The sequence below is a fragment of the Carettochelys insculpta genome, chromosome 23 (assembly GCF_033958435.1).
Source record: "Carettochelys insculpta isolate YL-2023 chromosome 23, ASM3395843v1, whole genome shotgun sequence".
Taxonomy (NCBI): domain Eukaryota; kingdom Metazoa; phylum Chordata; order Testudines; family Carettochelyidae; genus Carettochelys; species Carettochelys insculpta.
This window is the reverse complement of record NC_134159.1, coordinates 3,749,564-3,819,873: the sequence shown is the minus strand read 5'-3', so window position 1 is coordinate 3,819,873 and position 70,310 is coordinate 3,749,564. Positions and strand designations below refer to the sequence as shown.

General features: G+C 46.3%; 2 protein-coding genes across 2 annotated transcripts; both read left to right on the top strand.

Moving 5' to 3' along the window:
* The first annotated feature begins 17,065 nt into the window (after positions 1-17,065).
* CDA (cytidine deaminase) lies at positions 17,066-36,737 on the top strand. The gene is made up of 5 exons (XM_074975723.1): positions 17,066-17,297; positions 17,889-18,125; positions 26,931-27,042; positions 31,766-31,823; positions 35,933-36,737. The coding sequence occupies exons 2-5, from the start codon at positions 17,930-17,932 to the stop codon at positions 36,044-36,046; spliced, it is 480 nt and encodes a 159-aa protein (XP_074831824.1). The 5' UTR covers positions 17,066-17,297; positions 17,889-17,929; the 3' UTR covers positions 36,047-36,737.
* A 2,558-nt stretch (positions 36,738-39,295) lies between these two features.
* PINK1 (PTEN induced kinase 1) lies at positions 39,296-60,861 on the top strand. The gene is made up of 8 exons (XM_074975806.1): positions 39,296-39,642; positions 45,661-45,975; positions 47,297-47,400; positions 50,882-51,064; positions 51,815-51,978; positions 56,128-56,255; positions 58,166-58,402; positions 58,845-60,861. The coding sequence occupies exons 1-8, from the start codon at positions 39,340-39,342 to the stop codon at positions 59,103-59,105; spliced, it is 1,695 nt and encodes a 564-aa protein (XP_074831907.1). The 5' UTR covers positions 39,296-39,339; the 3' UTR covers positions 59,106-60,861.
* Positions 60,862-70,310: the final 9,449 nt, after the last annotated feature.

Genomic DNA, 70,310 nt, shown 5'->3' with positions numbered 1-70,310 from the left:
AAAGAGCAGCAAACTCAGAGTTGGATTTGCCTTTGCCCTGCAGCTCATGGAGTTGGCATTTACATCAGCAGAGGAGAAAGTGCACCTGGTAATGTTTGACCCACACTTTGCACTGGTGGAGTACAGTGGATTTACTAGGGTCCATGAACCTTTCAGGTAGAACATGGGCCAAGCAAAGAGCAGCCTGTTCCCATTGTTTTGTCAGGTATAATGTAGGGTGTCTCACTATGATTTTGGGACCCTGTTAAATCCTCTAGGTTGTTTTAGGTTTACCTCCACAGGCGAGACAGTTATTTCAGCTAATAGTCCATTAAATCATCATCTGGGAGCAAACTTCTGCCTTCAGTTTCATCCTTGAAATCCCACAAAGGGCTTGCATGGGGCAGAATGCAGCTGACGATGTTATATAAATAAATAAGTAAATCTGAGAGCCATGCAAATACATGTGATTGTATGTGCAAAGATAGGCAGGACAAAGTGACTTGGCCTCAGAAGCAGTGTCTAGGTAAGCAGTCAGCAACCCCTGGCATGGGTGCCAAAAGTGGCACTCAAGCTAATTTCTATTGCACAGCGTGAGGCGGGAGCTCAGCTTCATCCCTGCTCAAAGCCAGGCTTCCTGTGGGTTAACAAAAGACCAGCTAATGCTACCAAACACCACCTAAATGGTAAAACTCTGCATCTTCATTTATTTTTTAATGAAGCTGTTCTAAGTAGGACTATTAGTGACTTGAAAAAGTATCACCGGCACTTGGACTGCACATAGAGGTCAAAAGGTCGTAAGCCAGACAATTTCTATTGATCTCCTTTAGCCTCTCTCCAGTTTACCTACATCATTGGTAAAGTGGGGTGCTGAAATATTGGACACAGAGCTCTAGATCAGGCCCCACCAGTGCTGAGCACAGTGGGATAGCTGTCTCCCATGTCTCATATGACATTCCTGCTGATACATCCCAGAAGGATTTTTATCTCTGTCCCACCTGCATCACATTGTTTATTCCTTCAGTTTTAGATTCACTGTAACCCTAGGCGCTTTTCTGCAGCACTGTCACTTAGCCAGCTATGCCCCATTTTGTAGTGGTGCGTTTGATTTTTTCCTTCCCAAGTGACACATTTTGTACTTCTCTTTGTTGAATGTCATTTTGTCAATTTCCTTCCAATTTTTCAAGGTCATTTTGGATTCTAATCCAGTCCTCCAAAGGGATTGCAACCCCTGTTCCCTCTAATTTTTTCCACCTGGAGGGGGAATAAGTTTTGTTTTGTGCACCAATGCATAGGCAAATGTGTACCACCCTAGAAACAGATGCTGCTGGATGTGGGCTCCTGAATCACTCCTGAGCAGAAACCCAAGCGGTCAGCTTAACGGGAACACTGATTGCAACCCCTTATAGCTTGGTGTCATCTGCAAATTTTATAAGCATCCTCTCTGCTCCATTATCCACACCATTAATAAAAGGATGGAATAACAGACTCAGCCTTTGCAAGTACAGCCACTTAACTTGCAAAAGGGAGTGGGGACAGAACAACGTAGGATAAAATGGAAGGTGAAAATCCACAGGCATTACCGAGAGAGAGGGGCTTCTTATCCCTTTGAAGCAGGGAGAGGGACTCGGAAGCAAGCATGTGAGAAATCATCAGCTTTTTACCTTAGTAGCTCCGCAGCAGTAGGCATCAAAACCAAGAAGCAAAATGATCAGCTTCAAACCTGAGAGCACAAGTGCGTTAGCATTCCCCTCACTGTGAGCTGGAATGAAATGCGAAGAAGTCCTGATAAGCAGCCCCCCAGCCCCACCCCCTCTGTGTGTCTCTGGCTTCAGATTAATTTAGAAAAAGCTTTTTTATGGTTCTATGTTAAAAAAAATCTCTAAACCACTCGATCAATAAATTCTCTCCTCGGCTAAATGAACTTGCGGATATCAGTTAGCAGGAGAACGCTGGGTTATTCTGCGGCTCCTCATTACAGCAGGGGCAATCAATACAAGAGGCAAGTATATTATTCAGACTGGCATTGGCTGGTTAGAAGAAGGACAGACTAATTCCCTAGACAGCATAGCGCCCCTCCTCCCCCGCCCCAGGCTGTGTCCTTAATGCATTGCTGAGGGTAAATTACAGGTCACTCTTCTGCGCCTGACCCAGAAGATGAGTGAATGACAGCTCACCTCGGGAATCTGAAACTTTTAGCTCAAGCTGTGGCAACTTATACTTTTTGATCTGAGGTCCCCAATTTGATTTTTGGTGTGTCGGCCAAGATAGCAGCTGTTGCATCTTCTTGTCAAACATTTCATGTTTCCATTAGGAATGGAAGAAGCTGTTCAAATCAGCTAAGAATTCACCTATGATTTAGACCAAAGTAGCTGATATCTGTCAATGCCAGGAATCTCACCAAAGAGAGACTCTTCTCACCAATTTCCTAGCTTAAGCTGTTGGCCAGAGGGATTAGGGTATGCCCCTTGAAATGTCCTCATGGTAGCATATTCATCAGAACTACCAAACGTAGCTGGAGGTTCATACGTAGCTCATTCCAGGAGGCAGAAGGGAGTGAGTGACCTGAACAGAAATTTGGCTCAAAGCTTCAGTGCAAATTTCAGTTCCTTGCTGGTAAATACAGACCCAACAGAGGCCCCTCTGTGCAAGTTCAGCAAGGACTTGTGTGAAGTGGAGGCTCCCACTTAGCAATCAGGTGATGGAATCTTCACCATGACCTAGTCCTTGGCTGAGAAACATCATGTCCCCTGGAGCCGACTCCATAGACACTCCGTTCTCTTCTTGTACACTGCCAGTCAGGAGGAGGCGGTGTGTTCTGAATGTGCATGACAGCTGCCATCTTTGCAGACACTGGGAGCTCAACTGGGGCATCCGCAGCTAAAAGCACAGGTGAGAGAGCCAGGCTACCTGGTTTAGAGCTGAACAGAATCGGGATCTGATTCAGAGGGGGACAAGTAATACACCGTGGCCAGTGGGTTACATTCTCCCTGGCAGGGAGAGTACTTTCTAGCATGTCACACAACAGTACTTGGTCCCTCTCCCTGCTTCTAAATCATGCAGCACCCAGCTGGCACGCCCTGAATTCCTCCGCGAGCTCCTTGAATGGACAAGCCCACCTCCAAGCAAGGCCCCTGGGCCACTAGCATCCTTTCCTCTGGGTTGGGCACTGTAGTGTATTGACTCCGCTCCCCGCCCTGTTGCAGGTTGTGAGCTGCACCTCCCAGCCGAGACACGGGAGGGAGAAGGGGAGAAAATACGAACCAGCAGCACAACTGGTGCACCAGCAGAAGGGACAGCAGGAGGGGTGTTCATGGCACAGCATGTGCAAAGATACTCAGAGGTGGTAAGTGCTACAGTGACACGGCACATCGTTCCTTCCAGTGCTGGCGGGTGCTCTCGCATCCACCTTTCATCTCAATCCTTACTGCTGGTTGCCCAGGATTTATTTTTTATCAGGAAGGTGCATATCAGCAGGCAACGGTGTTGGACAAGGGTCTGCATCAATCTGGTATATGCGGAACAAATCTACCACTGGCTAAGAGACTCGCCACATATAACTCCGGGCAGTCCTCGAGCAAGACATTTCTCAGGAACGTGGTCTCTGGCGGAGAAGGGAGGCATTGGATAGGAATGCGCTAATTTGGGTTGGTGGCCACAAATGGTGAAGTCTGCCCTGCTGAATCCCCCTGGGAAGGTGGGGTTCAGAATGGAGGGGAATAGGGGTGTGGAGAGGTAGAGTCAGGGTAATGGTATTGGAGAAAATGTGGATACCCAGTGAGGTGAGTGGAGGTGAGTCTCAGGGTCTTCAGAAAAGACTCACCCTCTAAAGATAGAGGGTTAGCTATGTTTGTCTGTAGCTTCACAAATAACAAGCAGTCCTGTAGCATCTTAGGTTACAGCTACACTCCTGCCATAACTTGAACTAACTTATGCAATTTGCACAATGCAAACTGGATGTTATTTCGAGTTAACTTATTTTAAACTCGGTGCTGTCCAAATGGCACCGAAGTTCAAAATAAGCAGCTACTTTGAAGTTTCAGGTAACCCTCTGACAACAAGGGGTAACGGAAATGGAATACTGCACTGGAAATACTGCTATTTCAAGCATGGCGTTTGGCCACGAGGTTGCGGTTTTCGTGTACCAATGTATCCCGAAATAGCAACCACGGTGTTGCCATAGCGTTAGAGATGAACAAATGCATTAGGTCATGACCTTTCATGGGTAAAACCCACTTCCTCAGACTAACAAATGGAGAGGAAAAACAGATTCCAGGGTTTATATGGTTGAGGAGAGGGAAAGGAAACGCAAAAAAGGGTTACCGGTCACTATAAGGACCAGTTCATGAAGTAATTAAGTAGGACACTTCTCATAATTGCAAATATCAAAAGTGGGGAAATTGCCCATGTAATGCATAAGATAATGAAGATCTCTGTTCAGGTCAAGTTTAAACCCGAATTCTGTTTTTTTTCTCTCCATTCTTTCATCTGAAGTGGATTTTACCCGCAAAAGCTCACAACCTAATAAAACGGTTAGTTTCTAAGGTGCCACAGGACTGCTTATTACCTCTAAGGACAGCATTTCTGAGCAGCGTTGGAAACATAGCATGCTGCTGAAATATAAAACAGCCTCCCTGCAGCGTGGTAACAGCTTCATCCTGTGCAGCGACCCGGGCTGCTCAGAGACAACAAGGTGTACTTGGGATTCACAACAGGCCTCCTCCTTCAGCCACGGGAGTGCACCTGGCCTGTCTCATCTTTCAAGGTTTGTGTCAGTGAGGGAAGCTGCCTGTGTCTTGTATGCCCTGCCCAGCCACCCCCCCAGTACACAGGGCCCGTACTGTATTGTGTCCAGGTATCCCTCAGCAGGGCAGGGAGCCTCAGGGCTGTTTGCTGAGTCACCAGGTGTCATGGGGTTGAGTCTCTCTGGCTGGGGACAAAACAATGCTTTGTTAATTGTCTCCTGGGCTGGGAGCCACAGGATCCTTAAAGCCAGCATCCCTGTGACCTGCCCTTTACTATGTGTTCTGTTCAGCTGCCTTGTGCACTCAGGCAGGTAAGGAAACCATGGAGGCCATAAAAGAAACCAGTCTGCAAAAGGATGAGTGAGGTTATATATTTTATAGGGCCCCCTTCTGTTGGTGAGTGAGACAAGACTGACTGAGTATAAGATAGGACCTTACCCACTTGGTCTCTCTAGTATCCTGCAGCTATCAGGGCTATAACCACACAGACAATGGGAATTACTAAGGAAGTTATAGAAACTATTGCCACTTGGCAACCAATTCGTAGCTTGCCACTGTCAGTCTTGGCTGACAGCCATTCTCTGGCGGCCATTTATGATCTGAGTTTGACCTCTCTACCGAGTCTGTACCAGACATGTATCCACAGGATTCTGGCCCCTTGTTAGGAGCTCAGCAGAGAAGACTTCAGCTGAAGGCACCATGCTGAAGATTGTGTGATGGGATGTGGTCACAGAAAACCCCTGGGGGTGTCCCCCGGGGTTCTGCTCATGACACTGACACCCACCTTCTTGCTTTCTGGGGCTCCCTTATAGCCCTGTCTTGCTGAATGAGATCCTCTGATCTCTCCCAGACAAGGTGTTAGCCGATGGCCAAGGATGTTTGGTGAGGTGCCAGCTATGCCCGTTTTATACCATCCGTAACTTTAACCGCTAGGACGCACTGTCCCTTCGTGGCGGGCAGCCCGGGCTAGGCTGACGGATGCCCCAAGGTCCTAAACACCCGTGACTTTAACTGCTAGAGCTCAGAGCCCCTTCGCAGTGGGCAGTCAACACTGACTGACAGGTGCCCCAATGGCAGCACTAAGAGCCTTTCCACACCCGTGACTTTAACTGCTAGAGCTCAGACCCCCTTCGCAGTGGGCAGTCAGGATTGACTGACAGGCGCCCCAAGAGTTTGCCCCGTGGAGGCGGCACAACTCAACACTAGGCTCTTAGTACTCTCACCTAATGGCCAGGCTTTATAGCCAAAACGGCTGAGGTTCTTTAATTGTGTTGGCTGCTTTACAGTAAACCAGAGAAACAAGTCAGGCTTATGCACAAATGGTTACCAAAATTTATTAAACTAGATTCTAATCATGTGGTTACAAAATTGCTAGTGCCTACTTATTTAAATGTATAGATGTTACACACACACACAAGTTACAAAGCTGAAGCCACAATCCCAAAGAAAGAAAACAAAGTATAGAGCTCTATTTCAAAATATGTGTACACTAAAGATAGGAGATCAGGTGTGGGTGCTTCTTACCCTCCTTGCATCTCTCGGTTCCAGCGGTGCCAAGCCAGGATCGGTCACTCAATTCCGCGGAAAGACGAATAAGGGACAAGGCTTAGGGACCCTTTTAGCTGCAGAAGCCTTGGGAGGCTGTCACTTATCTGACCAGCAGATAGATAGTGAAAAGCACTCAAAAATCATGGTGCTGTAGGTCCCATACTTATACCTCTGTACTCCTTTATTCTCTTTCTCCTTTCTTATGCCAAATTGGGGCTGGTCTGTCTGGGTGACGCCAGCTCTCGCAAGAGTAGTTTACACTTGCAAGGGAGAGAAACAATAAGTTTCGACTACTGGACATTCCTTTTATTAGGGTAAATATTTTCCCACCTAGGATGTTGGTGTGTGTGCATCACGTTATTTAGTAGGGGCTAAGAGCCATGTCTGTCACAGCTTCTCTGTCTGCTGTGAGCCTAATCGTTGTATATGTTCCCAGAGGCACATTGTAGCAGCACACCTGTGCTTTCTCACAGCTTCAAAGGCTGTGCTGGAATTTATGTTAAGTGCCCTGTTGTTTTGGCTCCCTTGTGTTCCCAGCAATGCTGGTCTGAGAGGGGGGCTGGCTGTCTGGCTACACAAGATACAAAGTTGGGGTTACCACTCCCTTGCAGAGCAATGCAGACACTGATTAACCACAGCTTTGTGAGGGTGCAATTCTAGGGCAGAGCACTCAAGAAATCAACCCTGCAAAGGGGTCAAAACCCCATGTAAATTCTTGCCTCTGTGTGCGAAAGATTTGCCTGGAGATGGCTCATCAGTTAACCCCCTTTATCAATGAAAGGGAGATGTGCAGAGTGGAAGCCCTGTCCTGTAACAACTATTTACACTGGGTTTGATTATAAACAAAATAATTGTTATTAAGCAAAACTGTAGGATTTAACTGGTTAGAAATAAAACAGGCAGATCAAAGTGACTTACCCCATTAAAATAAAAGAAAGTGCATAGCTATTTCTATTCTATTAAAAATCTAACTACAAGTGAGTTCTTACCCTAGACAGCTGTTCTTACATCAGGTGAAAGCTTCAGGCCAGAAGACATCTTATCCTGACCTAGGTCTCCAGTTCACTGTAAAGCTCTGTCTCCCTCTAGGGTGTGTCAGGCAATTTCCAAAGCAGCTGAAGACCAGGATGGAGGAGCTCTCATGGATTTCTTTATACCCTTCTCCAGGGAGGGAATTCCATTTTTAGGCAATCAGTCATTGCCTATTTACTGGTCTGAATGTATACAACAAAATTCTTCAGTTGTGGATTGGTACCCATTAAGACCTTTTGTCAGTCAAGTATAGCTCTTCCCCGACAAGCTATCCTCTCACTATAAGGTAGCCACACGTCCTGCTGCAGTCTTCACAGAAACAAACATTTGGAACACAAATATGGATTGCAGATAATACTCATAACTTTAAATACAAAAAATGATGCATGCACAAAAATAGGATTTACAGATCCAGCAGATTATGCCATTGAAAACGATGGGTTCCAAGAGGCATTTTGTCCAAAACATCTCTGAGTTATTCATTCATCCCCATTTTCCTTAGAGCATTGGGAGAGGTGGGTTCATCATAGACTGGTCTACTCTCCAGTATGGAGGGTGTCAGTTTCATCTGTTCCCTCATCACCTTCCATTGCCCACATGTCTTTCTGTGTTGAAAAGAAAAATGGACTTTAATGCCACTGTACCTGACCCAAAGCCTTCTGATACCAAATGGGACCCATGAGCAGCACCCGGGTGTCCTAGGATGGATCCTGCTTTTGGTGTCTCTTTCAAGGCTGCCCCCTACATAGCAGGCTGGAGGTACGAGAGAGGTGCATTGTAGAAATAGCTGGTACTGCCACTGGGCATGCCAGTAATTGTTCCATGGAAAGCATTTCAGACTGAAGGGTTATCAAGCCAACCCTTCCTGAGTGCTTGAAAAAAAAGAGGGTCAAGAAGCCATGCCCCTTTTTGTCACTTTCACTCAATGCCCTTTTTATCACCTTCGTTCCAAAGAGTTTATAAAGCAGCTGTCACAGGACACGGCTGCCAGTGTGTACAATTACACCCTGAAAAGGGAAAGGAAGACAAGCCCATTATTCTCATATGGATCCAGAGACTGGTATCTACTGCTCCAAACTCTGGGAATGCTCCGCTTAGGCCTGAGGTTTTCATGCAGCTGGTTAGGACAACTCTGGCGCCACATGCAAATTCTGAATGATCTGGAAAGCGACACCTAAGAATGAAGGGATGGCAGGATTTTGGTCAAGCCCAGACCAGGCTAGTGAGCCTCTTGCAGGCAATTCCATAGGAATCTCCTCCTCCCAGGCAATAAAGCAGCAATACAGAAGGAAAGCAAGCCGGACTGTTGTTGTCTCAGCTGTCAAGTACATCAAGGATGTGGGAGGGTCTCCAGCAGCTGGAAAACACAGTCTCTTAATTAACAGTTAATTAAGCTCCTGCAGTAAGATAAAGGGAAGACAATGCATCTTAATTAAAGAGCAGTCAAAGGAAATTGTTTCCTATACACCTGGGCACTCCTCCTCTGCATAGTCCTGGTGTAAATCAGAATCGTTGGCTTCTACCACCACTTGGATATCATCATTTATCCTGGTCTGCCTGTCATGCACAAGGCCTCTCTGGTGTCTGCTTCAGCCTGTACTGGGTCAGTCCTGAGCATGCTGCTCCATCTCCCACTCCGATCACGGCTACCTGGGCAAGGGTGACTGCACGGCTTGGGAAGGCAAAAACTCCCAGACCCCACCCCTTCCACCGCAGGCCCTGCTCCCAGTGTGGCCACTGCCCAGCCCCACCCACAGATAATGGGGCCACTGGATCCCAGTCCAAGATTGAGTGGCCCACAAACTCTGGGAAAGAGGGTGGACAGTGTGACTGCAGCCTGTCCCAGCCCAGGAGCTCCAGTGGTCCTCCTTCCCCAGCCAAGCCATCAGTCCCAGTGCTGGGAAGATTGGTGTCGCAGCACTGCGATACTCACTGCCCACGCTCGGCCGTCTGAGTTTAGTCACCACATACAACGTTTGCTTGTAAGATTAAGGAAACACTTCATTAAGCCAAACAGCTCTGCCCCAAAGCAGCTTCCCTCAACTACAATTTCAGTGTCCTGTCCTTGGGAGGCTTCTGTAGCATTTCAACAAACAGATGTCCATCATTTGGACCTCAGCATGGGCAATGGGTATCATACGCTTTGTTTCTACTGCTGGTGCATTCACACATGCTTCGGCGCATATATAATAAATTATTCTGCATGCAGATAGGAAGTATTAGCGGGCACATTGCACTAGGGTGGCTCATGCTGTTCACCCTCCTGCCCAGGACTCCAGGCCTGGAGGCCTCTGGCTGCTCTGGGCCTGGAGGTGCCAGCCTGGGGCAGAGGCTGGTGGCTGTGGTGTGGTGTGAAAGGGGCAGAACGTCAACTGGAAGGCGCGGTGTTGGAGGGCTAGCCTCCCCTAGCTGGAGGTCCACATGTTGCCCATGGACCTCAGATAGTTCATAAGGAATCTAGATGTGGCTTAGCCCCAGGCCACGTACTAGATTTAAATTCCTTCGCATTGCTTTCATCTAGAAATCAAAAATCATTGGAATCCAAAACCAAGCCCCTTAAAAGTTACTTGAGTGCACCATCTAGTGGTTCAGTGGGTCTCCCACAGAGCCATCCCTCATGTATTCATTTCAATCATAGAATCATAGAGCTGGCAGGGACCTCAGGAGGTCATCTAGTCCAGCCCTCTGCTTCAAGCAGGATCAACTCCAACTAAGTCATCCCAGCCAGGACCTTGTCAAGCTGGGACTTAAAACCTCTAGGGATGGAGATTCCATCACCTGTCTCAGTAACAACTATCAGAGAGGTAGCTGTGTTAGTCTGTATCTTCAAAAACAACAAGAAGTCTTTATAAGTGGCACCTTATAGACTAACAGTTGTTTTGGAGCATAGGCTTTAGTGGGCAGAGACCCGCTTCGTCAGATGCATGAGCGAGCATCTCTCTTGGTAACACGTTCCAGTGCTTCACCACACTCCTGGTGAAGTAGTCCTTCTAGATATCCAACCTACTCCTCCAGACCAGAACTTCTTAAACTACGTTGTGTGGAACACTGGTGTCCCATGAACAACTTGCAGGTGTGCCGCAAGTGGTCGACACTTTTTCAATACCGTACACCTATGGTCTATATTTTCTGTTATTAAAACCAATACAATGTTACTTCTTCATTGCTATGCTACCTGATTAAATTTCTTCATTTTGTTCTTCAGCATATGTTGCTCTTGTTTGGTGTTCTGTGGTCTCAAAAAGTTTAAGAAACTTAACTTAAAGATCAAATTTAAGTTCCAGATCAGTGGTTTGCAACCTTTTTGATTCAAGAGTCTGGTCTGCTGCCTTCCTGTGCTGATCCATGGGCTGGCTGTTGAGGATCACTGTGCAGTACAGCCTAAGAGCACAGTGAACTTTCCAAGCCTCACAACACACCTGTGAAATAGGGAAGTTGTTACTATTTGTGTATTTGCTATATTAGGCTCCACTCTAGGAGCACCTCACTCCTGAATCAGGATACACCTAGTGCAAAGGCACTGGGAAAGCACAGAACACAAGACAAACCCTGCCCCAGGGAGTTTACAATTTTTAACCTTCAAACAATTTTGTCTTATTAACTTAATTTTCACAGATGGATGAGGGGCAAGGTTGAGAGACTTTCCCAGGATATCTCTGGCTGTGGCCACACTAGCCCGTCCTTTTGGAGGGGCTACGCTAATGTGCCACTTCGGGAGATGATAATGAGGTGCTGCCATGAATATGCAGCACCTCATTAGCATAATGGCAGCCACGTGTACTTCAAAACTGCAGGTTTTGAAATGCACGCCGCCTGCATAGCTGGGGGGACTTTCGAAATGGACCCTTGATTTCGAAAGCCCCTTATTCCGAAAACCAGATGGGAAGAAGGGGCTTTCGACATCAGGGGATCGTTTCGAAAGGCCCCTGGCTACACGAGGCGGCATGCGTTTCGAAACCGGCAGTTTCAAAGCGCGTGCGCGTGGCCACTGTTATGCTAATGAGGCACTGCATATTCATGGAAGCACCTCATTAGCATGTTCTGAAGTGCCACATTACTGTAGCCCCTCTGAAAAGACGGGCTAGTGCGGCCACAGCCTCTGAGAATCACAGGAAGAGCAAGGAATAGAATGCAGAAGTCTTGTCTCCCACTGCTGTGTCTTGGCCAGCAGACAACACTGCTAGCCATCTGCGTTAACTGGAATTAATGCACTCAGCTATCGGTAATAACTGGAAATCTTTGGGTATGGTGACATTCTAGTTGTTAGTATCATGTGATCAGTAGATTTGTACATGAAAAATTACAAGAAAGCAGATACATACGTTTCCTAGCACAGATGACTTAAAATGAAAATGAAAATATAATTACCAAGCCCTGTTGTTACATGAAATCTGTGTGCATTTTAAATTGCTGATGACAGACACTCAGCTCAAAACAGTTTCCAGACAGAGAGGGACTTGCTGTTATTCTGCATGGTATTAGACAGCTACAGGTTGAACTTCTCTAATCCAACACTCTCTGTCTGGCAACATTCATGATCTGGTTACTATTTTAGTTAGCCAGATTTCCACTTAGCATGGATGTGGCAAAGATTCATGTGGTCCCATAAAGTTTGTTTATAGCCACCAGTCCTGGCTCTCAGTGTTCAGTGCTGTTATGTAGTTCTAATTTACCCCTAAGTGGCTGTGTCTACACGTGCCCCAAACTTCGAAATGGCCATGGAAATGGCCAATTTGAAGTTTACCAATGAAGCTCTGAAATGCATATTCAGCGCTTCATTAGCATGCGGGAGGCAGCGGCGCTTCGAAATTGATGCGCCTTGCTGCCACGCGGCGCGTCCAGACGGGGCTCCTTTTTGAAAGGGCCCCGCCTACTTTGAAGTCCCCTTATTCCCATGAGCTCACGGGAATAAGGGGACTTCGAAGTAGGTGGCGTCCTTTCGAAAAGGAGCCCTGTCTGGACGCGCTGCGCGGTGGCAAGGCGCGTCAATTTCGAAGCGCCGCTGCTGCCCGCATGCTAATGAAGCACTGAATATGCATTTCAGCGCTTCATTAGTAAACTTCGAAATGGCCATTTGAATGGCCATTTCGAAGTTTGGGGCACGTGTAGACGTAGCGAGTGTCTCCTACGAGCCCAGTGAGCAGTGGAAGTGTTGGTAATGCTGCTAGACAACATTGACCTCCTGTGGTTCAGCTAATTCTCTGGTTCAGCACAAGTTGGGTCTTGAGGGTGCTGCACTAGAGGGGTTCAACCTGTACACTCACTATGTTCTACTTGTGCAAGCTCTCCAGGAGGATATTACCCTAACAGAATTTGTGAGTTCTTACAGGTGCTAAGGACCAGGCGCTCAGCTGCTGTAAATCTGCATAGCCAATTGAGTTACATCTCTGAGGATTTAGTTCTCTAGTTTAGAATTACCCGCAGATGTTGATTGTAATAAATAATACATTCCATCTATTTCATGATTTCCAGGCTGGGCAGAATTCTGTGATCCTCGATTTTGAGTCTTGGTGTGTGAATTCCAGACAGGACCTAGTTCTTCCCCGTGAACTGCTTCACAGTTTAGTTCTTCCCTGTTTAAATTGGAGCAGGACCTGGATTATTGCACAGAACTGAGCCAGATTAAAAACTGGTGGGTGCAACATTGAGGTTAGGTGGCTCTAAGCTCCAGTATTGTAGACCACCTTTAAAATTTGCCCCTTTTTCTCTTTTTCTTTCTCTTTTTAAGCTGGCTCTGCAAGAACCTGGAGAGAACCCTTCCTCGGCGTTTAGAATCTGCTGTGGGGATGTGCAGTGGCAGCTGGAAGACACCCGGGCCTGGAACAGAAAGCAAGTCTATTATGAAGGTCGGGGTCATAATGTTTTCCTGTAATCTCTCTTGACATGAGTGAAATGGGGGAGAGAAGGTTTTAACAGTTCTCTTCTTGGGCTCATTCCAGCCCTTGTAGGCTAAGGAAGTTAGTGATAAAACGTGACTGGAATTTCAGCCGTAAATCAGCTTTCTGTTTTCAAACGGGACTCGATCCTGGAAGTGCTGAGCAGCCTCTGCTTCCATGCAGAGCGATGCTCAGACCGTCCCAGGACATGCTCTGCACTTTGCAGTACGAGGCCGTATGAGCAACATGTGGCTGTATCCCTGACAAGAGATCTGACAGTGCCCCTTGGTGACCCTAAGCACAGAGTCCTGTTTTTTTTCTGTCATGATTCTCCTTCCCTCTTTCACACACATGCCCGCAGGAGCCAGTGTACAGGGTAGAGCATGACCTGGGGGTGATGGGAAGTGGAACATTTCCGTGAGCAAAGGCACTGCAGCGTCCCGGCACGAGACACAATGCAGCTACCTGACATGTAGCTGCAGCCCTGCTGCCCAGCATGAGGAAGGACGAAAGGATCCATTCCAGCCTGAGCAAAAGCTTCTTGACACACGTTTTCCTCAGAACGTGCTTTGGGTCCCTCTTTGGACAGTCTCAGAGGGGCAGCCGTGTTTGTCGGTAACTTCGAAAACAACAAGCAGTCCCGTGGTACCACAGAGACTAAGGAATTTATTTGGTCGTGCGTGTTCATGGGTTTTACCTGAGCCTGCAACAGAGGTTTTTCATGGCGAAGGACTGTGTTGTCACACGTGGGGTTGTACTGCTGCAGAAGAGCGTGTGACAAGAGAATAAAGCCTTGCACGAGCGTGTGTGAAAGAATGCCTCTCAGGTGAGAGTGAGCGTCCGTCAGGATCCAGTCCTGCACGATCTGATTCAAGCTGACTGCAGGACTGAGCTCCTCGCGAGACAAGGTGGGTGAGGTAATGCCTTCCATGGGACCAACTTCCGCTGGCAAGAGACAAGGCTTTGAGCTTCCAGTGGGAAAATACATTTGCAAACGGCCTTGTATACAAAGGCTGGTGTTCAGCTAAGTTCCTTTTCCTGCCCTCCCCAGTGATGGCTCCAAGGCTAGGCCTCCAGGGAAACAGAAAGTGCCCTCCTGCCATCTTTCACACCCTGGCAGCACCTCTGTGCCTGCTTGTCTATTTCTATGTGCTCTCCATGTACCCTGATCCCCTCCCCCCCCAACTGTGGGCTTCCCTAATAGCTTTTAAAACCAAAAGTGAAACTTTAATTACAAAGCAATGCACCCATTAGGCTGTAACCAAGATAAGAGACTTCCTGTGATAGGTGCTGCAGGAATACACAGCCAAGGATTAGAGCTGCTTGGGAAAAAATTGGCAGAGAATTTCAAGCGAAAAAAAAGAGTTCATCAAAGCTTTCAATGGAAAATTTTGGCTTTTAATAAAAAAGAAACACAAAGTGTTTGGGTTTCGGCCAGGAAATTTTCAATTTTCTCATGAAAAATAGGAATAAGCATCTAAGAGAACAGATACTTTCAGTGACCATTTCTTTTCATTCATGATTCTGTCTCCAAAGAGGCACCATTGTCCACTGGGTATGCTGCTTCTGCTTTACTGCATGACCTTGAGTAAGTCATGTCTACTCTCTGTTCTGTGGCTTTCCCCTCTCACTCCGTCTTTTCTCTCTCTTGCCTGTTTAAACATTGCATTTCGAAGGACAGAGAGAGTCTCTTACAGGGCTTGTTGAAAATTTTCCATGTAGCCTTCGTCCATGGAAAATTGGCTTGGGTGTTTCTGTAGCGTCCAGCACAAGAGGGCTCTGATCACAGCTGGTGCTGACAGGCAGCACTGCCAGGAGGGATAATAAAAAGAGCAATAACTAGTTAAAGCAGCATTGGGATGGCAGCTTGCCTAACCAGGACAAAATGCAATTGTTAGAAGTAACCATCCCATTACATGGAAAACAGGAACAGAATGTCTGCTTTGTACACAACCTTTCAGAGGAAAGGAGCAGTGACAGATTAACATAAGGACAAAAGTTGCCCCAGGGCCCCAAGACTCCATAACTCCACGTTGTTTAAACAATTTGCTTTAATAGAACAAAAGAAATGCATCGTCATTCTTATTTGAACATAAATTCCAGCGCAGTTTTATTATGTATCATGAGTAATAATAAGCATTAACAGATTTTAATATATTGGGGGCCCCCTGGTGACTGTGTTGTCCCAGGGCCCCACCTGTTCTCAGTCTGTCCCTGGAAATGAGTACCTTTGTAATCGTGAATCAGAAATTTCCATAGCTTTAATGGAGAGAAGGGAAGTGATTTTAATTGAATAATCAGCAGCTGGAAGAGCATGTTCAGTACACTAGCCCCTGCAGTAGTTATTTAGATAGGCAACTTTACCCATAAATCACCAGCCTGGCTTAGCAGAGAAAGAGTCTGATGAAAGAGCATTTCTCGGCATGCACTGGCAGAATGATTCAGCAGGAAAACAGCGGCATCTGCAAGGTGTCTTCCTCCAGGGTTACTTATAACCTCAAAGTAAACAAAATTCCCAAGCCCAAGGTTCAGCCCAGTCCAATAACCTGCCTTTCCCTCTCTGCCTCCCCAACATCCAAGTAACTGTCTTGCTCCTGCCTCCCTGTGCACCTGGTTGAGCACTTCCGTCTGAGGAGACTGCACAAGGGGATGGCAAATGCTACCGGGGATGGTCACAGGGCAGTGCTCTTGCCCCCAGGGGCAGTTGGTGCCTGTGGTGGAGAGGGTTGCAGGGAGTGCATGTGGGGCACCGTGGGGCAGAGCCCCCTCCGAGTGCTCCCACAAGTCACCTCTGCTTGCCTGCAGACACTCAGTGAATTGCCAGAGTTTCTCAGTGGAGGAGGAAGAGCTCGAGGTCAGGTTTGTTGCAAAACCTGGTTTACGGAAAGGAGTCATTTAGGGTGACAGAAGTATTTAACCCATAGTGGCTTGCAGGTCGTGCCTGGCTGCGCACTGCACTCAAACCGTAGGGCATAGCTTTTTGGGAAAAACAGCGGCTTTCATTGGCTGGAGCTCCACTAAATTCCAACTGGCTCTGTGCCCCCAAAACCTTCTCTCCTAAGGACTTGTTCCTTTGGGGGATAAATTCCTAGCTGTGGGTGCTCAGCATGTCTGGTCATTCCTAGGAGCTAATTTTGAAGCATATTTATTTTTTTCTCAATTTAAATTTTCGTAGTTGTGGGAAATTATCGGGGGGGGGGCAAGTTGCAGATACAGCGGGTGCGGGGTGGGAATCAGGCAGGTATTTAACGGCAGAAGACACTGAGATTCAGAAATTGAAGCCTTATAACTATTAGACACAATCTGACAACTTCACATGTCCAAATATATAGAGCGAATAACCTGAAAGCAAACCCTGATGAGTTCTCAAGCAGCATTTTTCTTATGTTGCCTATCTCGGCATTTTAGATGATTATTGGTGGAAATAGTGTTTCATTGGTTGTGTGTTTACAGTGAAACAGATGTTTGCTGACATTTACTGAGAAAAAAAGTCGAATCCTTCCGAGCTTGCCTAGGTGCTGGAGCGAGGGGTGCAGCTGCACCCCTATCTTGAAGCAGTTTTCATCATACACATATTTCACAGTTTGGATCAATGACTCTCCACACCCCGCACTATAAAAATTGTTCCAGCATCCCTAGCCTGATTATTTCTTACCATCAAATTGGGTTTGTCACTAGTGTCTCACCCCCAAGTCAAGATTTTCCTCTGCCCAGCCTGAACTTCCTCCCAATGCAAAATTCACCTCCTGGCAAAGTGCCTCTGCCTGGCACGGTGAAAGGCCGGGGAGGGCTGTTGTGCTGGGCAGAGGGCGGGTGGTGCTTGCTGACAGCTCTCCAGCAGTTCCACTAGCAGAGAGACATGCTGAGGATCAGCAGGGACAGAGCAGCGCTCAGACTGCAGAGGGTGGAAGCTGCTTTTGCTGATGCAGAGCCAATCAGAGCCCAGCGGCCCAGGCACTGCTGGCTTTAGCCAATCGTGTGGAAAGCCCGTCGGTGAGGATGAATGCAGAGCTCTCCAAGCTGGGGACTGTTGCTTCTTTGTTGCAGCACTGTTATGGGACGGCTCCTGCCCTGAAAGCTCCTTCCCAAAGCGGTTAACGAGAGAGTGCTACCGAAGGTACACGCTTGTCCTCAGGCCCCTCTTGCTGCCACAGAAGTAGAGCCGGGAGACAGACAGTGCGGGGCGAAGGGCAGCTCCGCTGTGGGGAGAGGGGAGGCAGACGGAGGGAGAGATCAGGTGCACTGAACTGCCCTGCGCACCTCTCAGGGAGATTGTGCGCACACAGGTGCAGGGCTCCTGGTGAGAACTCCAGCGCACGCCTCACAGGCCACCCACGAGGCCGCTCTGGCCTCTAGCCTCCGAGAGGGAAAACACAGCTGGGTCTGGCAGCACACCCTGGCACTCAGTGGGAGCTGAGTGGACCGCCGTGGGTATCCCCGCAGTTAAGGAATATGTAACACAGGCAAATCACAGCACCAGTGACAGAGGATGAGAGTAAGAGAACAGAATTGCAGCACTCACCCTCAGGAGGAAGACACATACAGAACCTCCCCTCACTGGCACTCAGAGCCGCGTCTGCCGCACATACAGAAGCATCCACCCGCGAGTCAGTCTGTCACACACACACACACACACACGCTCCCTCCCTCCCTAGGAGCGGGGACTGGCACTTCCTCTTGTTCACTCCTGTTTTTCTCCTGGCTGCAGTTCCAAAGGGGAGAAATCCTGCAGAGACCCCAGGTGTAACCATGGCCCAGGTGCAATACGACTGTTCTGTGACGAATCGCCCAAATGACACCAATTCCTCCGTCTCTTCCGTGGGACCTGAGCAAATTCAACACCTGTTGCACATCTGTAAGGAAGCCAAGAAATCGGCCTACTGTCCATATAGTCACTTCCCGGTGGGAGCAGCCCTGCTGACTTGTGATGGGAAGATCTTCTCCGGTAAGTAAGGACAGTGCTCCCCCATGCCCCAGCTCCTGCAGAGCTGTGCCCTGTGCTCTCCCAGGGACTTAGGGACAGGCAGAGGCATCCTGCATCCACACGGGGGGGGGGGTGTTCCTGAAGAAGCTGGGGTGTTGTAGTCAGGGCTCCTGAAAAAGGTGAAGACAGATAGTTTGTGCCATGTTGAGGAGCAAACTTTGCCCTGTATTCTTCATGCCTTCCCACGATGGGGTGCTGGCCTCCCTGAGCAGTGGTGGAGGAATAGCTCAGTGGCCTGTGCATTGCTTGTTTAGACCCCAGGGTTGTGAGTTCAGCCCTTGAAAGATCCCTTCAAGGGTCTGGGGCAGGTTAGATTAAAAAAAAAAAATCTGTCAGCAATGGTGATAGGTCCTGCTGTGAGGGTAGGGGACTCAACTTGATGACCTCTTGAGGTCCCTTCCAGCTCCATGAAATGTATAGCTCCATGCCTGCATTCAGGCTGCCCTATCCAAACTGGGTCACAAGGTACAGTGCACCTTTGGTTATAGCTTGCATCAGTGGCTCCACTTCCTCCTCCAGCCCTGGATTAGCAAAAGAAACTGAACCAGGAAGCCCCCTGCTCCCATTTGGTTGGTGTCCCCACCTAGTGCCACAGGCAAGGAAAATGATGTCATGTCAGTGTGGCCAGCCCTTGGGATTCTATCACAAGTCTCAGGACATTTCCCACAGCTCCAAGCAACACAAGTGCCTCAGCTGTCATTTGTTAAGAGTAAGTTCCGAGCCCTCCTGGCTGCAGACAAAAGTTTTTGGACAAAGCCTCAAAAGCACAGAAAGCATAAAATAACCCCCACATCTGCCTGCTAGGGTTAGCCTCTCATGATTTGCAAACCAGTCGGGGGTGGCCCCTGACTCATGACTTTTTTCTGTGTGTCCTGGTACTCCCCCACCTGTCTGCATCTCCCTGCTTCATGTTGCAAGTCCGTCTCCACCCTCACTGTCTGTCTCCCAGGCGCACTTCTGTGGAAGAAAGAGGGGTCTGAGCGTGAGCATGTACCTTTGGTACCACTCTCTTGTCAACCTCCTTGGGAAGGAACCTTCTGGAAGGAACCATCTTTTTATCCTGTGCATGTACAACACTTAGCAAGGTGGGGTCCTGGCCCGTAACTAGAGTTCCCAACAGTGACTGTAACACAAATCATAAGAACATAAGAATGGCCATACTGGGTCAGACTAAAGGTCCACCTAGACTGGTTTCCTGTCTTTGGACAGCAGCCAATGCCAGGTCCCCCAGAAGGCATTAACAGAAAAGGTAATCAAGTGATCCATCCCTTGTTACCCATTCCCAGCTTCTGACAAACAGAGGCCAGGGGCACCATCTCTGCCCATCCTGGCTAGCAGCCATTGATGCACCTATCCTCCATGAATTTATCTGGCTCTTTTATACATCTTGTTATAGTCTTGGCTTTCACAACGTCCTCTGGCAAAGAGTTCCACGGGTTGTGTAAAGAAATACTTCCCTTTGTTTTAAACGTGTGGCTTATTAATGTCCCTTGGTGACCGCCAGTGCTTGTGTTATGGGAAAGGGTAAGTAACTCTTCTTTACTCAACAACAAGAAGTCCTGTGGCACCTTATAGTCTAACAGATATAGTCTATAAGGTGCCACAGGACTTCCTGTTGTTCTCGAAGATACAGACTAACATGGCTACCTCTCTGATACTTCTGATGAAGTGGGTCTGTGCTCACGAAAGCTTGTGCTCAAAACTTTTCTGTTAGCCTGTAAGGTGCCACAGGACCCTTTGTTGCCGTTACAGATCCAGACAAACATGGCTACCCCTCCGATACTTGACACCATGCAAGGCACTGCATTTAGCCGTATGGAATGGAAATCTATCAACCTCACAAGGAAGCCTGCACAAACTCAGACAGACATCATTTTTCTCTCCAAATGCAAATGAATGGACATCATACCAAATGGACTAAAGGTGAAAAATCCTTTGCAATCTACATACTGCACAGACTACGGTGAGAGATTATGCCATACACTCTTGAAGAAACCGAGGAACCACCTAATCAGCATCCTGTACAGCAAACAGGAGAACATCAAAAAAGAGCTCTCAAATCTGGAGTCTTTCATAAAAAACCAACCTTCAACACAAACTTCCACACCGCTGAACTTTACTAAAATAAGACAGGAGATTCACATTAGACACTTCACTACTCTACAGAGGAAAAAGGACTGCAAGCTGTCTAAACTCCTGCCTGCCACACAGAGCCACAGCAGTGGTACCACTAACTCAGCCAGCAATATCGTCAATCTGTCCAGCTACACACTCAGCTCAGCAGAAGAGTCTGCTCTTTCTCGGGGATTCTCTTTTTGTCCCACCACCCGCACAAACATAATACAGTTCTGCGGTGATCTGGAAGCCTACTTTCACCGTCTCAGACTCAAAGAATACTTTCAACACAACACTGACCAGCACACTGTTACACACACACCCTCCCAGCAGCACAAGAAGAATAACTCCACGTGGACTCCTCCGGAGGGTAGAAATAACAGTCTGGACCTATATATAGAATGCTTCCACCAATGCACACAGGCAGAAATTGTGGAGAGACAGCATCGTTTGCCTCACAACCTCAGTCGTGCGGAACGCAATGCCATCCACAGCCTCAGAAACAACCCGGACGTTATAATCAAAGAGGCAGATAAAGGAGGAGCTACTGTCATCATGAACAGGTCTGACTACCAGAAGGAGGCTTCCAGACAACTCTCCAATACCAAATTTTACAGGCTACTTTCCTCAGATCCCACCGAGGAATACACTAAGAAACTACACCATATGCTCAGGACACTCCCTACACAAGCACAAGAACAGATTTATACCAACACACCTCTAGAGCCCCGTCCGGGGCTATTCTACCTATTACCCAAGATCCACAAACCTGGAAATCCTGGACGCCCCATCATCTCGGGCATTGGCACTCTCACTGAAGGACTGTCTGGTTATGTGGACTCTCTCCTCAGACCCTATGCTACCAGCACTCCCAGCTATCTCCAAGACGCCACTGACTTCCTGAGAAAACTGCAATACATTGATGACCTACCAGAAAACACTATCCTAGCCACCATGGATGCAGAGGCTCTCTATACCAACATCCCACACAAAGATGGAATAAACGCTGTCTGGAACAGTATCCCTGATGATGCCACAGCACATCTGATGGCTGAGCTCTGTTGCCAGCAGAGATGGCAGTGGGGTAGTTCGTGCCCGGTGCGCAAAGCTAATTCACCACACCGAGAGTAGAAGAAGAATCTTTATTTGGCATGCCAAGTAAGGCACAGGGGGATCTCTCCTCAAAGCCTGCGCGCCCAGTGTCTGGGTGATAGCACATATATACAGCTGTTCAGTGAAAGTCACTCCCCACACAGGTAATACACTCCGCCTTCCCATTATACAATCTCCTCATACTACACAGGCACAGGGGTCTCTGGGGGTCCTCTGGTGGTCGTTTTAGACAGGAGACCCAGGCCCCGAAATTCAAAGGTTATCCTTGGTTACATCTTGTTGTTTCATAGCAATGAAGTGAAGCCGGAGGCCGTTTGTTTCATAGCAATGAAGCGAAGCTGGATGGGGGTTGTACGTTCTGCATTCTTGTTCTACTTGCTTCTCCCTTTTCTCCGGTTACAGCTCTGTAACTTTATCCTCACACACAACTATTTCAGATTTGGCGACGATATATACCTTCAAATCAGCAGCACAGCTATGGGTACCTGCATGGCCCCTCAGTATGCCAATATTTTCATGGCTGACCTGGAACAGCGCTTCCTTAGCTCTCGTCCACTAACACCCCATCTCTACTTACGCTACATTGATGACATCTTCATCATCTGGACCCATGGGAAGGAGACTCTGGAGGAATTCCACTGGGACTTCAACAACTTTCACCCCAACATCAACCTCAGCCTGGAACAGTCCACACAGGAGATCCACTTCCTGGACACCAGGTGCTAATACACGATGGCCACATCAATACCACCCTGTACCGTAAACCCACTGACCGCTATGCCCACCTTCATGCCTCCAGCTTCCATCCCAGACACACCACACGATCCATTGTCTATAGCCAAGTACTAAGATATAACCTCATTTGCTCCAACCCCTCTGACAGAGACAAACACCTACAGGATCTCTACCAAGCATTCTTGAAACTGCAATACCCACCTAAGGAAGTGAAAAAACAGATCAACAGAGCCAGACGTGTGCCACGAAGCCTCTTACTACAGGACAAGCCCAAGAGAGAAACCAACAGAACACCACTAGCCATCACCTACAGTCCTCAGCTAAAACCTCTACAGCGCATCATCAGGGATTTACAACCCATCCTGGACAATGATCCCCCACTTTCACAGGCCTTGGGAGGCAGACCAGTCCTTGCCCACAGACAACCTGCCAACCTGAAGCAAATCCTAACCAGCAACTATACACCGCACCACAGTCACTCTAAGTCAGGGACCCTTCCATGCAACAAACCTCGTTGCCAGCTCTGCCCACATATCTACACCAGCAACACCATTACAGGACCTAACCAGATCAGCCACACCATCGTGAGTTCATTCAGCTGCACATCTACCAATATAATTTATGCCATCATGTGCCAGCAATGCCCCTCTGCTATATACATCAGACAAACTGGACAGTCTCTACGTAAAAGAATAAACGCGCACAAATCAGATATCAGAAACGGCAATATACAAAAACCCATAGGAGAGCACTTCAATCTCCCAGGCCACACAGTAGCAGACTTAAAAGTAGCTATCCTACAGCAAAGAGATTTCAGGACCAGACTCCAAAGAGAAATTTCTGAGCTCCAATTCATCTGCAAATTCGACGCCCTCAGCTCAGGCTTAAACAAAGACTGCGAATGGCTGGCTAAATGCAGAAGCAGCTTCCCCTCCCTTGGTGTTCACACCTCCAGATCAACTGCTGGTAGTAAGCCTCACCCTTGCTGACTGAGCTACCCTTGTTATCCCCACCCTTGCTCTGGCTTATTTATACCTGGCCCTGCAGATTTCCAAGACCAGCATCTGATGAAGTGAGTCTGTGCTCACGAAAGCTCATGCTCAAAACTTTTCTGTTAGTCTATAAGGTGTCACAGGACCCTTCGTTGCTGTCTCTGATGCTTGTCTTCTTTACTCACTTTCTCCAGGCAGTGATTCTGGAGAGGTTGGGTTTGACAATTCTGCTATCTGTGGCATCAGGACTGAATGCACTGATGATGCCATTCTGCTCTGCCTGCCCGTGCCGGACCATTCCCCCTTGCTGAGCGACCAGAGGCTGCTGTCGGATCTCCTGGCTTGCGTTCAAATCTTTGCTGCAAAGCAAGCAAACAAACAGCTCCTCCCTCCTGCTGACTGAGCCTGGGCTTGCTTTCTGAGCCCAGAGGCATGTGAGCAGGACGGGGATTCTGCTTAGGAGAGAGAACTAGGGAGGCACTGCTTTGTCATGGCAATCAAAGAGACACTGCTGTGTGAGGCTGGGAGACGTGCCAAGTCTTGCCTTGGGTGGGAATGGGCCCTGGGTGTTCTTCCCAGGTCCCTGTTCAGTCAGAAACTGGGGTCTGTTGAAGGAAAGGAAGCGTAAAGAGAAGGCTCTGGGGACTCCAGCACCTTCACGTCACTCCCCTGGCCATGACAAACAGGGGAGCCGAGAGACTTTTCTAAAGGTGTTCAGTTAGAGCTACATGACTAATGAAAAATGTGTTTGCAAATAATTATCCAGAGGGAAAAACTCTGGCCCTTGAGTATGGACATTGTGCCTTTAGTACAGTGGTTCCCCGCCTTTTCCAGATGGGGACACATTTTGACAATTCAGGAAGACTTGGTGACCCACGGCAATTCAAAAATGGGGGGGCGAAGGGGGAAGCAGTGCCATAACTAATTTTGCTCCTGAGGCAAGAATATAAAATTGCACCCTACATGTTTATATATCCATAGTAGTTATTTCATAGAAAAAGGGAAAATACATTATTAATAACAATAAAATAACACTCCATTTATTATAGTTAATTATTATTTTATTATGATAGTTGATCTGAGTTGTGGGGGGGAAAGACCCTCATCTGCAAAACGCATCCCCACTCCCGTTTCCCCAACTTAAATGACACACTCAGAGGATGACTGGGGCTGGGGGAAGATCCAAACAAAAAAAAAATGAAAACTGACAAATCAACTACATAGCTCAGAAGGGGGGCAAAAGGAGGGAAGAGAAGTGTGGGGGGGAAATTACTTACAGCAACAGTCTATTAAGAGGCTTGCCTGGAATGACAACAAATATCAAAGGTGAAAAAGCTGTCTTTGTAATGTGTAACTGCTTCTCTCTTGATAGGGGTAGCTGCTCGATGTGGCAGCATTAAGGAGCTGCAAATGGTTTCTTTAAGAGCCACATGCAGCTCCCAGCTGCTGGCGACCCTTAACAAATCTGTTTGGGTCCCGAGCGATAGGTTGGGAATCCTGCTTCAGTATCTCCCTTCCTTTCCTCTACAAACATGTAGTGTGCCTCTACAGTAGGGTTGGGCAAATACTGGCCTGTGGGCCGGATGTGGTCTGCCAGAGATAGTCCCTGGCAAGCCCCCTTGCCATATTTACCCCATGCCTCCATGGATAGCAGTTGGTCGCAGCTCTTGTTGGCCGATGATCACTGGTTGCAGCCAAAGATAGTGTCAGGAAGCAGTGTTGTGGATTGCGTCACTTCCTGCCGCACCCATTGGCCATGAACAGTGTGATCTGTGGCCAAAGAGAGCTGCGATTGCTCAATACTTGTGGAGGTGCAGGTAAATAGAGTGGCAGTGGCCCACCAAGGACTAACCCTGCCAGGCTGTTGCTTTTTTATTGCCCCCACCTGCTTTATAGCCTACTTCTCAGAGGCACTGAGCATCTGCTGGGCTCCTTGATTTCAGCAGAAGCAGCCGACGCTCGTCACATATGAAAATGAAGCGCTCAAGATCATGCGAACATGGACACACAAACTTAACGTGCTTTCTTAAAATCAGGCATGCGCTTAAATGCTTTCCTGCCTCCAGACCGTGTAGTCCTTAAAATAACAAACCCTGTCTAATATACCTTGCCCCTGCTTCTTTGAGCAATGTAGATATCCAAGGAAGTAATTAAATGCTAAAGAACGACAAAGGCTAAATGGCCAAAGCTACTGAAATGCATTTTAATTTGGGGACTCTGGTGATTTAACACTGATAGCTACATTGGATGCTACTGAATGGAGGATTGAGCTGATTGCATGAAAAGGTGGAGGAGGCTGTTCCCATAACTTAATTGGTTTCTTTTTCAAACCTTCCCCACACATTATGCCTGCAGACATGCTACCACAGCCTGTGTGCTATTAAAAGTGGTACAGGTAATTCAATGGGTGGAATTCTTCCTGCCAGGCCAGGCCTATACCAACCTCCCTATTGTGGTGGTAGTGGTAGCCTAGTGCTGGCATGAATGTCTTCTGAATGAAATGGAAAACGTCCACTTAGAGATCAAAATTTGCTGCCGGTTCAAAGAGCATGATTCCATTCACTGGGTGGGAATTCACACTGATGCTGAATTTGGCCTTTGGCCTTAAAAGATCCCATGTCACCAGTTATTAGTTATTTGCAATATTTATTTATGGTATACAAGCACACGTGAAGAGCTAATGTGCAAAGCTGCATAAAGGAACCTTTTGCAGGAACGCAACCCCCGCAAAGCTTGAGGGTTTACTGTAGGACTAGTGGAAAAAGTAAATTAAGTGGGATGGGAGGTGGGCCATTCCTGCAAATATCAAAGGTAGAGAAATTGTCCTTGTAATGCATAAGATAATTAAGATCTCTGTTAAGCCCCAGGTTGAACGTGTCAAACTTGCAGATGAATTCCAGTTCAGATGTCTCCCTTTGTAATCTTGTGTTAAAATCCTTTTGTAGGAGAATGACTACAGTAAACTCTTTCACACTGGGCATTCTATCATCCGGAGCTCTCAAATACCAGCATTTTAACCATGAATCAATTTTAGTTATGTTTTCTGTAAGTACAGGATAGTGAAAGTAAGTACAAACAAATACAGCACACACTGTGTATGTTTACAGTGTACAATACTCCTGTTGTTGGTAAATAAAGTATTCTGCATACATTTTTATTTGTTTCTTAATATCTCATCTTGTTTTTCTTTAGTGTTATGTATCACTAGGTATACCGCTCTATTATCCAGAGTATTTGAATATCCAGCAACTTGCCGGCCCTGGAGCTGCAGGATATGAAAGAGTTTACTGTAGTTTCAGATACTTTATTGAATGTCCAGGGAGGTTAAAGTGTTCCCCTATAGGTTATGTGTATTCCAGTTCCTGATGTCTGCTATATGTCCATTCATCCTTTGGTGCAGGGACTGTCCAGTTTGTCCAATGTACAAGGCAGAGGGGCATTTTTGGCACATGATGTCATATATCACATTAGTGGATACATAGATACGGATACATAGTGCTCCCCTAGCTGTGCGTGAAGGGCATGACTAGGTGGTTCAGCCCGTAGGGTTCTAGGAATTTTTCAGTGAGAAGAATTATACTCCGCCTCCCTCAATCCCACCTGGAGTTCTGCCTGTGTGCCCTGTTCTCCACTTTCTCTCACATTGCTCTGTAATGATGCTGTGCATGCTCCATCCCAGAGCTCTGTGCAGTGGATGCTGCCTGCGACTTGGCAGAGCACTCCTGGGGGAAGGGTACTCCCTCAGTAGGTGAGACTGCATTTATTGTCAGACCAGATGGAAAAGTAACAATGTGCACTGTGCTTCTTTTAGGCTGCAATGTTGAAAATGCGTGCTACCCCCTGGGGGTATGCGCTGAACGCACGGCCATTCAGAAGGCCGTCTCAGAAGGATATGTAAATTTCAGAGCCATGGCCATTGCTAGGTAAGTGACAGCTCTGAGTCAGATGCTTGTGAATCATTTCACAATGTGCTTGGACAGGAAAACTGCAACACTTTTGTTCCTCTAATTCTCTACTTCCTGTGCTCTAAGCACACGGACAGGATGTACCTACAGCTCTGGGTGGTGGCGAGAGGCAATTGCTGTTCTTTCAAAATGAGCTCTCCCTTTTACCTAAGTAACAGAGAGATAGTCGTGTTAGTCTATATTCTATCAAATCAAAAAAACAGTCCAGTAGCTCTTTAACGACTCACAAAATAATTAGTGATGAGCTTTCGTGGGACAGACCCACTTCTTCAGACCATAGCCATACCAGAACAGGCTCAATATTTAAGGCACAGAGAACCAAAAATAGTTATCAAGGTTGCCAAATCGGAAAAATTGGAATCAAGGTGGGCAAATGAGAAGAGCAGAGGAGTGGTAGGAGGAGGGGAAGTCAAGAATTGGACAAAACAAAGGATGTAGAAGAGTCTGTATAATGGGCCAGGTAATTGCTGTCCTGGTTCAAACCATGTGTTAATGTGTCAAATTTAAATATAAAAGAGAATTCCGCACTCTCTCTCTGTAGGTGATCCTTAAAGTTCCTTTTCAGTAAAACACAGACTTTCAGGTCATTAACAGAATGGCCCACTCCATTAAAATGCTGGCTGACAGGTTTGTGAATTAGGAGGTTTTTGATGTCTGTTTTGTGTCCATTCATTCTTTGTCGAAGAGTGTTTACCGTTTGCACTATATACATAGTGTGTGGGCATTGTTGGCACATGATGGCATATATGATGTTAACTGAGGAACATGAGAATGTGCCCGTGATTCTGTGAATAACATGGTTAGGTCCAGTGATGGTATCTCCAGAATAGATATGTGGACAGAGTTGGCAACAGGGCTTGTTGCAAGGAAAAGTTCATGCAAATAGTTCCCTAGAGATGAGTTAGACTATTTGATGGACACTGACACTGCAAACAGATCTTCGCCGGACCTCACAGAACTCAGTGGGACACAGGAGTCCAGTCTGCACAGTACAGGTCTAAATGAGCACCAGTGTTCCCTGTAAGCTGAGTTCTTGGGCAGCCGCCTGGAGAAATTCAGGTGGTACCCAGCTGAGTAGCAGAATTCCTGCAGCCTCCTGAAGCCAGCAGCATGTGTTTCTATTGGTAGTGCCCATCCACACATGCTTTTGTGCACATAACAAAATTTATTCTGCGCATAATGAGAAAAATTAGAGGGAACCCTGGTGAGCACCCTAGGGAGAGGCAAAAATCAACTGTGGGCCTTTAACTGAAGACTGAATGCAACCATCCTGGAAACTTTTAGAGACTTTTAAATTGGCCACCTAAAAACGAAGGGTGCTGTTTAGCCAGTCAGTATTGTAAGCTTCTGTCCTGTGACATGTTTCCAGGCTCCTAATTATTGGTTTGATACAGAGACTGCAAAGAGTCGTTGGGAACATTGTCATCCAAATGGACTAAAAGCAGAAGAGATGTCAAATTATATTAGTTAGGAATAATCCATATCAATAACCAGGGCCAAGGAATTACATTTTATATGGAACAAAGGGCCACTTTCATGAAAAGAGATAATGAAGAGAGAGAAATTGTATGAAACTGAATCTTAACAACCACCTGGTATCCTCTGTTTATTTAATTCTCTCCTTTCAAAAGTTCATGACTATTTCTAGGGGTAGTGAGCAGGTTTCTGTATTTATATTAACTCAGTGCTTGCTAAGGAGCAGATCCCTTGCCTCAAAGACTGTCATCAACACTAGGAATGAACAAAATGTAGACGGTTATGTGATCCATCCCATGCGGGGTAGTTAGCTATAAGGTACACAGAAGTGCTTTGCCCGGGTCAGTTTAAAATGCTTTCCAGCACCTTCCTCAAGAGGGTATTTCACATCCTAATAAGTGTGGTTAGAAAACTAATCCTAATAAAAACATAGGAACATAAGAACGGCCAGCATGGGCCAGACCAAAGGTCCATGTAGCCCGGTATCCTGTCTGCTGACAGTGGCCAATGCCAGGTGCAACAGAGGGAATGAACAGAGAAGAATCATCAAGTGATTCCTCCTCTGTCACCCATTCCCAGCTGCTGAAATGCACCATCCTACCACTTCTTCCCATTTCTCCTCGTGATCCCATCTCTTGTGCCCCCCCGTCCCCTGTGCTAATGATTCGTATGCCTTCCTTGATCTTTACTCTCTTCAGGCATGTGGCACAAGACACACAGGTGTCAGAATCATCATGAAGTCTGAAGTAATAGGCCAGTGCTTTCCCTATGAGGCTCTCCCAGTAAGGGATGAGAAAAGAGTAAATACCAGCACAGAACAGTCAATGTACGCAGACGAGGGAGAGATGAAAAGAAACAGAAATGTTGCCTCTATGGGCTTTGGGAAGACATAGCAGGGTCATGACCAGGGGCAGGCCGTGGCATCGATACCCTTGTCCTCACCCCTCACCCACGCTCACAGATTTGTAGGGCTTTGCTGCAGGTCCAGAAGTAAAAGCCTGGACTGGATTTTCCCAGGCATGTAATGTTCCTTGGATCTGAACCCTGTGCAGTGTGGGGCCAGTTCCTGTGTGCTGTTTTATAGTGGAGGTCAGATGGGGCACTTGGGGAGTTGAGACGAATCAGACGACCCTGCCCAATGGAGATCCTGTGATTCTTTTCCCACCCTGGAGAGGACGGCACAAGGAATACAGACAGCAGCACAGGGAGTCCCACTGCTCCCCTGCCTAGGATCCCAAAGCAAAGCACGTCTCCAAGACTGGCACATGCAGGTGAACCATCAGCCACTGAGAGATGCCTCACACAATGTGGTGTGAACGCTGCTTTTGCCACATTTTAAAGTGCCCAGATGCCAAGTTTTGCATCTAGGAAGAAAGAATGCAGGTCGTACTGACAGACTGGGGGACGGTGCCCTGGACAGCAGTGACTCTGAAAAGGAGTCATAGTGGGTATGAGTTCCCAATGCAACGCAGAGGCAGAAAGGGCTATTGTGGTCCTTACATGTAGAACCCAGAGAGCAGGGAGTGGAAGGAGGAAGGTGTGTTTATATCTGCACGCACCACTGGCGAGACCAGCACTGGAACATGGAATCCAGTTCTGGTCGGGGTGGTGAGTTCTATGGGCCTGTGGTGTCTGAGCACTGGCCATATTCCTGACCAAAGTTTAGGGCCGGGTCTCTCCCCCAACCCTACCAGCTGCCTCGTGTGCTCCCTGCGGGTGCATTTCCCAGCCACGCCTGCTGCCCCGGGCCATTTAAAATGGCCCTGGAGGGGCCTCCAGCATCACCATCAGCAGCGCAGAAGGGCTAGTGCCGCTTCCAGCCGCTCACTGCACACATCTCCCAATATATCCCTGTTATCCCGGTGGAGTGTGTCTCCATGAGCTGCCCCTGCCCCAAGCTCCCCTGCAACCACTGGGAAGCTGTGGGGGCAGTGCCTGCCACCTGCAGCATAGGGAGATCTCATGCCCCCCTGCCTAGGAATTGCTGCCAGAGGGGGGTGCCGAAGGTAAGCACCAGACCCCGCACCACCTCTCTAGCACCTCTTCCCAGAGCTTGCATCCCATCCTCTCCTGCCCCCAGACTCCCCCTGCACCTCCTCTCTCTGCAGCCCCACCAGCTGCCAAACTCCCTCCTCGAGCCTGCACCCCCACCCTCTCCTGCACCCTAATCTCCTGCCCCAGCCTGAGCCTGTACCCCACCCCCAGAGTTAATCCCAGAACCTGCACCCCTCACCCTCTCCTCCATCCCAGTCCGCTGCACACAGCACCCAAACTCCCTCCCAGAGCCCGCTCCCCTCCCCCAACCCAGACTCCCTTCAGAGGGGGAACTTGAGTAGGGGAGGGATACAGGAGCTGGGAATTCTGGGCACCCCCAGGTTTTTTTGCAAACTTGCTGTCCAGGGTTCTGATGTTGAAAAATTAAAGAGGGTGCAACAAAGAGCCACAACAAGGATTGAGGGCTGGAGAGGACGCCTCACAGTGAGAGCATGTTTTTTGTTCAGGTAAAAGCACCACAGAGAAATCGTAATAAAAGCGACAGGTTTCAACATGCGCCAGATATAACAGAAGTCACCCCTCAATCCCATGTGACCCGAGTACGCTCAAGTATTTTCCACCCTTCCACCTGGGTGGAGCCCCCTTTGGCCCTGTGTACTTGCTGGATCTGAACGCAAGCTCCATGAGACAGGCCAGTTCAAGCTCATCCCTTGATACCAAAAGCCCTTTCCTTGGCTGCTAGTCTCTGGAAAACCCACTTTGAACCACTATGTGCAAACCACTCCAAGGTGATACCTCACTGATGCTAAAAACTTCTATGGGGAGAGTGATCCATCCTGCTCCCCACACTATTTTTAGCTTCTGGAGGCACTGTGATGGCCTTTCCTTTTGGAGTAGAACACAATCATATATGAGACATTCATAGATTTAATATGACCTGGTCCTGTAAATATATTATATAGGCCTGCAATATCAGTCACAGCTACCTTCCTGGGAGATCATGGGTGAGTCCTGTCACCTATGCTTACCTCAGTTTCCTCATCTGTCAAATGGGGACAGTGATCTTGAACCTCTTTTGCAACACGTTTGGATTTATGGACAAAAAAGTGCAATCTAAGTGCTATTTACTATCTGATGTGTTAATATAGCCAGTAAACAGTTTACTCACCATGAGCTAGACTGACCTTTATATCCTATTCTCCCTCCACAGCAACTCTGAAGAGGATTTCATTGTGCCCTGTGGGGCCTGCAGACAAGTAATGAGAGAGGTAAACAGCTTTAGTTTTCTTCTTTAACATCTGAAACTAAACTGCTTTAACTCCAACCCATTTGCTTGGCTGAGAATCTGTGCATCTTTCAGACTGCAAGATGCTTACTTTGGAATGTCAGGAGAGACAGGGCCAATGTTTGCAGAATGAGGACACATTTTGAAAAGTACAAGATTATGGGTGTCCCGCTTCCAGCACCCCACAGCACCAACCTGGGAAGGTTTTGAATGCAGAGAATGACAAAGGCAGAGACTGTAATTTTCACTGACTCCCAGAAAAGGAAAGTGTTTACTCGTGATTCTGAAGCATGAACTTCACTGCATAGCCAGTCAACAGTACGGTGTAGTTGGTCTTTGTGTTCAGTGCAAAGGCAATCCCTCAAAGATCTCTTGCCAGCCCGATCAGCATACACCTTGCCTCCTCTTGTTTAAAACTATTGTTGAATAGCTGATTTGCAGTTTCAAATGAGAGAGAAAGGGAGAGAGAAGGGAGAAATAAACTCTTGGTTCAATAAACAAGGGCTTACACAATTGGAAACAGTATTAATCCCTTGACTGCTGACTGCAGGGTGTTTTCAAGGGCAGAAACGGAAGGAAAGTTCAGCTCTGGTGTAAGTTCAGCTAAGGGGAGAGCCAGATCTGACACTACAGCTGAGAACTGTAATAACACAGCTGGAGAAAGTCAAGCATGGGCTGGGGAAAACTCTGGTGAAACTTGACAGAACCAAGGCAGGGAATCCTTGGCTCCAGCATATACGCTGGGGTTTTCTAAGCAGAGTAGTCAGTTTCTGAATATTGAAGGAAGTATCAGATAAGGCCTGCTGCACAAGGTCTGATGCTCTGTAGAAATCTATTAGCCATGCCTCCAGACATCCATGCCTCCAGACATCCAGTTGAGGCCATGTGGATTGCAGAGGTACAGGAAGAATGAGGGTTGGGGGTAGGGGAAAGGCTCCCTATTATGTAGCCTGCAAATGCAGCAAGAGTGCAACATTTCCATTGCATTTGGACCCTGCGCATCTGCAGAAGTCTGCTCAAGATTCAGCCTGCAGCATTTAGAAAATACTGCATTCTGCAGTAACAGGCCTATGGGTGTGTGGTGAAACACAAGGAGCTGCACAGTACTCATTTTCTTCATGAGCAGCAAACAGGTGCAGCACCAAAACAGCTCCTTAAGCTGCATTTAATGTTTTCAATCTTACTTTAAGGGCTAATGTTTAACTGGTGGCAGATTCCCTGTGTGGATAAACAGCATTATTGCAAAGATAAAGTTCCCTGATCCCATTCGTGCATCTGAAATGACCTTTGGAAGTTAATGCCATTTTTGAATCTCCAAGAAATGGAGTATGAGGCTCTGATCTAGAAGCTGGTAAAGGCTTTAAACAGTTGCTTAGAGTTTCGTATTAACATGCGAATACTATCAAGGCCTTCAAACTTTGCCCAAGGAAGAATCTGCTTTGGGAACTTGCTAGGCGCCTTAAGTGTGAGAAGTGATCAGGTGAGAACTTCAGGCAGGGAACTGGAAGGAGGGTTCAGGAGGCCTAAAACAAAGCAGAAGGCTCAGAATCAGAAGGTGTAAAGAAAGGGAGTCTTAATAGGAGAAGGGGTAACATGGGGAAAATACAAAGGAGTTGAACATACAAACTCCAAAAAGAACCAAAAAAGGAAAAATAGGAAGATGGTGAAACAAGTCTAATAGTGCAGTGTTAGCTTGCAGAACAGAACAATGGCAAAAGCTAACGCGCATTGAATCAGGTGCCCGCTGTGTTTAAAAATGTTAACAGAATGAATGCTCGGTTTAATTGGATTTGGTTTATCTGTGTTCACCCTCTACTTTCTCCAAATAGTCTAGCAAATGACTCTGTGCAAGGGTAGCTATAGAAGTGTGTCTCTCTGCATGATGGTGATTTTAGCGTCTTCTTCTGAAGTTCTGTGTAGGTAGATTCCTAAGCCTGTGCAAAGCCTGTCTGATGTCAGTGCAAATGCCCTTGCGGGGAGCAGCCCACAAGGAACAGTGTGCATCATTGTGGCCTTTGACAGTAAGCTATAGCAGCGACTTTGTCTTTTTGCATATCTGTAAACTACTTGGGCATGCTTTGGCTTCAATCCTGTATTTGGATCTACCTGAGCATGACACATTTGATTAAAGGATCAGAGACTCTGTGTGCTATAAATGATTTGCAATTCATAGAATTCTAGGCCTGGAAGGGCCCTCAGGAGGTCTTCCAGTTCAGCCCTCTGCCTAAAGCAGGATCAACCCCAACTAAATCATCCCAGCCAGCACTATGTCAAGCTGGGACTTAAAAACCTCTAGGGATTCCACGACCTCTCTTGGTAATGCATTCCACTGCTTCATTGCCCTCCTGGGCTGGGTCTACACTTGCTCCCAGCTTTGAAGGGGCTATGGTAATCAGGGTGATGGAAGATTACTAATGAAGTGCTGCAGTGAATATGCAGCACTTCATTAGGCTAATTCTCCCATGCAGCAACTTCGCAGTGTCAGACTTTGAAGTGCTGGCATGTGTATAGCCATGGGCACTTCGAAGTGCCCGCACTACTTTGAAGTGCGAGTACAGGCACTTTAAAGTAGTGCAGGCACTTCAAAGTGCCCCTGGCTACATACATGCCGGCACTTCAAAGTTGCCGCGAGGGAGAATTAGCATAATAAAGTGCTGTATATTCACTGCAGCACTTCATTAGTACTCTCCCATCACCCTGATTACCATGCCCCCTTCAAAGTTGGGGGCAAGTGCAGATAAGCCCCTGGTGAAATAGTGTTTCCTAATATCCAACCTACACCTCTCCCTCTTTAACCTCAGACCATTGCTCCTTGTTCTGCCATCTGTCACCACTGAAAACAGTCTCTCTCCATCCTCTTTAGAGCCTGTCTTCAGGAAGTTGAAGGCTGCTATTAAATTGCCCCTCAGTCTTCTCTTCTGCAAACTAAATAAGCCCACATCTCTCAGCCTCTCCTCTTAAGTCACGTGCTTCAGCCCCTTAATCATTTTTGTTCCCCTCCGCTGAACCCTCTCCAATGTGTCCACATCCTTTCTGTAATGAGGGCCTCAGAATTTGATGCAATACCCCAGATGCCGCTTCACCAGTGCTGAATAGAGGGGAATAATAACATCTCTAGATCTGCGGGAAATACTTCTCCTAATGCACCCCAATATGCCATTAGCCTTCTTGGCTACAAGGGCACACTGTTGACTCATATCTAGCCTCTCATCCACTGTAATCCCCAGGGCCTTTTCTGCTGCACTGCTAGTTAGCCAGCCGATCCCCAGCCTGTAACAATGCCCAGGATTCTTCTGTTCCAGGAGCAGGACTCTGCACTTCTGTTGAACCTCATCAAATTTCTTTTGGCCCAATCCTCCAACTTGTCTAGGTCACTCTGGACCCTATCCCTACCCTTCAATATATCACCTGACACCCCCCCCCCCCAGCTTAGTGTCATCTGCAAATTTGCTGAGGGTGCAATCCATCCCCTCATCCAGGTCATTAATAAAGATGTTGAACAGTACTGGCCCTAGAACTGATCATTGGGGCACTCCACTTGAAACCGACCACCAATCAGACATTGAGCCATTGACCACTACCCATTAGGCCCATCCACCAAGCCAGCTTTGTATCCATCTTCCAGTCCATGTGTCCAATCCATACTTCCTTAACTTATGGGCAAGAATATTGTGGGAGACCGTTTCAAAAGTTTTGCTAAAGTCAAAGTATATCACATCCATTGACTTCCCCATGTCCACAGAGCCAATTACCTCCTCATAGAAGCTAATCAAATTGGTCAGCATGATTTGCCCTTGATGAATGATGTTGACTACTCTTGATCACTTTCCCCTCTTCCAAGTGCTCCAAACTTGTTTCATCCACCCAGGTAATGCGGACAGCACTGGGTTGTAGTGCAGGACCATTATGTGGGAAAATGAAACGTAAAAAGAATGGTCAGCCACTTTGACAAACCACGTTTTTTACAACACATATTCTATTTCAGCTTAGGATTCATTTAACTGTTTTTTTTGCTATTGGGTAAATACCAATGAATGATTCAGTTCTGCACCACAGTGTTTCACAGACAACTCTCTTTGATTGTTTTTCTAGTTCAGCAGAGATTGGGACATTTACATGACAAAGCCAGATGGAACCTATATAGTCAAGACTCTCCAAGAGCTCCTGCCTCTGTCATTTGGACCAGAAGATCTGAAGAAGTTCTGAAGACTATGTAGAACATGTGATTTGGAATGGCATTAAGGAACTGCTAGGCACTCTTATGTTTCCTGCCCATGGGACAAAGGTTTATTTCAGATTTTTCTGCAACTGTGTCTCTTAGGGAATGTCATTCAAATTCTGTAAGCCTCAGGGACCTCCAATGAAAATAATTTCCATTTATATAAGGCACAGGGAAGGAGTGGCAAAACCAGATCATCTTCACTGTGAATCTGCCTGTCTCAAATGTTCACAATCTCTGTTCAGCAGACATGGCAGTACAATTTCATGGGTAGAGCGGGTTGGGAATTTTTCAGCAAAATGTTTTCTATGAGAAAATGCCATATCATTGAAACAATGTGAGCTAGTCACATGACTCCTCTGTGCCTCAGTTTACTCATCTGCGTAATGATACATTAACTTTTTTTGCAAAATGTTTTCAGATGCTTAGGAGAGGAATGCTTTAGTTGTGTTAAATATCATTATTACTCACAGTAATGGACTTACTCCAGATTTATACTGGTATAATTGAGACCAGAATCTGGCCTAAGAGTCGCATAAAAGGTCAGAATTTAAGTTCCAATACACATTATTCTGAAACATTAGTAACAGAGAGAAAGCCATGCTAGTCTATATACTATAAAACAAAAAAGCAGTAACATAGCACTTTAAAGACTAACAAAATAATTTATTAGGTGAGTTTTCGTGGGACAGACCCACTTCTTCAGACCACAGCCACACCAGAATATTGAGTCTGTTCTGGTATGGCTATGGTCTGAAGAAGTGGGTCTGTTCCATGAAAGCTCACCTAATAAATTATTTAGTTAGTCTTTAAAGTGCTACTTTACTGCTTTTTTGTTTTTTTATTCTGAAACATGTTACTCAAATATAACGGGCAAGTGCACCTTCTCCTCCACATCTTTCTATCTCAGGTTATGTGCTGTATACTTACTAGGGATTAGAGAACAATCAAACCTAAGGTTTACTAACATCTGGTCGGGAGTCCTATCATGTTAGAGTTCAGATAGAGGAGGATTTAAAACAGAGTTTTAATTCTGGCCCATTACTACTGTTGCTCAAAATTGTACGATCAATATATCACACAAATCCAGGAATTCCAGAATGTTTAGAAGTAGCTATTTGTCAAGATAGTAAGAAAAACTGAAAAAGAGAGAACAGAAACTAAAGATTTAACCAGTGTAGAGTAGCCTATCTTGTTCATATATCAAGCAGGGTATTGATAAGCAACAGGCTATAATAAATGGGACATTTTAGATTATGCAGTTTATTGTAACAACTTTCAACACTTTGTGAATGTCTTCTTCATTACTCTTAGTTTATTTTGCTTGATTGTATTTCTCTTCTGTGCGGCGGTATGGATGGGAATGTAGTGCTGAGAGCTAGACAACAGCAGTCCTCTGTCTCCTGGGTAATATGATTTTATGACTGTACTACATTAGACACAATGAAATGATCCGAACAAAAATGGGTTAATTTTTTAATCATGAAGCACTGTTGGATAGTTACCTATTATTGTCAATGTCCAAACAGAATAAATGTGGTCACTCATTACTAAGTCTACTGCTCATTAAACTGCTGCTTTGTTACAGAACAGAGCCACATACAACTATGTGGTTTTAGTTTTTAGGCATTTAAAGGAAAAGAAAACAAAGTAATACAGTTTTTAAGCTACATACGTGGCCATGCCTTAAGTAACACATAACATGGAGCAATGATCCCAGGTGCAACGACAGCATATACAGTAGTAATATATTCACAGGGCACCACACATTAGGCACTGAACATGATCAATACTCAGGGCAACAGAGCATATGCAGAGTACATGGCAGCATGAAACATACACAATCCACACCCAAGGAAGAACATACCAGGCAGAGTCTGCAATCCACAAAAAGGATGACACAGAGCATATAGGGTACACATTCAACGTCCAGGTCTACACGTATCATGTGCAGTACACAGTTCATAACCAGAGCAACATCCAGCTGCATGTAGCACACACAACCTGTTCCTGGAGTAGCGCATACACCATGCAGAGCATATAACCAGTGTTCAGACTGACATACAGTATCATGCCTGGCACACACTAGCTGTACTCAGAGTAACACATGCACGACATGCCGGATGCCCAGCTGCTACGAGAGTGACACATACCAGGCTAATCACACAACCCATATGAAGAGCGACATACACATCAAGCCCCAAATTCACCCATACGCACAGTAACACAAACATTGGGCCAAACACACAACCTGTATACCAGGTGACACACACACCATGACCAGTAGACAACCTCTGCGCTGTGCTTGGTCCATATCTATAGTGACACACCCACACCCCTTACCCAAAGTCTCTCAAAGAGAAAGACAGAGCACCTGCAGTGACACAAACACCCCCCATGCCACACACATGGCACCAGCAGTGACACATGCACTCCCACACTCTCCATGCCCACTGCGACCACCCCCTAAACACACACATGGTGCCCATAATGATCCCCCCACAACACACACACAGCACCTTCAGTGGCACACACACACATACACAGCACCCATAGTGATCCCCCCACGGCACACACACACAGCACCTTCAGTGGCACACACACACATACACAGTGCCTATAGTGATCCCCCCACAACACACACACACACAGCACCTTCAGTGGCACACACACACATACACAGTGCCTATAGTGATCCCCCCACGGCACACACACACACAGCACCTTCAGTGGCACACACACACATACACAGTGCCTATAGTGATCCCCCCACAACACACACACACAGCACCTTCAGTGGCACACACACACATACACAGTGCCTATAGTGATCCCCCCACAACACACACACACACAGCACCTTCAGTGGCACACACACACATACACAGTGCCTATAGTGATCCCCCCACAACACACACACAGCACCTGCAGTGACACACACAGTGCCCATAGTAATCCAACCCACAACACAAGCACATGGCACCTGCACGCGCGCACACACACACGCACACACACACGCACACGCACACGCACACAGTGCCCACTGTGACCCCCCCAACAAGCACATAGCACCTGCAGTGACACACACCAACTGCCCATAGTGATCCATCTCACACGCGCGCGCGCGCACACACACACACACACACACACACACGCACACACACACACACGGCAGTGACGCCCCGCCCGCGTCCGTAGCCGGCCCCGCCCCGCTCTACGTCACAGGGGCGGTCCCGGGTCAGCAGGGCCGGGCCGGGTGGCGCTGCGACGCCGAGCGGCCATGGCGCTGCGACAGGCTCTGGGCCGCGGGCTGCAGCTGGGCCGGGGGCTGCTCCTGCGCTGGGGGCCGCCCCGGCCGCCGCCCGCCCCCGCGCTGCTCGCCCGCTCGCTGCCGCTGCCCGCCCGCTACCGCTTCTTCCGACAGTCCGTGGTCGGGCTGGCCGGCCGGCTGCGGCGGCAGCTGCTGGCGCGGGGCCCGCGGGGGGCCCGGGGCTTCAGCCTGGCCTTCGGGCTGGGGCTGGGGCTGCTGGAGCAGGGGCTGGAGGAGCAGAGACAGGCCGCCTCCGCCTGCCGCGACATCCAGGTGCGGGCCCGGCCCCGGCCCGGGGAGTGTTGGGGGAGGGGCTGGGAGCCCCCCCGGGGTAAAGTGGGGGCCACCCCCGGGGTAATGTCGGGGGAGGGGCCGACCCGGCGATGCCCCCTCTCAGATCCTGGAGGGGTCCCCGGTCCCAGCCCCTGAGAAAGGCCTGGCAAGGTGTGGGGACGCAGGGTTGTAAGCTGGGTGACATATGCTGGCTGGCTGTGCCTGGAGGAGATCCCTTGTGGGGGGGGTGTGTTGTTCTGGTGGACCAGGGGATGATTCACTCAGATACTGTCCTACAGAGCCTGACACCTGCCAGGTGGGCCCCAGGTGCGATGGAGGGGCAGGGTCCCAGAAAAGGAAATCCCAGGTAGCCTTCTGGGCGCCTCTGGGAAGATGTGGGCTCCCCCATGGGTTGTTCTGACAAGGTACCAGCTGCAGAGGATCAGTGCGGTGTGGGGTGTAACCTCATACGTACAGAAGCCTAGGAAGTGGGACAGCAGGAGTCTGACCTGCAGGGCCAAGGGCTGACATAGCACTGAGATCCCACCCTCCTCAGTCTCAACACTAGCCGGGGGCCCTAGAGGCTGTAGGACTAGCACGCTGCCAGGGTGTCCTGGGGGAAGCTCGGTGCTGCTGAAAGTAGAGACTGACAGTCATGGGGCTATCAGACTGGCACCTTTCACCAGGTCTGATTCCACATCTGTAAAATCTTCTCTCTTTCTATCTTTTTGAAGAGGCTTTTTCCTTTTCCTCTCTTTCAGTCCCCCCACTACTTCCTCACACATCATTTCATAAACTTGTTCCCCCTCATCTCCTTACATACCTTCCAGTTTATTTCAATGAGTATTAGTTAAGCTAATGAGAGTGGCTAAACACAGTTACTTTAATTAAATCGGTTTAACTTTAGTGAAACTTGTGGCTTTATATGTCTGCCGGACCATGCGCCCTGGTGTTGTAGCCTCATCCCTGCATATAGATTCCTAAATCCACACAGATCCTCTTGTAGGGTTAGTGCTTTCCTTTCCTTTCTAAAATATACTTTTGTCACAGAGGTACGGGGTTTGATCTGCCCGCAACCTGTCACCAATCTTCTGGGACTGACCCTGTTGATGTGCCATGCCCCAAAGACCCACACAGTTCTGCAGGAATACACCCCTCGACTCTTAAGACTGGGACTTCAGCACCACTGCTCCTCATCTTTATGATTTCCTGCAAGGAATCCAGCCAAGCCAGACTCCGGTGGGGTGGGGTGGGGGGAGAGGGGTTTGTATTATAACCCTCTAGGGCCCAGTGCTACAGAATCTGGAAGTCCCTAGGTTAGCACAGAGAAATGAAGTTAAACCATATATAATCCACCCTAGTCAAGCCAGCCAAGCTATGATGGACTCCTCTGGCTGTCTCCTGGTGTTCCACTTTTGTCTCCCCAGGCCAGGCTCTCATTCTTCCGGTCATCTGACATTTTGCTCTCAATCTCAGTTCCCAGCCCCTACCTGCCATAGTTTCCTGCTAAGTACTGGTTGCTCAGTGGGTTGGGGCATCTCTTTGTCTTGCTGTGTCCTCTGTTGATTTGGACCAGTTTGAGCCTGTTTTTTTTTTTACGGACTATATTCGTTTTCACCCCCTTCATCCCCCAGCAAGGAGGTACACTTGCACCTCCTGTCTCTTGTCTTGTTTCAAGAGCTTTGTTAACCCTGTTGCACCCATCAGGTAGCAATGCTACACTCAAAGGGAAACTGAGGGTTCCTTGGGTGTCATAAAAACATTACAGAAAACTTCCTGCTTTGTCACGTGTTTATTCAGTGTCTTAATTCTTTTGTAATACCTGATCGTGTTCTATCCCTCTCATTTTTGTCTCTTGACATCAACCTGCAAAGTTTTTCCTTCACTGATTCTCTCTCCCCAACCATTATTTTCAGCTGACACAAAACCTTCCAGGCAATGGCATTCTATCTACCGTTGTTCTTAATTAGGTTTTATTTTTAAACATTATTTTATACGTTTAGTGAAGGAAGAAAGCAAAAAAATCTATCCAGACCTTTCTCTGCAGACTTTCTCTGCTTATATTGTTAATGAATGAAATGTGGGTTTTTTTCACCTCTTCTGGTCACATGCGTTTATTTTTCTGTAGTACTGTTTGAAAGGCACCTTAAACTAAAAAGTATGTTGGTGGCAGATTGTAAGATGGCTTGAATATACTGTCTATAAGTTGTAATGAATCCAGGACTCTGACTGATTTCTTAGAACATGGACCTGTTTTCTAATGTTGGTACTTTCTTACTTTAACGCCTGTACTCTGAGTGGAGCACAGGTCATCTACAAGTCTCCTCCACTTCACTCTGTCTTGGGACAAAACTTCTAGCTGACTCCAGGAGTAGCCCAGTTGTTGTCCTTCAGACTCAGTAGATCATCTGCTTGTTGTCTGAGGTCTTCCTCTTTTGCATTTTCCCTGTGGGTTGCATGTGACACCTTGGGGGACTATGCTGGATGATGGTTTTCTGAGAGTGTAGCATAACCATCCCCACTTTCTTCTCCTGATTTGAATGTCAAGTGGTTCTTGCCATGCTCTTTTCCAAAGCTCCTCATTTGGGGCAGTGTCTTGCCAATTGATGTGAAGAATTATGAGTGTCTGTAGCTTGTGATTTGAAGACTTTTTAGTATGCCAGGTCTTGCGTCCATACAAGAGCACACTCTTCACATTTGTATTGAAGATCCACAGTTCTGTCTTAACAGATATTCTTTGTAGCTCCATATGGGATGGAGAATCTTGAATGCAGCTGTTTGCTTTCCCTATCCTGGCACTGATATCCTTGTCTGTTCTTCCGTCTTTGCCCATCATGCTCCACATCTTCCAGGTCATCCTTTCTTAGTGTGATGGTGCTGTTTTTGGACTGGTCAATCCTCTTTGTCGTGGTCTTTCCCTTGTTAATGCTCAGTCTAGTCATTGAGGCAGTTTTGTTTAGTGTTGTGACCTTGTCTTCCATGCTTTCATGTTGGTGTGAAAGAAGGACAACACTGTCAGCAAAATCAATGTTCTCTGTTTGACATGTGTCCACTGAATGCCTTGTTAATGGCCATCCGTTGTCCTGCTCATAATCCAGTCCATTGTGATCAAGAACAGGAGAGGTGACAATAGGTGCTCTTGTTGCACTCCTCAGAGTATACTGAAGGATTCTGTCAAGACACCATTGTGAAAAACTTGGCATGCTGAGGGTTCATATGTTGAATGAATCAGGTTAATAATTTTGGATGGGATGCCCCCGTATTGCGGCAGCTTATCTGGGAAATGCTGGGAAGTCTTTTTGAAGTCTGAGAAGGTTAGGTACAGGGGGAAGTTCCACTCAAGCAACTGTTCTGTAATCACTCCGAGAGTTGCTATTTGGCCAGTACAAGATGTCTCACTTTGGAAGCCAGCCTGTTCTTCCCTGAGCTGTTCATGAATGTGTGTCTTCATTCTCTCCAAGAGAATCCTATTGAACGCTTTTGCTGGACTAGACAGTAATGTGATGCCCCTCCAGTTCTTACAGTCCTTCAGGTTGCCTTTCTTTGTTTCCAGTCTTGTGGGATCTCCTTAGTGTCCCAGATTTTTGCAAATAGATTATACGTGATGTTGACTGATGTCTCACCACAGGGGATGGTGTTTGGACCAGGTGCTTTTCTGCTTTCCAGGTGGGCAATGGCTTTTCTGATTTCTTCTTTTGTAGTCTGCTGCTGTTAATTTGCAGAGCTGTATTTGCTGGTGGTAACTCTGAGACTCCATGCAGGCAGGGTGGTTCAGCAGCTCTTCAAAGTGTAGCTTCCATCTACTGAGCCGCTCACTTGGGTTTGTTAGCACACGCCCCTTTTTATCCTCTACTGGCTGATCCACTGTACACCGTGATGTGGCTAGCTTCCATGTGATGTCATACAGCTCTTTCATTTTCTCCGTCCTGCAGCTTGTTTTGCTTGTTTTGTAAGGATTTCCACAAGGTTCTACTTGTGCTGTTTTACAGCCTTTTTAACTTCTCTATTGGCTTCTGCATACACTCTCTGAGCTTCTGCCTTGGGTGCTCTTGTTTTGTTGTTAATTGCTGCTTTTCTGTCTTTTTGTTCCTTTACTTTTCTCAGAGTTTCTGCTGTGATCCATTCTTTGTGACACCTTGTCCTCTTTCACAGTGTTTATCGCAGGTCTCTTTCTAGGCTCTTTTGGTGTTTTCCCAAATTTATTCCGCAGTAGCATTTCCCAGATAAGGTTTGTCAGAAATGCATGTCTGTTGGACAGCTCCTCTTGGAAATCAGCTCTTGTCTCCTAAATTCTTCAGTTGTTCCATGTTGAATCTCGGTCCTGGCTTGGTCACTTTTATTGTGTACCTTTTGAGCTTGAACTTGAGTTTTATTGTGACCGGATAGTGGTCTGAACCTACATCTGCTCCTCTTCTTGCTTGGATGTTCTGCATCGATCTTCTATAAGAACTGCTGATACAGATGTAATCAGTCTGGTTTTTTGCTTGATGGTCTGGTGAAACCCAAGTGACCTTATGGATTCTTTTGTGTGGAAAAACACTACCACCTATCACCAACTGACTGAAGGAACAAAAGTCACTCAAGCATCTTCCATTTTCATTCATGTCACCTAGGCCTTCCTTTCCCATGGTCTATTCTCTGCCTGTATTTATGTTTCCAATTTTTGCACTGAAGTTGCCCATCAAAATCAAGATATCCTCTTTTTTTTTTTTCTGGTTCACACCACTTTGTAGGTTCTCATAGAAGTCTGTTTTATATTCCTCAGCTGCTTCATTGGTTGGTGCATAACATTGCACAATCAGTACCTTCTGCACTTGGTGTAGAATCTGGGTGTGATGACGTGTGATGATACTGCTGTCCACTTCATTAAAGCACTGGATGGCTCTCTTGATAACATCAAGCCCATGCCTCCTGCTTGTGGTGTGCCCACTTCATGTTCTGAGTAGATGAGAGTTTCACCTGTTGTCAGGCGTAGCTGCTCAGATTGTGTCCATCTTGTCTCTCACAAGCCCAAAACTGCAAGCTTGTACTGTTTCATCTCCTCGGCAATCTGTGCTGTCTTCTCTGCTTGATACATGGTTAGAGTGTTACACGTACCCAATTGGGTGGTTGTCCTGGATGAGAGAAGGGTCATATGTGAGGCAGCTTCTTTTCGGCTTTCCCTACCATGCCTCATGCTGAATCTGTGCAGATTGCCATCTCCTCCTAAGACTTGTGTAGTTGTAGGATTCTTTGCAGATATTTCTGTAACGCTTTTTTTTTTAAACAGATATAGTTGTTAACCTTAACGCAACCTCATTAACCTTGGGGAGAGGTGATCCAAATTTGTCTGGTCTCTACCCCTTGACCTGTCCAGTTTGGGTGACCCTTCCCGGAGCTGTAGCTCCCACTGGCGCAGCTCTCCAGGTCTTTGAGATGCACAAGCCACTTCACCACAACAAGGAATGGACCATGGGAAATAGGATATCTATATCCCATCAAAACCCTGGTAGCGTAGAGACCTGCAAAAGAGTTTTTTTTTCTCAGCACAACTGATCACTTGGGCATGCAAAGTGAGAGATACTGGCAAAAGCATTTTTATGGTGGTATAAATATGACTGTAATAGGGCTTTTGCTGGCGGAGAAAATTGCAAAAAAACAAACAAAAAAAATTAAAATGCTACATAACATTGCTCTGCCAGCAAGAGTTTCTAGTGTGGACCTGGCTGCTGTCCCTTCACTTATAAGGTGTGAATTATGATTTATCTACCTTACCTTGCTACGGTGAGGCTTAGTGTTTATAAAATGTTAGTGAGGCTAAGTTTGTAAACTGGGTCTGTCGAAGTGCCCAAGTGGATAGTAGTTTACCATAATAGAAGATGCCAAGCTTTCTAGTGATGTTTATGCTGCCACGTGGTAAGTATATATATTTGGATGCACACCTGGGAACACAGACAATAATATAATTTAACATAGCTAAGTAATTCTCTTTTTTTGAAGTGTTTTGAAAAATTGAGTGATTTTTCATTTCCTTTTCAGACAATATTTGTCAGAAGGAACAAGCCACTGAAAGATCCACTGAGCTCTTTCCGCTTTCAGGGCTTCAGACTAGAGGAATACCTTATTGGGCAACCCATTGGGAAAGGATGCAGTGCTGCTGTGTATGAAGCAGCTATTCCTTTGTCTTCCAACTACCAAAAAAGTGAAGACCGTAAACCTTTAGAAGGGAAGAGTCCAGATACACGATGGGAGGATCATGGTTCGTTTATCCAGGCTGCAGAAGAGAAACCAGCACAAGCAAACCAGCAAAGAGCTGCTTTCCCATTAGCTATCAAAATGATGTGGAACATTTCGGTAAGGAGTTATTCTTTAATTTTTCTGTTTGTCATTTGCGAAGTCTGAGTGAAATGTTTACCACAGAGGTGTTGAAAGCTCTCCTTATTTTGTGCACGATTAGTAGGTTGGAGCAATGTTGTTGGAATATAGCAATGGAAACACAGGTTGTTAATGAACAGTCACACAGCGAGTTAATTATTGCTCATCAAACACTCTTCCTACGGGAGTCAGCATCAGCATGACGTGTGCCATTGCAGGTTTGTCAGTTGTTTCCTGATGATATTGACAATATTGTCTGAGAAAAATGTTTTATTTTTAAGAGAAATTTTTAAGGATGAGAAGGAAATGGAAAAAAAAAACATAGCTTAAGAATTTTGAAGAATCTCTGTTTTCAGAGATATTCCAGGATAAAACTTAGATGTCCATTTCCTGGGGATAATTTAAGGGTGAAGCCGGCAATGCTGCATGTTATCTAGATAGCTGAATTATGCATTGGAGGCCCATCGTGATTAGGGGGTAGACCAGGTCTCTCTTCATAGGTTTCTTCCAGTCCAACTGAGTCTGTGGTGAGGTGCACCCTGAAGTAACTATCCTAGAGATTGAGAGAGCTATGATTCTTTCTCTGTGGAAAATTTACTGTACCTGCTCCAGTCTGCAAGGAGCTGAACATGAGAAATCTCCCAAATTAGTGATTCCTTAAATCTGCTGGGGTTTATAGGTTTCTTTTAAAAGACAGGAGGGACGATTATAATTCTCTAGTCTGACCTCCAGTATAACAGGCCATAAAATTTCTCTCAATAATGCCACACAAATCCATATCTTGTAGCTGAACTAGCAAATATTTTTAGAAAGACAGCCAGTTTTATTTTGACAGTTTCAAATTATGAGGTACCCGCTACAGGTTGACCCTCTGGTCCAGCACCCTTGGACTCTGACCGGTACTGAATGAGAAAATTGGGAGACCACAGGAGGTCACTACTGTCTAGCAGCATCACCAGCACTTCCACTGCCTTAGAGATAAATAACAGCACAGAACACTGAGTGCCAGTACTGGTGGCTGCTCACAAACTTGATGGGACCATGGGCGACTTGGCCACACGCATAAGTGGTCATTGGGCTAGCTAAAATCATGCCAAATTATGGATGTTGCTGAGTGAGAGTGTGCCGGAATAGAAAAGTTCAGCCTGTACACTCTTGCTATTAAAAATTACCCCTTATTTCTAGCCTGAGATTACATAGCTTCAACTTCAGTGTTATCTGCTTCAAATTTTATTATTTAGATTGGGTGGTTTGAAAGCTCAGCTTTGAACACAATGTTCTATGCAATTACTGTTTGTAGGCTGGTTCTTCAAGTGAAGCTATCCTCAGCACCATGAGACAGGAGCTCATTCCAGCAAGCGATGCTGCGTTATCTGGGGAATATGGAGCTGTTGCTTGCCATAGGTATGTTTTATTAGAGGATCCTTTTTGATACTTAAAAGTGCTCAGGTACACTTTACTAACATGTTTTAGGAACACGGTTTATTATAAGCATTTACGACACTCCTAAATTTCCAATATGAAAAGTTTGAAAATCAACTCCCCCTTTCTATCAAGACCTGAGCTCATGGTACTGTGTTCCATACGGAGCCATTGCCATCAATAAAATTGTTCCAAAAGATGGAATGGTACTGTTACATTCAGAATCTGAGGCACCTTTAATCCAAATCTCAATGTGCCTTACAAATTGTGCTCATGTAATTATACAACGTATGGAAACCATTTAATCAGACCTTGAAAATTCAGCAGTAGAGAACACAGGCATGTATAGCACAATATTATCTAATAGAGGAAGAAAAGAGAGAAACTGTGTCCACTTTATGCTACACAGGGAATTTAAAGAGAGCAGGATTTATATCACTCCAGATGGACCTTGGCTAGAACCCTGGGGATAATTCTTTCATGCTGCCCCCCCACCCGCCCCAAAAAAAAATGCTAGTGACCACAAGTGGTCAAAACATTTGTTGTATATTTCATTTAATTGATGGCACCTCCAGAAGTACGGTGTACCCTAAGCATGGTTTGGTAGAATTAGTTCAAAGTGACTTGGAGGAGATTAAATCACCATATCTGTTTTTTTTTTATTTTTTTTTTCTTCTTGTACAATGCTTAGCACAGTGGGGTCCTAGCCTAGGATTGGGGCTCATAGGTGCTAAGTACAAGTAATTAAACATAATATGTCAGTGAAGTTCACTCAAAACCGACCAGAAATAAAGGCGAAAATAGCTTTCTCTGTTTTCACATGCTGAGCTAAAAGAAGACTAAATAAATACAAGAAAGTAAATTAGAATTTTAAAATGATTAAAAATATTTCATGTTTTGTCACCTAAGATATGAACACAGAAAAGCTTTTCTTAAAATATTTTTTAAAAAGTCTACAAGCATTTTTTTCCAGTTTAAACATTGTAGTCCACAATCCAGTTAATCTGTTTGAAATTTCAAATACACCATTGCTCCTAGTACAAATGAACAATAAACGCTGGCTGGTATGTAGCTAGCATAGAAACAGGGCAAGTCAGAGCGGTGACCAGGAAGGCTTTGGCCTCAATCTCAAAGTGGGGCTCAGATTCAGACACTTGTTAATTTTTTGGCATTTGATAAGTTTTGCAACTTGTTTTTATGCACGTCCCTCAATAACAACAAATTTAACCTCTCTAGCCCAGTACTCTTGGAACCTGACCAATGTCAACCAGAGAATTTGCTGACCCACAAGAGGTCAACATTCTCTAGCAGCATACTTCCACTGCTTCCTGAGCTCTTAGAAGACATTTAGAAGTAAATTAGAGCTAAATAACAGCACAGAACACCAGGAGCCAGGGCTGTTGGCTATAAACAAACTTTATGGGATCACAGGAAACCTGGCCACACCCATGATCAGTACATATCTGCCTCATGAAAATCATGCTGGACCATCGGTGTTGCCAGACCAGAGTGGCTGGATTAGAGAGGTTTAACCTGTTGTACATTTGGGTAGAAAAAGGCTAGAAAAGCATTTATTAAATTAAAAAGAATATAAAATTAAGTCCCTCTCTTATTTTGGTGCCTTATGTTTTTTCATGTGTTGTTTATTTTTATTATGGCCCAGGCCTCTCTGGACATCTGAGAGGGCCTACCTAGAAGTGTAGCAGACAAACCAGACACACATTTTTTATTCCAGGGATGAGAGGAAAGAGAGATCAGTTTTGCTCCAGATACATGTACATAACACTCATTCATTTTAATGGGCATTTCCTGTGTAGGTCAAAGAATAGATTTCCTGGTCTGGTATCCCCTTGGTCTTGCTTCTGCTTCCAGTAATAAACTCATTTTTTTCAGTGCCAGCCCTAGATTTTTCCTTAATCTTACTGAGATCTCTTTCACTAAATCTACTCTTAATAATGTAGAACACTAATGCTTAAAGTTTATTTTGGAATAAAGTAAAGAGTTACATTTTCTTTTAATCATTCTAGGTGGGGCTTATTTTCTAATGTAGAGAACTGTTGGGTCATGTTCAGCAATCACATTTGTGAAAATTGATTTCTAGATGTAATCTTCTTTTAATAGCGGGTGAAACAAATGTTTTGAGTGCCCTCTAATGGTGCGACGTTAAACTACCTTGTAAGAAAGGGGTTGATTGTTCAGGGTTATTGGAGGAAGGGGATCTAACACATTCTGTGGAAAAAGCCAAACTGCAGTTTTAATTATGGTCAGTGGATCAGGGTCTGTTTACCACCCTCAGTGTGCAGTGGATTGCCCCCTAATAACAGGTAAAAGTGGGGATTTGCATGAAGTCTGAGCCATACAAACAGATGCTGGTGCCTGCGTGGAGCCCTGTTTATCTCAATGAGACTGCATATAGTCAATGAGGCTAGTTTGTGGAGCCCTGTTGAAGTCAGTGGTGTTTCATGTTTGTATGTGGGAACCTGTCTGTATGGATTAATTTGAAGGATTGGGGCCTTGATTAGGAAAGTTTCAGTTGAGTAGTTGTGAGAATTGTTTGTCATCTTATGGGACCCAGAGCTTTCCGTTGGGGATGTAAAATACTGTTTAATTAGTTAACTGATTACACGTGATGTTACAGCAGCTGCTCTGAGCAGCTGATTTGCCCAGGCTTGTGGTGGACAGGGGGACTCCAGGTAGTCAGAGCAGCTGCTGTCAGTGTCAGGCCCCGCAGGACTGAACCAGTCTCCTGCCATTGGCAGGAGGGGAGCTGCTCCAGCTTCCACTGGTTAACCAGAACCAGTAAGCGTCACCCATTAAGGCTGATGCTTACCAGTTAACAAGATAACGTTTCATATCCCTACTTTCCATGTGTGAGTGAGATTGAGTATTTTTACAGAAACTTGTAAAGGTACAGTAAACTCTGTCTTAACTGGCATTCTGTCATCCGGAACTCTCAAATAACCGGCATTTTACTCATAAGTAAATTTTAGTTTTGTTTTCCATAAGCACAATATATTGAAAGTAAATACAAATAAATACAGCAAATACAGTATAAGATTACAATGTACAATATTCCTGTTGGTAAATAAAGTATTCTGTATACCTTTTTTGTTTGTTTCTTAATATCTAATCTTTTTTCTTTAGTGTTATGCATTGCTATGTATACATATCTTTTATCCAGAATATTTGAAACCTCCTGGTCCCAGGGCTGCTGGATATGAAAGAGTTTACTATACATCTTCTCAACTGTGCTTTGCAACCTGACTTGTACCTTGCCAGTGTTGTTGGCCTGAGAATGTGTTATAAACTCCGTTGAGATTCTTTAGGAGGAAAAAGTGCCATGTTGATGAAAAATACGTTTTTTATGAAGAATAAATGCAAGTGCCCCTGATTCACTATCCTACCCTAGCTGCTGGGTTTGAATTTCTTTGTCTGATGTGCTACATAAATTATGTTGAAACAGGCGATCTTTCTTTGGGAAGAAGAGGTTGGAACCTCATCCAAATATAATCCGGGTGATCCGAGCTTTTACATCCTCAGTTCCTCTGCTGCCTGGAGCTGATGTGGACTATCCAGATGTTCTCCCATTAAGTCTGAACCCCGGTGGCATCGGGCACAGTCGCACGCTGTTCCTAGTGATGAAGAAGTAGGTAAAGATGAACTTAAGGTTACTTTGACTTGACTGTGCTGTGAGACTGTGCATTGTGCTACTGCTAGGCAGGCCACAAAAGGCCTTGTGATGTCTTGGCCTGGCTTATTGCAATGGATCAAAGAATGTTTTAAAAAACATCCCTTTGTGATCTTTCCCCAGTTCCTGAGGTTTTAATTCTTGTCAAACAGTGAAGGCTAGTTGCTCTTTTTAATTGTTATTTTAATTATCTGATTTTAGAAATAGCAAACATTTTCCCAGTGTTTAGATATTCTGGTTCTCTAGTGTTATCTGCTCAGCTGTACACCAAGGCAAAGTTGAGACAAAAGTAATCATGTCCCTTCCCACCATGTTTGTCAGTTCTGCAATAGCAATTTTCCCTCTCTTATCTTTAAAACACAAAAGAGGATGCAGAAGAAAACCTCTGTAAATAAAATACCTAAGACATCTCATTGTACAGTCCACAGCCACCTGCTTTTAGAGAGGATTTCCAGTTCTGACAGTATGAAAGCCCCTATGGGGATGCCAGATCAGATGGTGTTTCGCGTGGCAAAACATGAGCAAATGTGTTTGCGTACTGGAGGTTGGGGGGTATTGGGTTGGTTCAGGAACGAGGGATGTTTAGAGACAAGTTACTAAAATTTAACAGTGAGTTATCTCCAGTCAGATGACAGTAATATTGAACTGAATATTTATTTGACAGTAGCAGAATACAGAATCAAGTATTGTCTTTTTCATGCTGTCTAGTTATCCATGCACCCTGCGCCAGTACTTGAGAGAGAGGAATTCCAATACCCATCTGAGCACAATGATGATCTTACAGTTACTGGAAGGTGTGGATCATCTTGTTCGACACGGAATAGCACACAGAGATTTAAAATCTGACAATATCCTGGTTGAATTCGATTCTGGTATGTGGCTTGCTGAGTCCAGTTGGCGGTGAATAGGGAGTATAAAAAAGTAATTTGATTTGTGCTGCTAAGTTATTTTGCTGCTTTTAAAAAATCACGTCCATGAGTATTTAATGAGGAAGAAAGTGAGCCTAACTGAGGGGTCAGCAATAATTTTAATGGGGGGCCATTCCAAGTTTTGGGGAAATGGTCATGGGCTGCCCTTTTCTGTGGAGGGAGTGTGGGCTCTGGAATGGAGGAGGAGTATAGATGGGATCTTGGAGTGGGGAACTGGTGTGCACAATAGGGTGTGCGGTCTGAGGAGTTTGGTTGAAGGGAGGGGCTTGTGACCTGAGGTCAGGGATCAGGGTTCAGGATCTGGGAGGATTATGGGTGCAAGTGTCTGGCCTGCGGATGGCGGGAGGGCGAGACAGCATCTGGGAGGGAGTTGGGTTGGGGTGCGAGAGGCAAGCTCTGGCTGGGCGTTGCTTACCTAAGTAGCTCCCAGGCATCAACACACTCAGACAGGCTTCCCTGCTGCCAGCAGCCCCAGCCCAAAGGCTGTTCCATGTGGTGCTTTGTGCTTGAGTGAGGGCTTTGTGCATCACCCCCCACCCTCAGCCAAAACCTTTCAGCTCCCATTGGTTGTTCTCCAGCCAGTAGGAGTTGAAAGATTTTGTCAGGGGCTGTACACAAAGCTCTCCCTTCTGTGTGCAGCCCAGGGGTGGGTTGCAGGCTAGATGTTAAGGGAGTTCTTTCTCCCTTCTGCTACATGCTGCTCTTGTGACATCTGGGAAAGTCATTTAGCCTGGCTGTGCCTTAGTTTTCCCGTCAATAAAATGAAGATGATGCTTCTCAGCGGGGTGGCTGGTGAAGGGAGAGGTGGGGGGAGAGAGTATCGGCCGTATGACAAAATCCCCACCCCCATCACTTATGCTTCCCCGCTTCATAGTGGTTTTGTGATGACTTGTTCAGTGTCTGTAAAATGCTTGGAGATCATCAGATGAAACCTCCTATTCAGGGACTGGTAACAAGCTATGTTGCAAAAATTACTAGGTGAATGCTTAAATGGAGTGCAGAAGAGCATGTATTAGCTTGCAGTACATTTGTGATGCTCCATTTCCGTGATTTCTCTCATTGTAACTTGCCAGGCAGCACTGAATGGTTTCTAAAATCCCACAGCGCAGATAGGTTAATGATATTGAACTTTTGGATCTGAGACCAGAGGGAATAACAATTGTTCTGCTGTCACTCTCTTCAACTGAAATTTTAATTACCTGAGCACTGTTTCAGCATGACTGAGATTTAAACAAATAGGCAACAACAGCAAGTGCCTAGATCAGTGTAATTAAAAAGCTGCCATGGATGATTTTTAGAGGTCCTGCCATAGCTTTCATTTTCTTGAAGGGGTCTTGTTAGAGCTCTACTGAATGCAGATGGTAATGATTCAAATTTTGATCTCTCTTAATCATTGTTTTGCAATGTTTGACTTCTCATCAGGAGAATAACCATTAACTAGCTCAAACATTTGCCAGCTCCCGCTCTGTATGTGCTACAGATTTAAAAAAAAAAAATCCAGTTTTCCCATCTCTGATTAATTCTTAACCTAGGGTAGCAAAATAATTTGTTAGGTGAGCTTTCGTGGGACAGACCCACTTCTTCAGACCATAGCCAGACCAGAACAGACTCAATATTTAAGGCACAGAGAACCAAAAACAGTAAGCAAGGAGGACAAATCAGAAAAAGATAATCACGGTGAGCAAATCAGAGAGTGGAGGGGTGGGGGGGAAGGTCAAGAATTAGATTGAGCCAAGTATGCAGACGAGCCCCTATAGTGACTCAGAAAGTTCCCATCACAATTTAAACCATGTGTTAATGTGGCGAATTTGAATAGAAAAGCCAGCTCGGCTGTTTCCCTTTCCAGAACGGTGCGATAATTCCTTTTCAGTAACACACATGCCTTTAGGTCATTGACAGAATGCCCCATTCCATTAAAATGTTGACTAACTGGTTTGTGGATCTGGAGTGTTTCGATGTCTGTTTTGTGCCCATTGACCCTTTGTGTAAGGGAGTTAGAAGTCTGTCCAATATACAAAGCATCTGGGCATTGTTGGCACATGATGGCATATATGATGTTAGTAGAGGAGCATGAGAAAGTGCCCGTGATTCTGTGAGTAACCTGGTTAGGTCCAGTGATGGTATTTCCAGAGAAGATATGCTTTCTCTGGAAATACCATCACTGGACCTAACCAGGTTACTCACAGAATCACGGGCACTTTCTCATGCTCCTCTACTAACATCATATATGCCATCATGTGCCAACAATGCCCAGATGCTTTGTATATTGGACAGACTTCTAACTCCCTTAGACAAAGGGTCAATGGGCACAAAACAGACATCGAAACACTCCAGATCCACAAACCAGTTAGTCAACATTTTAATGGAATGGGGCATTCTGTCAATGACCTAAAGGCATGTGTGTTACTGAAAAGGAATTATCGCACCGTTCTGGAAAGGGAAACAGCCGAGCTGGCTTTTCTATTCAAATTCGCCACATTAACACATGGTTTAAATTGTGATGGGAACTTTCTGAGTCACTATGGCTACGTCTACACGTGCACGCTACATCGAAGTAGCTAATTTCGAAGTAGCGACATCGAAATAGCCTATTTCGATGAATAGCGTCTACACGTCCTCCAGGGCCGGCAACGTCGATGTTCAACTTCGACGTTGAGCAGCCCAACATCGAAATAGGCGCAGTGAGGGAACGTCTACACGCCAAAGTAGCACACATCGAAATAAGGGTGCCAGGCACAGCTGCAGACACAGTCACAGGGCAGACTCAACAGCAAGTCGCTCCCTTAAAGGGCCCCTCCCAGACACACTTTCATTAAACAGTGCAAGATACACAGAGCCGACAACTAGTTGCAGACCCTGGGCATGCAGCATGGGTCCCCAGCTGCCGCAGCAGCAGCCAGAAGCCCTGGGCTAAGGGCTGCTGCACACGGTGACCACAGAGCCCCGCAAGGGCTGGAGAGAGAGTATCTCTCAACCCCCCAGCTGATGGCCACCATGGAGGACCCCGCTATTTCGATGTTGCGGGACGCGGATCGTCTACACGTTCCCTACTTCGATGTTGAACGTCGAAGTAGGGCGCTATTCCCATCCCCTCATGGGGTTAGCGACTTCGACGTCTCGCCGCCTAACGTCGATTTCAACTTCGAAATAGCGCCCAACACGTGTAGCCGTGATGGGCGCTATTTCAAAGTTGGCGCTGCTACTTCGAAATAGCGTGCAGGTGTAGACACAGCTTATAGGGGCTCGTCTGCATACTTGGCTCAATCTAATTCTTGACCTTCCCCCCCACCCCTCCACTCTCTGATTTGCTCACCGTGATTATCTTTTTCTGATTTGTCCTCCTTGCTTACTGTTTTTGGTTCTCTGTGCCTTAAATATTGAGTCTGTTCTGGTCTGGCTATGGTCTGAAGAAGTGGGTCTGTCCCACGAAAGCTCACCTAATAAACTATTTTGCTAGTCTTTTAAAGTGCTACTTGACTGCTTTTTGTTTTGATAGTGTATAGACTAGCATGGCTTCCTCTTTGTTACTTTTAACCTAGGGTGTCTTTTCTGAAGTCAGAGTGGGACTCTGCTAGATCTGGCACATCAGTCTGCTTTCTCTCATATCATCATACAGCAGCAGTTCTAATTCTTACACTGCATTTTTGTGTAGGAATATGCTTCTGTTCTTCTGTTATGCCCGTTTCACTCACTGGGTGTCCACATTATGATGGAAGCTGTTTAAATGAACATGAGTGTTTTGCTTCATGCAGCCTCAAAAACTGAAAGTGTGTGTGGAATATAGGTCCCAGGCTTTTGAATTTGCGAGAATCACTGAAATGTCTATGAAAACTGTCAGTAGCTAACTAATACTTGATACAAAGTAGTGGGCAAATGTTTTCCTTTACAAATGTCACCAATCTTCTCACTGGTACTACCAAAGAGAGAAAATGCAGGAATGGTTTATAGTACTATATTTTCCTGTAAGCAATGAGACTGCTTGTGATGATTAATAATCAGTTTTCTAATATGATGTCTGACATCTAATATGACCAGGTATTATACTGCACATCTTGATTGGATGTTAACTCTGTTAACCTGTGATGTTTACAGTTGGCTGTCCCTGGCTGGTGATCACAGACTTCGGTTGCTGTTTGGCAGATGAAAATATTGGGTTGAGATTGCCTTTCACCAACTGGTACGTGGATCGGGGAGGCAACAGCTGTCTTATGGCACCTGAGGTAGGTTCTCATGTGGACAAGTCTCAGGAATTGTGGCTTGTTTGATGTAGTTTACATACATGTGGTGCTGTTGGAAGTATAGGATTCAGTAAAGTTAATTAATATAAATAGGAGCAGGATTAGGTTCCAAGTAGTGGATCTGGGGCCCACAAATCTTCCCCTTTGCCCTGTACACACGCCTCCCCACAAGATGATAAATTTGAATGCCATTCCAACATGCCCGTAATAGTCAGCACTTGGTGAAACCCTCTTCATTATTGATTATGTAGCCATTTGTGTCTGGTACAATGCATGCTGATTTGTTATATGGGCTGTTGCAGGTTATTGTGGGTGTGGCACTGTCTGGCTAGTTTATCTTCCCTCAGGACTTCCAGCCATGGAGTGCCATTTCCGCTAGCATTGCTTAGCAGGCTGTCTCCTCCCCCCCTCCTGTGGAGAGCCTGTAGGCCACAGGGAGGGCTGCTGGGGCAGGGGGAAGCCCCAGGGTAGCCTGCAGGCAGTCCCCAGAGCCTATACCCCTCAGGCAGCTTGCACACTACAGCAGGTCTTTGGAGGAGTGCAGGCCTCCCCCATCCCAGCCTGGCTGCATTCCACCCACCCAGACAGCCTGTAGGCCACAGGGGGGCAGTTGGAGAGGGCAGTCCCCTGGAGCCTGGCCCCTTCACAGGCACCTTGCGTGGTGTGAGGGATGAGGAGCCTACTGGAGGTTGTAGCAGCCCTCAGAGCCTCCCTCTCACAGCCTGCGGGCTGAACGGGGGCCACTGGAGGCTTAGGGGCAGCCCCCAGAGCTTCATCCCCAGTTCAACAGGCTAAAGGCCATGAGCAGGTCTGCAGGAGGGAGGGGCAGCCCCCAGTTCCTGGTTCCCCCCGACTGCCTGTAGGCTGCAGGTGGTTGTGGAGGTGGGCGCAGCACCCGGAGCCTGGCCAGCCCCTGCAGTGCCCCACCAAACAGCCTGCAGGATGGAGGGGGCTAACGGAGGCTGGGGTTAGCACCCAAAGTGCTGCCTCTAAGACCAGTACAGGGTTGGGGCAGGGAACAGCTGGAGGCTAGGGTCAGCCTGCAGAGCACTGCTCTGCCCCCAGCAGACTGTAGGACTGGGGTAGCCACTACCACAAGCAAAATCCCTCCCTGAAGAAGCTGCAGGCGTGCGGGACGGCAGCAACGTGGGGGCTGCCCCCAGATTGCTGCTTCCCTAGGCTGCAGGCCGGGGTCGGGGGAGGCAAAGCTAGAGGCTGGGACCAGTCCACAGAACCCTAGATGCATGGTTCTGGGGGCTGCGTCTGACCTCCAGCACCCCTTCTGTGGCCTGCAGGCCATGGGAAGGATGCCCTCCCCCAGCATCTCCCTGTGTGGCCTGTCATAGGCTCTCCAAGGGTAGGGGGACAGCCTCTGGGTTTGGGGACTTATCTAGACTTTGTGACAGGCAAGTTGGTGGTGCCCCAGCCGTGCTGGCTTCCCTCTTGGTGCTGCAGATGCACCCACTGGCCACGCTCAGTATCACATCCCTCTTGTCTGTGCCCCTCCTTTTTGCCTCCCTCCTCCTTCTGCCCTCTCCCTCTCCATGTTCTGGGAAATCCTGGGATTTCAGGCATTTCCAACTTCCCAGGTGCGACCAAACCCCTGACCCTGGTTTAAGTTAGGGTAAGAGGAAGCTGCACACCAAGTTGTACATTTGTAGTTCTTATGGTTTAAGAGGAGTCCTGGGACAAATGTAGCGCAGACAGACTCTAAAATATACAGAGAGAGAAACATTAAGCTGGGTGCAATGGTTAGTCTGAGGTGAGAACTGGGTTGATGGCCATGGGAATGGCGACCTCATGCAAAGAAGAAGGTTTTATCAAAAGGTTAACCAAACTTGTGTATTTCTACTTTCCCAAACATTTCTTATGGTAATGTCTTCCTGATGCAGGTAATCACAGCAATACCTGGTCCAGGCGTCCTGATTGACTACAGTAAAACAGACGCATGGGCAGTTGGAGCGATAGCGTATGAAATCCTTGGACTGTGTAATCCTTTCTATGGCCAAGGAGGGTCCTCTCTGGAAAGTAGAAGCTACCAAGAAGACCAGCTGCCAGCCTTGCCAGATACCGTGCCCTTTGATGTGAAACAGGTGGTAAAGATGCTACTTCAGCGAGATCCCAAGAAGGTGAGACACCTTATGCCCATTGTCGTGAGTGGAGTATTAATAGGTTGTCAGTTGTGTAGCAGTCTCTTTCCTGAAAGTATTTTGACAGGACATTTGTGGTGTCCCTAGCACACTGCATGACAATGGTAAAGAACCTAAGCTCTGTGTTGATTATAATCATAGAAAACTACCATAGGGCTTCAATGAAACACTGAAGCAGTATAAAGATCTTGGTACCTGGCGCTTTTTTGCATATTATTGTGGTTGTATTGTAAAAGAGTGTCATGCAATGGAACTTGACTGAACTGGGAGCAACAGGCATCAAAAGCTTTTCAATTAGAAGTGAATATTCTGTGAGATAAGAAGATGTTTGGGAGCATTTCAGCAGTGTACCTCTTATGTGTGTGTTCTAACACCTTCCATGGTTCAGCAAGTTCAGCTAATCTTTCACTTCTCATTTCAGAGACCATCTGCTAGAGTTGCAGCTAACGTGCTGCATTTAAGCCTCTGGGGTGAAAATATTCTGGCCCCAAAGAGCCTGAAACAAGACAAGGTGATTAGCTGGCTTCTTCACCAATCAGCTGCCACTTTACTGATGGATGGACTGGTGGACAAAAGCAGGATAGAAACGAAGATGAAGATGTGCTTCTTGGGAAATCTGGAGTACGAAGATCTTTGGGAGGCAGCATTTTTACTGCTCTCTTGGAGAAACGGTTCTTTGTGAATGGCATCAATCTCTGTGCAGTAGCTAAATGGCATTTACTAAAAGCACTTAGGTATCTGCCTAACACTTCTATCTCTCTCGTAGCCTAATATACTTTAAGGAAAAAAAAATCTTCAGGCCTGGTCTGTGTGTTAGTTCGAGGTTGAGTTTGCCTAAAGAGAGCCTACCGAGGGTTGTCTTATCTGTAGAGGAAAAACTGCCTTGAGTTGTTTCTCCTATGATGAGATTTGGTGCAATTTGGAAAGTGTCTGAAGGCTGTCTGGTCAGCATCATTCACATCTCATAATTTAGATTTACTGCTTGAAGAAATTTCCTTTACAAAAGGATTGAGGCACTGAGGGAAGTATAAAGCAGCTGCTGTGTGCAGGGAAGCATAACAGTTGCGCTTTGGTTAATCATTGATTTTTTCTGTCTGGACTACAAAGGATGGAACAAAATGACATCTTTGTTTTCTTAAATTTGAAATCAGCATCATTCTTACTAAAATCGTTTTCCTCTGCAGCCATAGATACATTTTATTATAAAATGGAAACCTAGTGCATTGTGACTGAGCTGTTTATCTTGAGGAGTTCTGTCAGGAGCTTAAAGGGTGGGTTATGAAATACACAGCCAAAGTATTTAGCTAATTATACATAACAAGCTATAGGGATTCTTAGTACAGAATAACTAATTTCCATTTTCTGATTCAGTTGCTGTAACAACATCTTTATCCCTTTGAGGGCTCAAGCCAACTGTAATATCCAAATCTAATTTTCACAATTCAGGTTTGCAGTGCTAAAAGATCTCTGTAAGAGCTGAACTGGAATTCCAAGTCCAGATATCCCCAGGCTTTTGAGAAGTTTGGATTCATATTTTGATCTGAACTAAGCAATTCTGTTGCATCTCTGATCACAGCAGGTCAGTAATTGGACAATTGAGATTGTCAAGTGGCCTTTCAGAATGTGTATATCTAGTTCTTTCAATCAGACCTAAAATTCTCTCCTGGGACATCCGACTTCAGTATGCCCGGCTAAGAGAGAATTGCATAGTGTTTGAGAGAATGGCAAAAGAGGGCATGGAGTTAATGGCTCTTTCGGTAGTTATGCTTGACTGTGTTCCTTGTTATATATACATACATTTCTGTTTCACTACTAATGGTTATTCTTTGATTGCAAGGAGAACACTAATTTTTAAACAGCAACAACTGTATAGTGAAACTATCATCGGACTTATAGTGGTGGATTGTGGGTGTTCGAAGAAGTTAGGGACAAAGTTATTTTTCTTCTTCACGCAATAAAGTGGTGACTGCTATGACACGGAATGAATCTATGGATGTTACTTTGTCTGTGTACTGTACCAGGACTTAATGCCACAGTGAGCTGTGGCTTAATTCATGTTGCGACGTTGAAATTTACTCTACTGTTGCATGTTAAAATATTTGTTTGGAGGTGGTCCTGACAGGCATTATTAGCTCCTTCAAGTCCATTACATTCAGGAAACGAACGAAGCTTCATGATGGTTCAACATAGTCCTGAGTATTCAGGATATTTTCTTGATCACTTTTTTATGCTCTTATTTCTAAGAGATTATTACGACTATGTCATGAGAGACAGAGCTGTCAGTGAATCACCACAAAATAACATGCTGCCAAAGCAGGTAGGGTCTTTTAGTAGTTTTAAAATGTTTAGTAGTGGTTTATTTCAAGCATCTTTTCCATTCACTTGTAAGCTATAATGGAAATTGCAATTAAAAATTTTATTGCACTGGTGGAAATTTTCTCACAGAAATTTACAGCATTTTTTTTATAATGTAGCCACTGAAGTGTATGCTTTCATAGTCAACATATTAGAAGGTGAATCAGCTGACTAACAACCAACAGCCACTTTATTTGAATTTTTACAGGTCCCATAAAATAATAATATATGAATGGTCTCACACAGAAAGACCCACAAAAGGCACAGAATCTGGGAAGATTCAGGAAAATCAAAGTAAATCTTAGCCCTGGAAAAACAGATACCACAAACCCCTGATGAGTTAATGGTGTTTTGAGCACAGTGTGCCATCAGCAACAACCCCATAACTTGGTAGAGTTCAGTCTAGTTGTTTGCAGAGGGCATTGCCAAGAGGTTTTTTCTGCAAATGGGAACTCGGGGGTGAGCTCTGTCCCAGGCTAAAAGAGCTCTGGAGAAATTCACTGCACAGGTCCAAAAATCATAGTAGTTTACTATGGATTCTACACTCAGCCTAACAGGTGGTGGCTATGCTTCTACAACACACCATCCATTTTGACTGGATGTTTCTAGCCATGTCCAGTGCCAGTTACCACAGCAGTAATAAATAAGAGCTTTTAATGCAGTTTGGCTTTTGAGACTTTTTTCATGCAATGTTTTGCTTCAGAGTTTGGCTTATGCCTTGCTATTCCAAGCAGGTTGTGCCTCTGCAGGGCTGGGTGCCAGCATCCCCCAGCGGCTCTGCCATCTGCAGAATAACAGCTGAGAATTGGATAACGTGTCCATGATAAAGGCTGATAGTGAAACAGTAACTAATTTCCCTGCCTTACAAGCATCCCTCCACTCACATGAGCACAGAGCTCGCTCTGTATTATGTAACGCCCTCTAGAAGATCTGAGGGCTTGTATCAGCAGTACCTCTTGTGAGGCTTGTAGCTGTATAAGCACTACTGAGTTGGAATCTCTGGTTCATGGTGGAATATCAGCTTGTAGGGAGTGATAATCACTGTCACTTTTCTGATAGCTTTCAACCCCAGCTCTGAATTCTCAGCTCGTCCTTTATGAAAAGGGGTTAAGTGAGACCTGTGGCAAAGCATCTGTTAATTTCACTCTGAATTGACAACTGAGGCTGCTGTGTACATTGATCTGTGGGATGAGGCGTTGTCAGAAGTTCTACCCTGGCATCAGGTTGATTTACACAGGTGAATGCCCTCCTGTCTGTAAGAAGCTCCAGTCTGTAGAACAGTCAGGAGTAGAGTTAGAAAAGCAGAATTTGCAACCCAGCTCAGACTGGTCCATCCAGAGCAATACCCTACTTCGCACTGTGACCTTATGCTTCATTGGAAAGTGAAGAAGACCACACAGTGCATATAGCTAGTTGTGCTGGAGAGTCTTTTGAATTCTCCATGCAGTCAGGTGGAACCCTGAATGAGGAAGCTTTAAAGTGCATTTCTTTCTGAGAATGCACCTGTGTATGCTAGGTGAGACTTGATGTCATATGTAAAGAAAAAATCAAAAGGAGCAGAGGACCAGGATTCAGATACAAAGCAGAGGCCATTGAGATGTTACATACACATTCCTAAAAAAGACGTAAGTCCAGTGCTGTCAGACAGAGGAGAGAGATGTTGTGTTACTCCACCAATTAAGGCTGGAAAGCAGGCACTTCCATTACCACCCGAGCCATGTTCTTGTTACTTAATCTTTCCATATTGCAACACTTCCAATTGTGCTCTTGTCTCAAGGCATTTTGGACTGTTGTAGTCAATGCATTTCACAGTCTCCTTACATCATCTGAGTCAGGCTTGTTTGGTATGATACCCACGTGAGCCTCAAGTATTCGGTTTGATCTAGTCTTGTTCAGCCCAGCTGCTAAAATTAGTATTAGCGGCAGGGCAACAATTTCGTCCCACAGTACCCTCTGAGGTTTTGAAATTTGTTTTCATTCCACTTTTTAATGTTTTCATGAAAATTGATTTATGTTAATATCTATTTGCAGGTTCAAATGTGAGCTTTTTGATTTAAGAAGGTAAGGTTGAGATGTGGGAGATCTAGGTATAAGCCCTGCTCTGTCTGATTCAAAGCCAAGTTTTTCCTCCTAGTTAGCTGAATCAAGTACAGGGGGAGACTTCAGCCTGGGTCTCCAAAAGTCATAGCCAATGGCCTAGTCACCTGTGAACAGAGTACGTGTGTTCTTGCGCACACACACAAAATCTTCTTGTGGAAAATTTCCTCAAAACTGATAGGTCTTCATGAAATGTTTCAGCTTCACTGAAATTTATTTGTTGACAATGTTCTTACTATCTCTAGCCAAGGTTGGGATTGTTTTTTCAAAAGGTTGCAAGTTCCTGCTTGCTACAGATGGGAACACAGGGAGTTGTGAAACAGAGAAATGCCAAGTGACCAGCATCCGAATGCATTTAACTCTCTAGTGAATGCAGAACTGGCAGCTTTTGTCACACCTGGCTTTTGGGCAGTTGAATCCCCCTCTTCTTTTTCTGATATGGGCTGACCATGTCCACAGCCACACAGTTACAAGTGTCAGAGCGGGAGCCGTGTTAATCTGTATCCGCAAAAACAATGAGAAGTCCTGTGGCACCTTGTGGACTAACATTTATTGGAGCATAAGCTTTGGAATGTTCCAGCTGAGGCAGTGGTGAAGTGGGTCTTTCCCCACAAAAGCTTATGGTCCAATAAATGTGTTAGTCTATAAGGTGCGGTAGGACTTCTCGATTTTGCTGTTACAGGAACTTCCCATTTCTTTGGCTTCCAGCTATGACCATTCTTATTGCTTAGGTATTGATCAGAAATGCCTTTTCTGTTGACTAAGACAGTGCTCCTCAACCAGCGTGCCGTGAAGTGGTGCTTAGTGTGCCCCAGAGCCACACGCCACAAGTGACGCCTGCCACTCTGTGCATGCGCCCCTCTGCTTGGTGGGCGAAGCACTTGGTGGTGGCAGTGGCTCTGGGGCAGCAACAGTGGTGACAGCAGCTCTGGTGAGTCACCAGCGTTGAATTAGAGAAAGGCGGGGTGGGGCTGGAGGTTCCTGACTCTGGAGGAGGAGTGGGGGATTGGGTTATCGTGTGGAACTGGGGTGTCTGGCTCAGGGCTGCGGGTCGGGGGGAATTGGGTTATATATATTGGGTGTGCCATGAGATTATAATGAGTGCTGAAGTGTGCCATGAGGTGATAATGGTTGCTGAGCACTGGACTAAAGTTCTGGCGTCCCTGGGGACTTACTCAAGTCCATCTAGCAGTGGCTGGTTACCAGTATTGCTGCTCCAGTGCATGTCCCATCGAAGAGGAAAGCTGCTATTTGTACTGATATGGCTGACTTGGCTTTAAGCTCCACTGCTGCAAACTGTGGCTCTCTGTGTGTGAGCAGGGTGTTTGTGTGCGTGCAAATCTCCAGGACTTTGGAAAATTGTCTGTGGAGGCATAACAGAGAAGTATCGGAGAGGGAGCCGTGTTAGTCTGTAGCTTTGAGAACAAGAAGTCCTGTGGCACCTTGATAGACTAACAGATATTTTGGAGCATAACAGACAAGGCTCATGTTGAAATCTCCTTATTCTCAGTAAAATGGACCAGTTAGAAAGACGGAGGGTGAGCTGTAAGGCACAAATTCTTCCCCTTTCCCTAACCCATTGCCTTGACCTGTTTAAACAGATGCTACATTCCATTTCAAAGTGTGCTGAAGCGGGGCAGTGCAGACACCTCCTCTTCATAGTTCTAGTGGTAAAATTTGCAAACTGCCCAAGGTTCCCCTTGACTAACAGGCAGCCTTAGTCCAGGCAAAACAAAAAGCAGTCCTGTAGCACCTGGCCAGTCTTCTGCAAGTGAGGATGTCTGTGATCATGCTGCTCACAATCAGGTTGCTCTGACCACTTGGCTGAATAGTCTCTGGGGTCCCTGCCATAGCATGTGCAAACCCAGAATAGAAAAAAAAAGATTCCATTTCCCAGAATACAGCAAGGGAAAACTAGGAGGGAGGAGGAGAGGAGAGCCAGGGGTAGAATGAGCGCTGTATGTCTTTGCTATCCCAGTGTCTCTCAGCTCTGACTCTGCAGGGTGAGCTGTGTTGCAGATGGAGGGTTAAGAACATCAGAATGGCCTTACTGGGTCAGCCCAAAGGTTCAGCTAGCTCAGTATCCCGTCTTCTGACAGTGGTCAGTGCCAGATTACCCAGAGGAAATCACTGAGTGTTCCCTCTCCTGCTATCCATTTCCAGCCTCTGACAAACAGAGGCAAGAGACACCATTCCTATTCATTCTGGCTAGTAAGTATCAATAGGCCTGACCTCCATGAAGTTTGTTTTGTTATTTTTTTGTATCTAGTTTTTTGTTATTTGTATCTAGTTTTATTTTTTTTTGAACCCTGATAAAGTCCTCCTCTTCACAACATCCTCCTGCAAGGAGTTCCACAAGTTGACAGCACACTGTGTGAAGAACAACTTCCTTTTGTTTGTTTTCTACCTGCTAACTATTCATTTCATTTAGTGACCCCCTAGTTCTTTTGGACGCAAGTAAATAACTTTCTTTTTCACTTTCTCCATACCTGTCATGATTTTGCAGACCCCTATCATATCCCCCTTACTCTCATCTTTTCTAAGATGAAAGGTCGCCATCTTTTTTTACTCAGGGGTGTCCAAACTTTTTCATTAGGGGCCAGATGGCAATTTTTTACATGTTCCAGGGGCCCCAAATCCAGGATTAAACTGCCTCAAACATGAGCTCTGCACTCCTTCCCCCGCCCCTCTGCTCCTTCACCACAGCCACTGCTGCCACCTCCTCAGCATGGCTGTGTGGCTCCCCCCCAGCTCTCCTACTCCCTTCTCCTACCTGCGGCATGGGCGCCTCCCTGCCCTGCTGTGCTGAAATAATGGAACTCAATTTAATTGGTTTAATGGCCTTCTGCCCGTTGAATGGCCTCTGCTGGCTGTTAAAGCAATTAAATTTTGTTCCAGTATTTTCAGCTCAGCATAGGAGGGAGCCAGAGGAGGAGTCAGTGGAGTCAACATCTCGAGCTACAAATGGCTCCTTAAAGAGCCACATGTGGCTCCAGAGTGCAGGCTGCTGACCCCATGCCCCACAACTGGCTATCAAAACGGTGCCACTGCCGGCTTTGTGAGCCGGATGAAAAGACTCCGTGGGTGGGTGCTGGCTCGCGGGCCAGGTGTTGGCCACCCCTGTTTTAATTTCTCTTCAGATGGCCCCATTCCAAATCCCTAATAATTTTGTTGCCCTTTTCTGAACCTTCTCCAATGCCAATATATCTCTTTTCTGATGAGGTGATCATGTCTATATTCAGTATTCAAGATTTGGGTGTACCATGGATCTGTGTAGAGGAATAAGATATTCTCTATCCCTTTTTTAATGATTCCCAGCATTGTTTCCTTTTTTGACTGTGTGCTGCAATCAAGCTAACAGGCAGCAGCATGTTGGAGGACAGAATCTACACTCCCAGAAAGTCTACCCAGCTCCTGATACAAAGACAATGGACATCGAAAAATATAAAGTAGAGCAAAAAGGCATACTAGGTATCCATCATTTAGGGGACCACTGAGCCTGGCATTTATGGGTGAGTAAACTGCTTAGGCAAAGTTTATGACTTGCTAAAATTAAACTTTAGACACTGAAAAGCATGTTTGTTGTGGGTTGTTTGTAAACGTATCAATCTCTTTCCCTCTTGCTTAGTATCCCTAATATCTAGGTTGGGGCTGGGCAAAATACAGCCTGCAGGCCAGAGGCAGCCCATCAGTCTGCTGGATCCACCAACAGGTGCAGCAGAAGCCTCAGTCTGGCTTCCTGTCTGCCCCGTCCCCTGCACCTTGCTCAGCAAAGCAGCCCTGTTTGTCTGTGAACAGCTGTGAGCCTGGGGGCAAAGAGTGGGAGAGGCTTCACGTCCATCCCTCCCCTGGCCCCTGCTCCCATCAAAATCTTGCGGCTCCCATTGGCCAGAGGAACAGGCTGTGTTCCTTTCAGCTTAGCTGCCCTTTCTTTCCTCTTAGCAGCTTCTCTCTCCAATGCATCATTCTCCCACTTTTCCTTCAAGTCTGCAAGTCTCTGCTGATACTCCAAGTCCCATTCGCTTTCTGTTTGTAGTATATTGGCAGGGTCTGCAGAATCAGGTGAGAGCTGCACTCGGTCCTGGTAGTCCCTTTCCAAAGCAGCCATTCTTCCAGCAGCTTGTCGCTTGACTGCTTCTGTGTGATATCCGACCAGTAACACAGATTTGCGTTCCAGGGCAGTGGGTGGGACTGGACTCTGGCCCAGGGACTCTAGGGAAGGAGGGAGCTGGTGGGGCTTTTGCCCCTGTCCCACAGCAGTGAATTTTCCCTGGGCCTCTTCACCCACTATTTGCCTCTGGTACCTTGTGGCTGGTGTCACTTGGCTCCACTCTGCTCTGTCCTCATCTCAAACCTCCAGTCTCCTCCTCTCTGAGCATCACTCTCCCCCTGCTGCTGCCTGGGGAAAGCCTTTTGCAGGGAGCCTGGAGGCTTTAACTGGTCACAAGCAGGTAATTGCAACCTGTTGCTGCCTGACTCCTGTGGAGCCTCAGCTGCCTATCCAGTCTGCAGGACTGCACCCTCTGGGAACTTAGGAGGGGAACAAAAAAGTTCATCCAGCATCCAAAATGTTCACCCTCCATCAGGCACTTGTCAGGTCTAGACTCTGATCTGCCACATCACACAGATTCTTCTGGCCCCCAAAGGGACTCGCTACATCCCCAGGCCAATATATACGTAGATTTTACCCAAAACGGCACAATGTGCCAATCCTTTAGAAACTACAATCTAAAGGTTTATTAATAAGGAAAGAATAGGTTGAAAGAGAAAAATTGTTGAAGTGGTCAAATTACATACATCAATCAGATCTCATGCCCTGTGTCTACACGTGTGCCTTCCTTATGAAAGGGGCGTGTTAATGAGCGGGTTTGAAAGATGCTAATGGGGTGCTGCAATGAATATGCAGTGCCTCATTAGCATAATGGCAGCCTCAGCGATTTGAAAGTGCGGCTTTTCGAATCACGTGCCGCTCGTGGAGATGGGACCTTCCGAAAGGAAGGGGCACGTGTAGACCCAGCCATGATGTAGGCTACAGCCAATGGTAAAAGCTGCTGTCTTGAAAGGCTCTGGAAAATACATCCTCTGAGTGATGGATCCCCTGTCCATGCAGGCTTAATTCATAGCATAGCTGATGGTGCAAACTGCTCTCCCAATGGCAGCGAAGAGCAGTGGTTTTACGACTAAGGGCAGAATGGCCGCTGCCTGGGTCATCTTTATAGTCTTTCCATGTGGAGGGAAGCTCTCTCCTGAACACGTACTCAGTGGTGGAGCGCACGATTAGGTCACCCATCTTTCCGTTGTTGGGGTATTCTGCCACTGGCAGATTCTTAGATGACACATCTGAGTCAAATTCATAAGATGTGGATTTGAAGTCTCAGTCTCTGATTAGCCCATCTTCCTGGCTGGGAGGAGACAATGCCTTCCATTGTGATTCTTAGCTCTGAAGCATTTCTAATACAGGTATAGAGCCAATATCTAACTCTGCCTACAAACATGATATGGACATGTAAACAACTTATACAGATTCAGTGAATCGCCAACTTTCATTAGGCACCTCACTTGACCAACTTGGCAAAAGATTTGGTGCAAACTCAGTACAGTGGTTACAGAAATGGTTTTATATTTAATTTAAAAATCCAATAGCATCCCACTGCTATCCTGACCCAAGCCAGGCTCTCACAATAGGGTAGCCACACCTTCTCTTGAGGTCTTCACAAAAAACATGTGGAGTACAAATATGCAGGCAATACTTATAACTTCAGCTACAAAAACGGTACGTGTGTGGGATTGACCGATCCAGCAGGTTATAACATTAAAATGATAGGTCACAAGCCATCTTTTTTTCAAAGCATTTCTGAGTTATACATGTACGGAATGTGGCAGCAGGAACACAATGCTGCTGAAGGCTGGGAGGAATGTGTCTCCCAGAGGTCATCTGCATGAGAATGCACAGGGTTGCATGTGTGATACTGAGGCTGGGAGGAATGTGGCTTCCAGAGATCATTTGCATGAGAATGCAAAGGTGTGCATGTGTGATACGGTAGCAAGTGAGCCATGAGATTTGGTCTATTGTAAATACGTTGTTGTAAAATCAAATATGCCTTCGGAACTGCTACAGAGGGCATCTCTCTCCGCACAAGAACGGACAGCAACCTCTTCAAACTGTCGAGGCTTAGAGTGAAGACCAGGGTGCTTATGAAGCGTCTAAGGGAGTTCCTTTTTGCTGATGATGCAGCTATTGCTGCTCACACTCAGCAGGAACTGCAGTCAATCATAACTTGCTTTGTGGATGCATGTATGGAATTTGGCCTTAAAGAAGACCCAGGTGATGGGCCAAAACATGGGTAATGAGCCATCTATCAGCATGCTAGACTACAAACTGGAAGTCGTTCATGAGTTCGTGTACCTAGGCTCGACGATGTCGGACAACTTGTCACTTGATAGCGAGATCAACAAGCGCATTGGAAAAGCCGCCACAACGTTCTCCAGGCTGACGAAGAGAGTACGGGCTAACAATAAGCTCACTGTACACACCAAGGTGCAGGTCTACACAGCCTGTGTTTTGAGCACACTGCTGTACGCCAGTGAAACATGGACTTTGCGCTCAAAACAAGAGCAGCGGCTCAACACATTCCACATGCGCTGCCTTAGGCGCATACTCAGTATCTCATGGCAGGACAAGGTCCCCAATAGCGCAGTGCTTGAGAGGGCAGGCACCGCCTCCATGTTGACCCTTCTCAAACAGAGGCGTATGCGCTGGCTGGGCCACGTCTCACGCATGACGGATGGCCGAATACCGAAGGCCTCCTCTTCGGCGAACTGGCGTCTGGAAAGAGGCCGAAAGGGCGACCTAAATTGCGCTACAAGGACACGTGCATGCGTGACCTCAGCGTTCGCTCTATCAGTGTGAACACCTGGCATTCGCTTGCCTCAGACAAGCATGCCTGGAAACAGGGAGTGAAGGAAGCTCTTGTTATGTATGAAACTTCCTTGGTGAAGGAAGTGGAAGACAGGAGAGCCCTCAGGAAGATCCATGCCCGTGATACCAGAGTGACATCTTCCTACTGCCGCTCACAGTGCGGAAAGGACTGCCACTCCCGCATTGGATTGCACAGCCACAGAAGACACTGCTTGAATCAGTCCAGCTGGGGCGCAAACCCATGATCCCTCGGGATCGAAGGATGCCTACTGTTGTAAAATCACAATTTATGCTGACACTCAGTGTGGGAGTTGTGAGACCTCACCAATGCTCTGGGTTGTGGGGGCAGGGCAGTCGCCATAGCGGCATAAGACATTGATTACACAGGGCTCCCTGGTTTAAAGCATGGTAAAGGAGAAGGGGAGGGGTACTAGTTGAGCCAGCTTGCTGAGTGCTTTGGCCCTGCCTATGCCTTGGCAATATAGCTATAAGCCTGGCTTGACTAGCCCTCCCCAC

Bases quoted from the DNA above. Each gene is read 5' to 3' on its own strand.
- CDA (XM_074975723.1), top strand. From the start codon at position 17,930: ATGGCCCAGGTGCAATACGACTGTTCTGTGACGAATCGCCCAAATGAC. The intron at 27,043-31,765 runs GTAAGTGACAGC...CTCCCTCCACAG, and splicing joins AGAGCCATGGCCATTGCTAG to CAACTCTGAAGAGGATTTCA. The intron at 31,824-35,932 runs GTAAACAGCTTT...TTGTTTTTCTAG, and splicing joins GCAGACAAGTAATGAGAGAG to TTCAGCAGAGATTGGGACAT.
- PINK1 (XM_074975806.1), top strand. From the start codon at position 39,340: ATGGCGCTGCGACAGGCTCTGGGCCGCGGGCTGCAGCTGGGCCGGGGG. The intron at 51,065-51,814 runs GTAGGTAAAGAT...CATGCTGTCTAG, and splicing joins CTGTTCCTAGTGATGAAGAA to TTATCCATGCACCCTGCGCC. The intron at 56,256-58,165 runs GTAGGTTCTCAT...TTCCTGATGCAG, and splicing joins GCTGTCTTATGGCACCTGAG to GTAATCACAGCAATACCTGG.